This window comes from Mus musculus, chromosome 8 (assembly GCF_000001635.26).
Source record: "Mus musculus strain C57BL/6J chromosome 8, GRCm38.p6 C57BL/6J".
Classification (NCBI taxonomy): Eukaryota; Metazoa; Chordata; class Mammalia; order Rodentia; family Muridae; genus Mus; species Mus musculus.
The window spans coordinates 105050904-105117747 of record NC_000074.6 but is presented as its reverse complement, the minus strand read 5'-3'; the positions used below and the strand labels follow the sequence as shown (position 1 = coordinate 105117747).

General features: G+C 43.9%; 2 protein-coding genes and 1 pseudogene across 15 annotated transcripts in view; all 3 read right to left on the bottom strand.

Moving 5' to 3' along the window:
- On the bottom strand, nt 6327-7126 carry Gm8804 (predicted gene 8804; annotated as a pseudogene).
- Nucleotides 23819-34015, bottom strand: Ces3b (carboxylesterase 3B). Of its 10 annotated transcripts, none has more exons than XM_006530654.4 (13): nt 33883-34015; nt 32599-32803; nt 32353-32491; nt 32059-32192; nt 31037-31190; nt 30822-30926; nt 29237-29329; nt 29001-29141; nt 26964-27044; nt 26090-26237; nt 24994-25143; nt 24775-24853; nt 23819-24393 (listed from the first exon to the last, which is right to left on the bottom strand). In XM_006530654.4, exons 1-13 carry the CDS (start codon nt 33971-33973, stop codon nt 24282-24284), a joined length of 1632 nt encoding a protein of 543 aa, XP_006530717.1. In that variant the 5' UTR covers nt 33974-34015; the 3' UTR covers nt 23819-24281. The 10 variants fall into 10 exon arrangements, with proteins under 10 accessions (XP_006530717.1, NP_653094.2, NP_001152887.1 ...); NM_144511.2 differs by having other exon boundaries at nt 24157-24681; nt 33883-33993; XM_017312561.2 differs by lacking the exon at nt 33883-34015 and adding an exon at nt 33466-33591 and having other exon boundaries at nt 24172-24681.
- A 21804-nt stretch (nt 34016-55819) lies between these two features.
- The window catches only part of Ces3a (carboxylesterase 3A), a 13353-nt gene continuing 2328 nt past the window's right edge, over nt 55820-66844 (bottom strand). The window contains exons 5-13 of one of the 5 annotated variants that reach the window (XM_011248427.3): nt 66127-66280; nt 65912-66016; nt 64300-64392; nt 64064-64204; nt 62089-62169; nt 61217-61364; nt 60138-60287; nt 59934-60012; nt 55820-55838 (exon numbers count right to left, since the gene is read on the bottom strand). In XM_011248427.3, coding sequence (XP_011246729.1) covers nt 55835-55838; nt 59934-60012; nt 60138-60287; nt 61217-61364; nt 62089-62169; nt 64064-64204; nt 64300-64392; nt 65912-66016; nt 66127-66280 — 955 coding nt within the window. In that variant the 3' untranslated portion in view covers nt 55820-55834. Of the gene's footprint in view, nt 55839-59333; nt 59841-59933; nt 60013-60137; nt 60288-61216; nt 61365-62088; nt 62170-64063; nt 64205-64299; nt 64393-65911; nt 66017-66126; nt 66281-66844 lie in introns of those variants that run through there. The other 4 variants (NM_198672.1, NM_001164681.1, XM_030243651.1 and 1 more) reach the window with 4 other exon arrangements.

Below are 66844 nucleotides of genomic sequence, written 5' to 3'. Positions count from 1 at the left end.
CTGTGCCAGGCAGTAAACACGCCCATGTTTGGTGGATGTCCTGCTCTTAATCCCTGATTGGCTGAGCAAGCCTGCCTGGTGAGGTGATGTGACCTGTGGTGATTGGTGGGGGCGTGGTTGTGGCTGGAGTGGGAGAAAAATACTTGTAACCAGAGAGGCGGGGGATTTGAAGAAAGCAGCTGCCTGAGTAAAACTGCTTTAAGAAGAACCGGTGGTTGCGTCTTTCTTGCTGGTCGAGTTGGACGCGACAAGTTGGTTTTCAAAAATATCAGAAATCCACAGAATGTGACATTTAATGTTATTTATTCACTTCTTGTTGAGACTAGTCTGCTCTTGACAGCTTTCTCTGTTTTATATTCAAAGAAAAAAATTGAGCATCTATGAGTTACTCCAGTCGTGGCTAGACAGCCACTAGACAAGAATTGCCTCATTTCATCTACAGACATCATACTGTCCAAAGAAAGGACACAATCACAGGTTTAGTTTGATTCTGCCGAGACAGAGTAGGCTAGTCCTTAATATCCTGTTTCTCTAGGTCTGTCACATGACCCTGGCCAGTAGGCTGAAGACCGATGCTCCAACATTTTGAAGTAAGGGACTGTCCAGGCAATCAGTGGTCTCTATAAATTGGCTAAGTTTTGGAAGCTGTGTTAGGCTTCCTATATATTTTCAGTTAATATCAGTCTTTCATTCTTGGATTTCTGACAGGGTTGAAGACTTGTAATCTCATAGCCAGCCCAAGATGTTTAGCATTGAGAAAGATGATATAGATTTGAGAGGACCCTCATCCCAGGGACCCCCATACCCAACTGGGGTGATCCATGGCAAATGGTACCCAAATGTGGGGCTCAATGCAGGTAAGCTTTTTTTCTCCGTTTCCCCTTTCCTTTCCTTTCCTTTCCTTTCCTTTCCTTTCCTTTCCTTTCCTTTCCTCTTTTTTTCTTTCTTTCTTTCTTTCTTTCTTTCTTTCTTTCTTTCTTTCTTTCTTTTTTCTTTTTGTCTTTTTTTTTTTTTGAGACAGGGTTTCCCTGGCTGTCCTGGAACTCACTTTGTAGACCAGGCTGGCCTCGAACTCAGAAATCCACCTGCCTCTGCCTCCTGAGTGCTGGGATCAAAGGCGTGCACCACCATGCCCGACTCTCCTTTTTTAAAAAAAAAAAAACTTTTTCAGGTAAGGATAGGACCTCATCATAGTGCTGCAGATTCCTCAATAGAGAGATATCGAGTTAAAACAATGAGACGGTAAAAATCTTGGGGCATTCCCAGTCCAAGAACAGAGGCTTGTTCCTGGCAGTATTGAGTCATATGCTAGAAAATAGAGGTTTTAAAACCTCAAAGAAGTGTTTGGCAGCATTGTATGACTTTGTACTGTCAGTCCATGGTTCTCAGAGAGGAAAGTCATAGGCATTCTTATTTATTTATTTATTATATGTAGGTACATTGTAGCTGTCCTCAGATACTCCAGAAGAGGGCATCAGATTTCGTTACGGATGGTTGTGAGCCACCATGTGGTTGCTGGGAACTAGGGACCTTCAGAAGAGCAGTCGGTGCTCTTAACCACTGAGCCATCTCACCAGCCCCATGTCAGAGGCATTCTTTTGGCTACTTTGTGGGTTCCTAGGCAGGAGAGAGAGAGAAAGAGAGAAAGAGAGAGAGAGAGAGAGAGAGAGAGAGAGAGAGAGAGAGAGAGAGAGAGAGACTCAAATAAAGTCAGGGGGTAGGAAAGGAAGTGATGACATCATTAGACTACCTCCTGCTGATTAGGGGACAAAGAGGTCCTTGGGGCAAGTTCAAGCTTTGCCATTAGGATATCGAATTACTTATTTTTGTCTCTTCATACACTACAACTTGACAAACAGCAACCAACAGCATTCAACCACCAACCAGCCAACCAGTCCCTTCGATCAGGGTCTAGCATTTACATATATATTCTGAAAATCCCCAGAATTCCAAATGTCACACATTTGCAGAACCTATCTGCAGCTGGCAAAATTATGCCCTTGCTAGAGCATGAGGCAAATCATAGTCAGCTGCTGTGGACAATCTTAAGCAGCCCCACATCCAACACTTGGGATTAAGATGAAAACACATTCTTATAATATTGTTGTGTTTTAAATTTTTTTTATTAAACTAGTAAAATTTATTTTAAAATATACAACTCAGGATTAACATTTTTAAAAAGTCATCAAAATAATTTATAATAGTTAAATGCCTCTTAAATATACATGATATCTTCTGAAGCTAAAAATAATATGCACTCAACCAGTTTCAAAATCTATTTGGAACATTAAACATGATAGAAGTAGAAAAAAAATCTCATATGAAGTCTTCTACAAAAGGGAATTGTGACAAGTTCCTGATTAGACAGAAACTGTTCCATCTCTAAGGGAAAATATGCAGTGTAACTGTGGCTTCATAGAATGAATTGGGTAGTGTTCCTTCTGTTTCTACTTTGTGGACTAGTTGGAAGAGTATTGTTATTAGGTCTTCTTTGAAGGTCTGATAGAATTCTCCACTAAGCCCATCTGATCCGGGTTTCTTTCTTTCTTTCTTTCTTTCTTTCTTTCTTTCTTTCTTTCTTTCTTTCTTTCTTTCTTTCTTTCTTTCTTTCTTGTTGTTGTTGGGAGACAATGGCTGCTTCTATTTCTTTAGGGGTTATGAGACTGTTTAGATGGCTTATCTGATCCTGTTTTAATGTGGGCACCTGGTATCTGTCTAGAAAATTGTCCATTTCATCCAGATTTTCCAGTTGTGTTGAGTATAAGCTTTTATAGTAGGATCTGATGATTTTTTGAATTTCCACGGTTTACATTGTTATGTCTCTCTTTTCATTTCTGATTTTATTAATTTGGATACTGTCTCTGTGCTCTCTGGTTAGTCTGGATAACGGTTTATCTATATTGTTGACTTTCCCAAAGAACCAGCTCCTGGTTTTGTTGATTCTGTGTATAGTTCTCTTTGTTTCTACTTGGTTGATTTCAGCCCTGAGTTTGATTATTTCCTGCTGTCTCCTCCTCTTGGGTATTTGCTTCTTTTAGTTCTAGAGCTTTCAGGTGTGCTGTCAAGCTGCTAGTGTATGCTCTCTCCAGATTCATTTTGGAGGCACTCAGAGCTATGAGTTTTCCTCTTACTACTGCTTTCTTTCTTTTTTTCACTCTTGATATATAGAATTTTATTTGAAAACTGTTTAAAGTAGAAAAAAAATCCCCATCAAGAAAGACCAGGTGGAAAATGGGTTCCCAATAAAATGGAATTTGGGGGCAACAGAAGTCTGAAAGGCCACAGAGGACTAACAGCACTGATGTCATTTGAACAATGGCTACAGTTACTTGCTTTTTCTTTCTTTTTTTTTTTTTTTCATTGCTAATCACTGAATCTGGATTTTCCACTGAATACCTCAGAGCATGCACTACATAGCTATCTGTCATAAAATACATGTTTCCTACACACAGCATAAGACAAGCTATCACTAGAAACAGATCAATACAAACATATCAGGGGCTGAACAATCAATCTCGGTAGTGGGTAACACATTTTGCAGAGTTCTACCAAACAAAGGAACTGAATAGGCTCTGGGTAAAGCAAATGAGGGAGAATTATGGAATGAAGTATTTTAAATATTAATATTTCAGTCATGGTACTTTATATTCTTAAAAAAATTCTAACACTTAGTAACACACTAGAGAATTTTATCTCCAAAGAGATTAGTGCACTGGCAAAGTACTCAGGTGACAATGAGGAGCAGTGACCAGCAGACAGCGAGCACCCTAGCCTCACAGAGCCCAAGGTGACACTGGCCTTCACTGATCACTCCTGTGCCTGAGGTCCAGCAAGAACCTGCAGTATGAACCTGCCTTCTGTATTTACAATGGTCAGCAGCAAACTTAAGGAGCCATAGGAGTTCCCAGAGGTCAACGGTAGCAGAGAAGAGAACATATTATATGTAAACTTAAAAGACAGTATGCTTTTCCCTACTTTCTCCTCTAAAAGCCTCGAAGATATGGGTACAGGAGAAAAGTTCCTCAATAGAACAGCAATGGCTTGTGCCATAAGATCGAGAATCGATAAATGGGACCTCATAAAGTTGCAAAGCTTCTGCAAGGCAAAAGACACCGTCAACAAGACAAAAAGAGCACCAACAGATTGGGAAAGGATCTTTACCTATCCTAAATCAGATAGGGGACTAATATCCAATATACATAAAGAACTCAAGAAGGTGGGCTCCAGAAAATCAAATAACCCCATTAAAAATGGGGCTCAGAGCTGAACAAAGAATTCTCACCTGAGGAATACCGAATGGCAGAGAAGCACCTGAAAAAATGTTCAACATCCTTAATCATCAGGGAAATGCAAATCAAAACAACCCTGAGATTCCACCTCACACCAGTCAGAATGGGTAAGATCAAAAATTCAGGTGACAACAGATGCTGGCGAGGATGTGGAGAAAGAGGAACACTCCTCCATTGTTGGTGGGATTGCAAGCTTGTACAACCACTCTGGAAATCAGTCTGGCAGTTCCTCAGAAAATTGGACATAGCACTACCGGAGGATCCTGCAATACCTCTCCTGGGCATATATCCAGAAGAGGTCCCAACCGGTAAGAAGGACACATGCTCCACTATGTTCATAGCAGCCTTATTTATAATAGCCAGAAGCTGGAAAGAGCCCAGATGCCTCTCAACAGAGGAATGGATACAGAAAATGTGATACATTTACACAATGGAGTACTACTCAGCTATTAAAAAGAATGAATTTATGAAATTCCTAGGCAAATGGATGGACCTGGAGGGCATCATCCTGAGTGAGGTAACCCAATCACAAAGGAACTCACATAATATGTACTCACTGATAAGTGGATATTAGCCCAGAAACTTAGGATACCCAAGATATAAGATATAATCTGCTAAACGCATGAAACTCAAGAAGAACGAAGGCCAAAGTGTGGACACTTTGCCCCTTCTTAGAACTGGGAACAAAACACCCGTGGAAGGAGTTACAGAGACAAAGTTTGGAGCTGTGACGAAAGGATGGACCATCTAGAGACTGCCATATCCGGGGATCCATCCCATAATCAGCTTCCAAACGATGACACCATTGCACACACCAGCAAGATTTTGCTGAAAGGACCTAGATAGAGCTCTCTCTTGTGAGACTATGCCGGGGCCTAGCAAACACAGAAGTGGATGCTCACAGTCAGCTATTGGATGGATCACAGGGCTCCCAATGGAGGAGCTAGAGAAAGTACCCAAGGAGCTAAAGGGATCTGCAACCCTATAGGTGGAACAACATTATGAACTAACCAGTACCCCAGAGCTCTTGACTCTCGCTGCATATGTATCAAAAGATGATCTAGTCGGCCATCACTGGAAAGAGAGGCCCATTGGACTTGCAAACTTTATATGCCCCAGTACAGGGGAATGCCAGGGCCAAAAAGTGGGAGTGGGTGGGTAGGGGAGTGGGGGGTGGAGTGTATTGGGGACTTTTTGGATAGCATTGGAAATGTAAATGAGGAAAATACCTAATAAAAAAATTAATTCTAAAAAAAAAAAAGAAAAAAAAGTGGGAGTGGGTAGGTAGGGGATTGGGGGGGAGGGTATGGGGGACTTTCGGGATAGCATTGGAAATGTAAGTGAGGAACTAAATAATAAAAATATTAAAAAAAAAAGACAGTATGCTGGGACTCAACTCCCACTCAAATCCCAGAGATGTGGGCAGGTCCCAGAAACACAATACAGAGGAACTTGGGGGAAAGTTGGAAAAAATCGAGGACTGCTCAATGGGAAGCCGAGCTCTTCACCTCAGGCACTGCAGGGCTGAGATGCCCTCTATTCACCCAAGCAACCATGTTGCTTGCTTTAAGAGAAGGAATGCAACTGTTCAATGACAAAAAATGGTTTTGCGGAATTTTTCAAACATCACTTCTGGGCCAAAGTCTACATCTATAAGATTCAAGTAGCCTTGGAAGGCCTACAACAGCAGGTTCCAAAGGGTTTAAAGTCTGTCCTTCCTTTCCAGACAAAATGTCAGACACATAAAATCTCCTGTCATGTTACACTGTATATTTTAAAACATGGAAGCATATTTTAAATACTCTTAAGGCATTTACTTATTAAAATGTTCTTTGCCAGAATTTCACATTAGCTTCAGTCTTTATACTTCTGAGGTTGTCACCTCTTGTATTATAAACCCCCTTCTCCATCAGTCAGTGCAAACAGCATCTACATGAAGAGCCCATGGTTGGCCTCTTGTTCCCCTGGTGAGCCAACTAGATGTTCATGATTTGGAGTGAAGACTTCAGATGTTGCTCTGCTAGTCAAGGCTGTTTAATACTCTTCTTGTTTCTCCTGTGGGCCCCTTCATCAGGTATCACAAAGCCTTCATCTGTGGCATAAAGAATATCTACAATCCTCTGCAGTACAGGGCCATTTCCCCCCTCATTGTCCTGGCAAATCAGTTCAATGTTTCTTAGCTTTATGAAGTAGAAGTTTCTCTCCTTCTCCAAGTCTTCAACAGTATACGCTTCAATACTTTGACCCGCTGAATCAATACAGCTGCTTCATCATCTCCATTACCCACAACAGGATTCTTTCTCATCATCCCTGGGCCAGCCTTAGGAGCTGCAGTAGTCCTCTATGTTGTAATGGGTCTTTGTAGGGCTGCACTACTGGACCCAAGAGGTTTCTTCGGTTTACTCAAAGCTGGAGTGACAGGAGAAGGAGCCACTGCAGTTTCTTGACCTTGTCTGGCAGCTACAGGATCATACTCTTTTCCATTATAACTTGCATCAAAAAACTTCTTGAACCATTGAACAAACTCAAAATTGTCCTGAAACTTTCCTTTTACTAATTTAGCCACAGGGATTATTTTGTCAACACCCAGCCTCTTGAAGCCTGCTTGTAATATTTTGAAGTTTTGGATATATTCATGTTCTAACTTAGCTTGGAATTTCATTTTCTTCAAGGCAATGGAGTCAGGGAAGAGCATGTCCATAAACTGACAGTATACAGCCCCTGAACACAACTGTTTTATCTTTGTCAGATTCAACTACAGAGATTCATTGCTCCAAGCCAGCCATATCGACTTAGGTTATCACTGGTGACTGAAGTTAGTACACATTCACTGCCATCTTCGCCTCTCACAGGATCCTAGCCTGGTTCAGTTTTCATCTCGATCAAACGCTTGGACCCTGCTTGCCGGAGAGTGATGACCTCACATGCACCCCACTGTGACACACAGATGCTTACCACTGCTTTCATTGTGTCCCATAAGTTTTGGTATCATGTGTCTTAATTTTCATTAAATTCTAAAGTCTTTAGTTTCTTTCTTTCTTTCTTTCTTTCTTTCTTTCTTTCTTTCTTTCTTTCTTTCTTTCTTTCTTTCCTTCCTTCCTTCCTTCCTTCCTTCCTTCCTTCCTTCCTTCCTTCCTTCCTTCTTTCTTTCTTTCTTTCTTTCTTTCTTTCTTTCTTTCTTTCTTTCTTTCTTTCTAAAATTTATTAGGTATTTTCTTCATTTACATTTCCAATGCTATCCCAAAAGTCCCCCATATCCTCCCCCCTCACTCCCCTACCCACCCATCCCCAATTCTTGGCCCTGGTGTTCTCCTGTACTGAGGCATATAAAGTTTGCAAGACCAAAGGGCCTCTCTTTCCAATGATGGCTGACTAGGCCATCTTCTGATACATATGAAGCTAGAGACACGAGCTCTGGGGGTACTGGTTAGTTCATATTGTTGTTCCACCTATAGGGTTGCAGACCCTCTTTCTTTCTTTCTTTCTTTCTTTCTTTCTTTCTTTCTTTCTTTCTTTCTTTCTTTCTTTCTTTCTTCCCTCCCTCCCTCCCTCCCTCCCTCCCTCCCTCCCTCCCTTCTTTCTTTCTTTCTTTCTTTCTTTCTTTCTTTCTTTCTTTCTTTCTTTCTTTCTTTCTTTCTTTCTTTCTTTCTGGACCAAGTTGTTATTGAGTAGAGCATTGTTCAGCTTCCATGGGTATGTGTGTTTTCCATTGTTTTTGTTGGAATTTAAGACCAGCCTTAGTCCATGGTGATCTGATAGGGTGCATGGGATTATTTCAATCTTCTTGTATCTGTTTGAGGCCTGTTTTGTGACCAATTATATGGTCAGTTTTGGAGAAGGTACTATGAGGTGCCGAAAAGAAGGTATATTCTTTTGATTTAGGATGAAATGCTCTATAAATATCTGTTAGATCCATTTGGTTAATAAGTTCTGTGAGTTTCACTGTGTCTCTGTTTAGTTTCTGTTTCCATGATCTGTTCATTGATGAGAGTGGGGTGTTGACATCTCCCACTATTATTGTGTGGGGTGCAATGTGTGCTTTGAGCTTTAGTAAGGTTTCCTCTATGAATGTGGGCACCCTTGCATTTGGAGCATAGATGTTCATAATTGAGAGTTCATCTGGGTAGATTTTTCCTTTGACCTGTATGAAGTGTCCTTCCTTATCTTTTTTGAACACTTTTGGTTGAAAGTTGTTTTTATTTGATGTTAGAATGGCTACTCCAGCTTGTTTCTCAGGACCATTTGCTTGGAAAATTGTATTGCAACCTTTTACTCTGAGGTAATATCTGTCTTTGTCACTGAGGTGTGTTTCCTGGGTCTTGTTTACATATCCAGTTTGTTAGTCTATGTCTTTTTATTGGGGAATTGAGTCCATTGATGTTAAGGGAGAGTAAGGAAAAGTGATTGTTACTTCCTGTTATTTTTGTTGTTAGAGGTGGCATTATGTTTGTGTGGCTATCTTCTTTTGGGTTTGTTGAAAGATTACTTTCTTGCTTTTTCTAGGGTGTAGTTTCCCTCCTTGTGCTGGTGTTTTCCATTTATTATCCTTTGTAGGGTTGGATTTGTGGAAAGATATTGTGTAAATTTGTTTTTGTCATGGAATATCTTGGTTTCTCCATTTATGGTAATTGAGTTTTGCTGGGTATAGTAGTCTGGGCTGGCATGTGCATTCTCGTAGGGTCTGTATGAGATCTGCCCAGGATCGTCTAGCTTTCATAGTGTCTGGTGAGAAGTCTGGTGTAATTCTGATAGGTTTGCCTTTATATGTTACTTGACCTTTTCTTCTTACTGCTTCTAATATTCTTTCTTTGTTTTGCGCATTTGGTGTTTTTGCTATTATATGACAGGAGGAATTTCTTTTCTGGTCCAATCTATTTGGAGTTCTGTAGGCTTCTTGTATGTCCATGGGCATCTCTTTCTTTAGGTTAGGGAAGTTTTATTCTATAATTTTGTTGAAGATATTCACTGGCCCTTTAAATTGGGAATCTTCACTCTCTTCTATACCTATTATCCTTAGGTTTTGTCTTCTCATTGTGTCCTGGATTTCCTGGATGTTTTGGGTTAGAAGTTTTTTTTGCGTTTGTGTTTTCTTTGACTGTTGTGTCAATGTTTTCTATGGTATTTTCTGCACCTGAGATTCTGTCTTCTATCTCTATATTCTGTTGATGATGTTTTCATCTATGACTCCTGATCTCTTTCCTAGGTTTTCTATCTCCAGGGTTGTCTCCCTTTGTGATTTCTTTGTTGTTTCTATTTCCATTTTAGATCCTGGATGGTTTGTTCATTTCCTTCACCTGTCTGTGTTTTCCTGTAATTCTTTAAGGGCTTTTTGTGTTTCCTTTTAAGGGCTTCCAGCTGTTTACCTGTGTTCTCCTGTATTTCTTTAAGTGAGTTATTTATGACCTTCTTAAAGTCTTCTATCATCATCATGAGAAGTGATTTTACATCTGGATCTTGCTTTTCTAGTGTGATAGTGTATCCAGGACTTGCTATGGTGGTAGAATTGGGTTCTGATGATGCCATGTAACCTTGGTTTCTTTTGCTTATGTTCTTATGCTTGCCTCCATTCATCTGGTTATCTCTAGTGCTACTTTTCCTCGGTATATCTGACTGGAGTCCGTCCTTCCTGTGATTCTGGTTGTGTCAGAACTCCTCAGAATCCAGCTGACTCTGGGATTCTGTGATTCTGGGATCCTGTGATCCTATAATCCCAGCTTCTAAGGAAGCTGAAGCAGGAAAATCACAGAATGAGGCTCATCTGAGCTACATGTTAAGTCAGGGCCAACATGTGAGACTTAGAGAGACAGTGTCTCAAAATAAAAAGGGGATAGGGATATAGTCAGTAGTAGAGAACTTGCCTGAGCTCAATCTCCAGTAGTACTTGGCTGGGAAGCATAAAGGGGTTATAAAAGATGTATTATTGGGCACATAATATATAGAAGTACAGAGTATATTTTAATGACAGCACAAAGAACAAAGCCAAGATTCATATTTGGAGTCTTTTTTTTTTTCCATTTCTAAGTTACAAGTGTGACCTCTTTCAGAATGTGCCCTTTGGTTTAGAGTAGCCTTTTCAGGTGATAGGCCACTGGTGTCTAACTTAGTTGGGGTTCTAAGATTCTAAGAATCCAAGAGGCAGGGGATTTTTAAAGTGATGACTTCAGACTGTGAGTGCACCACCTACAGTGAGATAGCAGGTCAACTCCACTCCTTTTAAACATATGTGAAATGCTCTTCCTTGCACTGTTAACAGCTAAAACTCTAAATATTCCCTCAAACCCAACTTATCTCCTTCTAGGACCTTATTAGGATTTTCGCCTCTAGTGGACAAACATAAGTTCTTCAGCCTTTTACAGGACACCAACTTGTTGAGATTCACTAAACAGAATGGGAATCTTACTTTCCCTACCCTACTTACAGAGAGCCCAGCCTAGAACCTGGCTTCCAGGGACTGCCCCGACTATGCACAGGAAAGACCATAGTATAGAATCTGGAGTCTTAATGACTTGAGCCTGAATGTATGACTATGTGGTCTAATCAGGAGAGAAGTGAAGTGTTTCTATAAGTCATCTCTAATTTTCAGGTGACTTCAACCTCGGACAGTCTAGATATAGACTTCAGAGATGCCAGACACATTTCCCCCTCTTCTTCCTCCACCCCTCCTCCAACAGCACCTCCTCTTCTTCATAATCTTCCTCCTCCTTACCTTCCTCCCCCTCCTCCTTTTCATCTTCTCCTCCTCCTTCTTTTTGAAACATTGTCTTACTATGTAACCTTGGCTGGTCTAGAACTCACTGTGTTGATTGGGCTGAAATCGAACTCAGAGAGATCTACTTGCCACTGCCTCATAAGTGCTGGGAATAAATGCATGTGCCACCAAGTTTGGTTTCCAGGACTCTTTCAAGGATCACTTGCTGTCCCTGTCAATATTTCTTCTTCCCACAATGTTGGAACCTCTGTCAATTCATGCTTAATCCAAGCCCAGGTATGCCTGACAAACCATGAATGGATCAGATATAGCCTAAGGAGGCAGGGACAGAGTCTTTGCAGCTGAAAAAGAATAGCCTGGCCATATTATGATCTGAGGTTCATAGAGGAACATGGATGTCCTGACTGGGCTGTGCCTATGCATGCTGTGGGTCACATTTCCCCGTTCTTGGGGCAGGGGCAACTACTTGGAGTTTCTTCTATGGGAGGTGGTTCTGAAGAAGGTTGGACACTGACTCTTGTGACCTAGACTGAAGATTATATGACTATGACCACCCATCACATGATTCCTGCTGCTTGAGCCTACTCTTGGAGTTGTCTTGTTTCCCAGGAGGAATCAGAGGCCAGATGATGTTTGCACATCCAAGAGGAAGTTTGGTATGCCTTAGTTGTCTCTCTCCTGTGTTTCACTTTGTTTGGGGGCAGACTGAAGCCTGAGAATCAGGATGAAGGAAGTCTGGATGGATGCTAATTCTCCTTGATTCTTCACTCTGTAGACCCCTCTACATCTGAAAACCCAATTGATGGTGCTGAGGCTGTGGAAATAACATTGTAAACACTGCTCTGTCCTGGGGCTACAGAGCAGGTCTGGAGGCCAGGGAACACACTAGTGCCCGAGTGACAGCAGTAATGGCTCTTATCACTTCCCTATTGGCCATAAGGCCACTATCTGAATTCATTGCCTTGTACAACACCTCTCTCTGTTCCTCCCTTAATGGCCTGTTGTTTTCTACAGTAAAAGATGCCCACCTAAGTTAGGTTCTCCACACACCAACTCCAGTAGCAGGAGAGCCTGCCTTAGGAGAGTACAATATGGATTCAAAGGCCAGCAAGCCTCCAAATAAAAATCCTAGCTCTGTCATCACTCTGTGGTCACTTAAGAAACTCACTTCCCCTCTCTGAGTCTTGACCCAGTCTGCAGGTCAGTCAATGGGTGTGTGTGTGTGTGTGTGTGTGAGAGAGAGAGAGAGAGAGAGAGAGAGAGAGAGAGAGAGAGAGAGACAGAGAGAGAGAGAGAGAGAGAGAGAGAGAGAGACTGAGAGAGAGAGGGTCCTGAGGGGCAAGAGACACAAGGAATGGAGACAAGACAGGCTATCTGATCAAGGATCAAGTCTCAAGTCTTGCATCTCAATTCTCAAGTCTCGAGTTTTGCTTATTGGAAGGCAACTATGGATAAATATATATAAGCACAAGTGGGGGAGTGCAGCTGGAGACACAACAACAGGTCCAGGATATATATAGGAGAAAAACAAGATGTTATCAGTGTGTTCAGCTGTGGTGAGCTTCTTGAAAAAACATCATTCTAGGAAAACAAGTCTCTTGTCAGGGTGGAAAAGTACCACCTGTAAGTAAATAGCCCGAGATGGCTACAGAGATGATAGCCACTTTCTGCTAGGAGTCGACTCCCATCAGAGGCCTGGGAGAAGAGACAGATGTCAGCAAGCTTGGGCTCTTACTAACTAGTCTGTGTTCTTATTAACTATGTTTCTTGGGATCCTGGGCATTGTCCTCAGGATTAAAGAAGGGTGTTGATTTTTGGCCAATTTATGCAATTTATCTGCTGGACCTGGCATCTGAGAACCTTGAAAAAATGAAGCAGACTACATACTGTCTGATGCTGTAGACAACCTTACTTTAGTTTCAGTGTGCTTTTATATGCAAATGTAACAAAAGAAAGCAATGATCCAAATAAGATTGCTTGAGTTCAGACAAACATGACCAGAAAAACACGTAAATTATTGCCAGTAAGCACACATGAAATTTCAACAGAGGAGCACTTTCTTAGAACTTTTTTAGAACAGACCAATTGAAATACAATTGCCTGGCTCATATTATAGATTACATGTGGGAAAGCATGAAATCAAGGCAGAAGGCCATATCCAGATTCAGAGTACATTGAGGTGATTGGGTTTTATAGCTATGTTCTGACATCCAGCAAAAATAAGTGTGTTTTATGAGTTGAAAGTAAAGGTTTATCCAAGAACAATCCAGGGAACAAAATGTACCAGGTCGAAGGTCCTCTGCCTTATCTCCTGGAGTGTCTCTCAGTTTCCCAACTCGTTGTTTACCATGTCTCATTCTTTTGACCAAGTTCCGACAGGGGGCAGCTTAGAACCTTGTGAGGGGGCAATACTACCTGAGAAGAGGATCCAAAGGGCAAGAGAAACCAAAGGCCTAAGAGATAGAGGATCAATGGGAAGGGACACCTGTGAGCCAGGGCAAGGAAGAGGAAGGAGATTGATGCTATCTCCAAGTAGCAGGATTAATGTCCCTTTCAGAGCCTCATCTTGTCCTTGTTGTGGTCTTAGGAACTAGATAAAGTGGTACAGAAATGAGTGTAGAGATGGTTTGTAGTAGGTTAAAATGCCAAGGTGGGTGAACAAGGGGGCTACAATCACATTAGGGAAGGAGATTGTACAACAGTGACAGCTTCAGTTCCCCAAGAAGAGCAGGGACTCCCATAGAACAATCAATCAGCCATTCAGAGCATCATCGTGGGCATCTTTGGCCTGCTATAAACTCCAAATTATTTCTTGGTAGAAGACGCCCATTCTACTAAGCATACTAAAATTGTGACGACTCTAATTGACTCAGTTCAGTAATCATTAACTGGAAATGAGAGATCCCTGGAATTCGTGCCTGTAGAGAGGACAGTGAACATTTGCCGAGCTTTTGCTGGGTGCTGATCTAGGTGCTTTATGGATGATCATCTTTCAAATGCTCATGGAAGACAGTATAGGACTACATCACATTACAAGTGGAACAAATGAGCAACTATAAAGACCACAAAGAATTTGCCTAAGTATTAAGCAGAGGACTTGTTTACCTACACTGCAAAAAACTTGAACAACAACAACAACAAAAACAAACTAGTCACTTGTTGGGGTGAGGGTGCTGGGGGGAAGAAGCAGGTGGAGTTTGAGGCCAGCCTGGTCTACAGAGTGAGTTCTAGGGCAACCATGGCCACACAGAGAAACCCTGTCCCAATTACATACAAACAATCAAAACAAAAAACCCAAACAAACAACTGTTGTGTTTATAAAAAGATAGAGAGACAAGGCATATGTTTTGGTTTCAAGCTTCCCTAGCCTTGAGCAAGCTAAACAGACCTTGAGTGGGATGAATTAGCAAAAGAGAAGGAAAATGCATATAAGTTATTTCAGAGCTCTCCTAGGGACAGGAGGAAATTGAGAGACATCCTACTTCCTCTCTGGCTCCTACTGGAGATATCCTTCATTCAGGTTATGCCGCAGACCCTCTGGGTCCCTCTGTCTGCATTGAACAGGTTTCTGGGTGCAGATGGGCAAGGAGTCGGCGGGTGACAGACAGACCAACACGCGAGATTGTGTAGAATCTGAATGTATTGTCACAAAGTGAACACCAGTCTTATATAGTACAGAAAATAAAAGGGGTAGGAAGTCACAGCAGGCAAAGTACATTGAAGTCGCCTGACACAAAACAAAGGAATGACTTCAAAGGATTTACAGGAACCAGGTAAATGTTTACAGTAAAGAAAAAGCAGTCCTACCTAGAGTCAGCTTAATGACAGGTAAGGATTTCACACTCTAGTGTTATTCCTTTGAGCCTTGTGAAAGCTAGCACCAGGGGGTTTTGCTAATGCAATACCACACCCCCCTATTTCCTAGGCCTTAGTAAATTCTTATATGAGTGTAACTTTTAAGTATCTGAAGAATCTCCATTTGTCAGAAGAATTCACCAACTTGCTTCTAATATGCAATATAGCCTGTACTGAAGATTTCTATCTCAGTGGGATTCCCAGGCTCTATTATGGTATTCCCTTGTTTGGGTGAGATTTGCTACTGTCCTTAGTAAATACTTTGCAGACCATCTCTGAGCTGCTGGCTCCGTCTTTTGTAATGCTTAATTAGTTACTGAATAGGTAACTTCCTTACTGCATTCTTAGAGGATTCCAAGCTCCTTGGCTTCTGGAACCTTGGAACACTGGTGGGAGACTTAACTATATCAGAATTTAATCTTAAAAAGCACTTATAATAAAATAATACTAAAAGAGAGCACGTGGATCCATTCACAGGACTAACATGGGAATAGGGTATGAGTATATGGGTTAATGAGAATGCCAAAACTCCAGGAGATGAGTTTCCGTGAAACTCTTTGCCTCCTGAGTGGCTTCTAGGCTTTTCAGCCGGTCAAGCAGACTTCATTGGAGGGTGTGGCAAGGTTATATCTAGGTCCCTTTGGGACATCAAGTTCTCTTCCCTCTCTGTCAATTGTCTGTCATTGGTGCACCAATCTGTTCATGTGCATCAATTTATGTCTGTTATGTCTGTTTTTGTTTCATTTTTGAGTGATTGTTGTTCTGTGTTTCATGTTTAAAAGAAAAATGGGTAAAATTTTATCTGCTGGATGTCTACCCCTTGATTTTGTTTAACAACTTTTTTTTTTTTTTTTTTTTTTTTTTTTGGTTTTTTGGTTTTTTTGAGACAGAGTTTCTCTGTATAGCCCTGGCTGTCCTGGAACTCACTTTGTAGACCAGGCTGGCCTCGAACTCAGAAATCCACCTGCCTCTGCCTCCTGAGTGATGAGATTTCAGGCATGCGCTGTAAGACCCCCTTTCGGGGACCCCCACTCTAGTCTCGGGAGTGTGAGAGCACCCAAAGAAACACGAGGACCCACTCGCTGTAATTACATGAGGACGTTTAATTACGGAGCTCCGGACCGGCATGAATCCCACACAGGAGATAACAGATGCCGGCCACGAGGCTCGAAAGCCAGGGGCTTTTATGGGGTACGGGGCTTAGGGGTGTGGAATTCAGCATAGCGACACACTATTGGCTTATTCAAACATTAACAGAAAGAACACAGTGCATCAGGACTTTGTTCCTGTGGGCTGGGGGCTTATCTTTGTTCACATAGCAACCAGTTGATGTATGACTTTTACCCGGCGCCAAGGGGCAATAGACAGAGGGGAGGTTCCGGCCAGATGGTGTTGACTCAGATAATATAGCCCTGCTATGTCTTCACAGTCCCCTTTATCTTATGGTCAAGATGTTCCCAGGAATGTTTTAACTACGAGGCATACCCAGGTTTGTTTTCTCTTTTCTCAGCCCCAGGCAGCCTCTAGGCTCACAAACAACCAGCAATTTCTGAGTACTTTATATGACTTACAGGTCTTGAAATTTCATCTTTCTTTCAGCGCCACCATGCCCGGTGTTTAACTTGTTTAAAAGGAGTTCTGAATGGCGTGAAGCAAGTAAGAGAACTGCCCACGATGAATGCTCAGGCTGGTAAATCAGATTGGGATATTAACATACTTCTAGGATAGGGTCAATATAAAGGCAATGCTAATCATACTGGGCAACCTGCAGGAGTGTACTCACGGATTGCAATGGCTGCCCGCCATTGGAATAGATTACCCACTAAAGGGGATCTCAGTGAGAATTTACCTGGAATCAAACAAGCTCCTGATGAACCTTTCCAGGAATTTGTGGGTAGAGTGCTAAAGGCAGCTGGAAGAATTTTTGGAGTCCCTCAAGCAGGAGTTCCTTTTCTTACACAATTGGATTATGAGAAGGCAATGCAGCTTGTGGTGTGGCCATGAAGCCATACAAAGCACAGACAGACTTATCTGGATACATTCTTTGTGCAGAAATCTGACCCTCATACAATCAGTGTCTGGCTATGGCTGCTGCCTTACAAAGGGACTACTGTGCAAGCAATGCTTTCACAGAAATGAGGGAATAAAGGATGCTTTAAATGTGGAGGTTTGGGTTGTTTTAAAAATGATTGTCCCAGGAACAGAGGAATGAGCGGACAATCAGGTCACACCCCAGGAACTTGTCCTCGGTGCAGTTGCTGCTGTCAAGTCAGGGAAATCCATTCCTGAATTTATCAGAGCAACCCCAGGAAGTGCAGGATTGGACCTCTGTTCCACCACCCATGCAGTACTGACCCCAGACTTGCTTTGTGGCCTAAAATACAATCTTCTATTCTTTTATTCTCATTCTTATTCTTTTTTTTTAAAAAAAGATTTATTTATTATTATATCTAAGTACACTGTAGCTGTCTTCAGATGCACCAGAAGAGGGCATCAGATCTCATTATGGATGGTTGTGAGCCACCATGTGGTTGCTGGGATTTGAACTCAGGACCTTTGGAAGAGCAGTCAGTGCTCTTAACCACTGAGATATCTCTTCTTCTTTTTTTTTTAAATTTTGATGATACTCACCTTTTTATTAGATATTTTCTTTATTTACATTTCAAATGGTATCTCGAAAGTTCCCTGTACCCTCCCCCCACTCTGTTCCCCTACCCACCCACTTCCACTTCTTGGCCCTGGCGTTCCCATGTACTGGTGCATATAAAGTTTGCAAGACCAAGGGGCCTCTCTTCCCACTGATGGCTGAGTAGGCCATCTTCTACTACATATGCAGCTAGAGACAGGAGCTCTGGGGGTACTGGTGAGTTCATATTGTTGTTCCACCTATATGGTTGCAGACCCCTTCAGCTCCTTGGGTACTTTCTCTAGCTCCTCCATTGGGGGCCCTGTGTTCCATTCAATAGATGACTGTGAGCATCCACTTCTGTATTTGCCAGGCACTGGCATAACCTCACATGAGACAGCTATTATCAAGGTCCTTTCAGCAAAATCTTGCTGGCATATGCAACAGCCCCCTTATTCTTATTCTTATTCTTATTCTTATTCTTATTCTTATTCTTATTCTTAATTCTTATTCTTACTCTTTTATTGGGTATTTTCTTTATTTAAATTTCAAATGTTTTCCCCATTCCAGGTTTTCCTTTAGGAAACTCCTTATCCCATCCACCCTCCCCCTGCCTCTCTGAGGGTGCTCACCCACCCACCCACCCACCCACTCCTGTCCTCCCACCCTGGCATTCCCTTAAACTGGGGCATCAGATACCCTCAGGCCCAAGGGCCTCTCTTCCCACTGATGTGCAACAAGGCCATCCTCTTCCATATGTGGCCAGTGCCATGGGTCACTCCATGGGTCTTCTTTGGTTGGTGGTCCGGTCCCTGTGAGCTCTGGGGGGTCTGGGTTGTTGACACTATTGCTCTCTCCATGGGGCTGCAAACCCACTCAGTTCCTTCAGTCCCTTCTCCAACTCCTCCATCGGTGACACTTAAGCTCAGTCCAATGGTTGGCTGTGGGCTTCTGCCTCTGTATTTGTCAGACTCTGGCAGAGCCTCTCAGGAGACAGCCATATCAGGCTTCGATCATCAAGCACTTCCCAACATCCACCATAATGTCCGGGTTTGTTTGCTGTATATGGAATGGATCCCCAGGTGGGGCAATCTCTGGATGGCCTTTCCTTCAGTCTCTGCTCCATACTTTGTCTCCATATTTCCTCCTGTGAGTATTTTGTTCAACCTTCTAAAAAGCACTGAAGCATCCACATTTTGGTCTTCCTCCTTCTTAGGCTTCATATGGTCTGTGAATTGAATCTTGGGTATTCCAAACATTTGGGCTAATATCCACTTATCAGTGAGTACATACCATGTTTTTTCCTTTGTGATTGGGTCACCTCACTCAGGATGATATTCTCAGGTTCCATCCATTTGCCTGTGAATATCATGAAGTCATTGTTTTTTAATAGCTGAGTAGTATTCCATTATGTAAATGTATCACATTTTCTGTATCCATTCCTCTGTCGAGGGACATCTGGGTTCTTTCCAGCTTCTGGCTATTATAAATATGGCTGCTATGAACATAGTGGAGCATGTGTCCTTATTACATGTTGGAGCATCTTCTGGGTATAAGCCCAGGAGTGGTATAGATGGGTCCTCAGGTAGTACTTTGCCCAATTTTTGGAGGAACCGCCAGACTGATTTCCAGAGTGGTTGTACCAGCTTTCAATCCCACCAGTACTGGCTCTTTCTCCACATCCTCAGTAGCATCTGCTGTCACCTGAATTTTTGATCTTAGCCATTCTGACTGGTGTGAGGTGAGATCTCAGGGTTGTTTTGATTTGCATTTCCCTGATGAGTAAGGATGTTGAACATTTCTTTAGGTGCTTCTCAGCCTGTTGACTTTCTTCAGTTGAGAATTCTCTGTTTAGCTCTGTTCCCCATTTTTAAATAGGGTTATTTGGTTCTCTGGAGTCTAACTTTTTGAGTTCTTTGTATATATTGGCTATTAGCCCTCTATCAAATGCAGGTTTGGTAAAGATATTTTCCAAATCTGTTGGTTGCCGTTTTGTTCTATTGAGAGTGCCTTACAGAAGCTTTGCAATTTTATGAGGTCCCATTTGTCAATTCTTGATCTTAGAGCTTAAGCCATTGGTGTTCTGTTCAGGAATTTTTACCCTGTGCCCATATGTTTGAGACTTTTCCCCTCTTTTTCTTCTATTAGATTTAGTGTATCTGGTTTTATGTGAAGGTCCTTGATGCACTTGGATTTGAGCTTTGTACAGGGAGATAAGAATGGATGGATTTTCATTCTTCTACATGTTGACTACCAGTTGAACCAACACCATGTGTTGAAAATGCTTCTTTTATCCACTGGGTGGTTTTAGCTCCTTTGTCAAAGATCAAGTGACCATAGGTGTGTGTGCGTGTTTATTTCTGGGTAATCAATTCTATTCTATTGATCTTCCTGTCTGTTACTGTACCCATACCATGCAGTCTTTATCACTATTGCTCTGTAGTACAACTTGAAGTCAGAGATGCTTATTCCCCAAGAAGTTCTTTAATTGTTGAGAGAATAGTTTTCGCTATCCTGTGCTTTTTGTTATTCCAAATGAATTTGAGAATTGCTCTTTCTAAGTCTATGAAGAATTGAGTTGGAATTTTGATGGGGATTGCATTGAATCTGTAGATTGCTTTTGTCAAGATGGCCATTTTTACTATATTAATCCTGCCAGTCCACGAGCATGGAAGATCTTTCCATCTTCTGAGGTATTCTTTGATTTCTTTCTTCAGAGACTTGAAGTTCTTGTCATACAGATCTTTCACTTGTTTGGTTAGAGTCACACCAAGATACTTTGTATTGTTTGTGACTATTGTGAAGGGTGTCATTTCCCTAATTTCTTTCTCAGCCTGTTTATCCTTTGAGAATAGGAAGGCTACTGATTTGTTTGTCAATTTTATATCCAGCCACTTTGCTGAAGTTGTTTATCAGCTGTAAGAGTTCTCTGATGGAGTTTTTGGGGTGATTTAAGCATAGTATCACATCATCTGCAAATATTGATATTTTGACTTCTTCCTTTCCAATTTGTATCCTATTCACCTTCTTTTGTTGTTTAATTGTTGTAGCTAGAACTTCAAGAACTATATTGAATATAGGAATTGAGAGGGCAGCCTTGTCTCTTCCCTGATTTTAGTTTGTTTCAAGTTTCTCTCCATTCAGTTTGATGTTAGCTACTGTTTTGCTGTATATTGCTTTTACTATGTTTAGGTATGGGCCTTGAATTCCTGATCTTTCCAAGACTTTTAACATGAAGGGATGTTGAATTTTTTCAAATGCTTTTTGAGCATCTAATAAAATGATCATGTAGTTTTTTTCTTTGAGTTTGTTTATGTAATGGATTACACTGATGGATTTCCATATATTAAACCACCTGGGATGAAGCCTATTTGATCATGATAAACGATCATTTTGATGTGTTCTTGGATTTAGTTTTCGAGAATTTTATTGAGTATTTTTGCATCGATATTCATAAAGGAAATTGGTCTGAAGTTCTCTTTTTTTATTGGGTCTTTGTGAGGTTTTGGTAACAGTGTAACTGTGACTTCATAGAATTAGTTGGGTAGTGTTCCTTCTGTTTCTATTTTGTGGAATAGTTTGAAGAGTACTGCTGTTAGGTCTTCTTGGAAGGTCTGATAGAATTCTGCACTAAACCCACCTGGTCCTAGACTTTTTTTGGTTTGGAGACTTTTAATGACTGCTTCTATTTCTTAAGGGGTTTTGGGACTGTCTAGATGGTTTATCTGATCCTGATTTAACTTTGGTATTTGGTATCTGTCTAGAAATTTTTGTCCATTTCATCCAGATTTTCCAGTTGTGTTGAGTATAGGCTCTTGTAGTAAGATCTGATTAGGTTTTTGGAATTTCCTCAGTTTCTGTTGTTACAGCTCCTTTTTCATTTCTGTTTTTTTTTTCCTTTTCTTTTTTTTTCGAGACAGGGTTTCTCTGTATAGTCCTGGCTGTCCTGGAACTCACTCTGTAGACCAGGCTGGCCTCGAACTCAGAAATCCACCTGCCTCTGCCTCCTGAGGGCTGGGATTAAAGGTGTGTGCCACCACGCCTAGCGTCTCCTTTTTCATTTCTGATTTTACTAATTTGTATACTGTCTATGTGCCCTCTGGGTAGTCTGGCTAAGGGTTTATCTACCCTGTCCATTTTCTCAAAGAACCAGCTCCTGGTTTGGTTGATTCTTTGTATAGTTCTTTTTGTTTCCACTTGGTTGATTTAAGCCTTGAGTTTGATTATTTCCTGCTGTCTACTCCTCTTGGGTGTATTTGCTTCTTTTTGATCTAGATCTTTCAGTTGTGCTGTTAAGCTGCTACTGCTTAGAATCTCTCTGGAGTCTTCTTGCTCTTAAGTTCAAGATCTGATCACAATCAAGTCCCCTTCCCCTGCCCCCACCCCATAATCTAATCTCAGTGTGTTCATATGGAAGAGCATTTCCTCAGAATCTGTGCCATCTGCCAAGAACCCCCTCTTTCTCTTGCTTCTCACTTCTTTTATACTTTGTCCTGCCCATTTGAATAACCTCTGCTTATCTTTTAGGTCTTGGCTTATATGGCCCTATTTCCTTGCCTTGAAGTCAGGCACGGCCTATTTCTCACAGTTCCTTGTAGTGCCAGAAACACATACTGGGTTCCATTTCGTAGATGTCAGGATGTTTATCAGGTTATGGGTCAACCTTCTTTGGTAGAAGGAGGGGTTGGAGAACAAGAAGCCTTGGAAGTTTGTTCTAAGAGGAACAGATAGCCATAGGAAACTTTTGAATGCATGTGTGTGTGTGTGTGTGTGTGTGTGTGTGTGTGTGTGTGTGTCTGTGTCTGTGTGAAAGGGCTCAGAGCCTGTCTTTGTGTCTCCCCTTGCTCAAAATGACTCCCTGGGGCATACCTGCACAGTTACAAATACTTTTCATGAAGGCAACAGCAGCCAGGATACAGTCTGACAGAAAAGCTATGTGTAGGACTGGAGTTCACAGATTAAGATAGTGGAGACAAGATAAGATATTAAGAAGTCAATCAAAATTCAGATTTATTTTGAATGTGTGCTGGGTCTTGAGTAGTCCTTCTTGCATGCTAAACAGATGTCCTATCAATGGGGGTATGTACCCCTTCCTCAGCCTCAAAATTCAGATGTTTTAAGGGAATGATACACTGCTTCTTAAAAAGGATACAGGTCTACTCTGCTGTGGGTCAATGGGCTATACACAGATGGCCTAGTCTCCAGTCGAGCAGAGGTCTGAGCCCTGGTAGAACCTGGTGGTGATAATTCACCTACATGGGACAGTAGGTGCTCCCTCATGTCTCCTGGACTCAAGGCTCCTATTTAAGTTACCGCTCCCCCCCCACCCCCCCAGGAGAAGCTGTGTCTAGTAGTCACATGGACAGTGTTCCAAGCTTCTGACCTTCAGGCTAGACTCTTCCAGTTACCTAGCAACAGTAAGATAACAGCCCACCATAAGAGGGGCTGTTTGGCCCCACCTCACTCTCTCCTCATTCTCTCCTCACTCTCTCTCTCTTACTCTTTAGCTTTTCTTCTCTCTCTCCTTTTCCTCCTTCTCTCCTCTTGGCCATGGCCGGCCTCTCTCTCTCTCTCTTTTACCTTCTCTCTCTCTCCTTGCTTTTCTATAATAAAGCTCTAAAACCACAGACTGTCTCTGTTCATCAAGGCCCACTCTGCTTGGACGATGAGATAGGCTTTCCTCTAATGAGCCGTTTCTAATCTCCCAATGGAAGGCCTTCCTGTGCTCCAGCCACAGACTGGACTAAGGAATCTCGCTTGCGTGGGAACCTTTCTCCCTCTGCCCTCTCTCCTGTAACTCCAGGGTGAGGGTGTCGCCCTGGGGCCCCTGATATGGGGGGGCTGCCCCTTGCCCCTTGTCCACCCCCCCCCCCCGCCGAGTACCCCCCTCCCCCGCTGAGTGGGGTCAGTGGCTTAGATGCCTACCTGGGGATGAATGGAAAGCATTTGGCAGACCTGCCAGGTCTGCCTGCCTAGAGCATAGGAGGAACTCTGGCCGGATGTGGGCTCTCACCCTCCCCTCCTCAACCTACCCCCTTGCCCCACACTGCAAACTTGTGGCCTGAGTGGATGCTGTAGAGTCTGTGCTAACTGCTGAACCGGTCACCAAACACTAATCATGACACCTACACTACAGTGTCCTGGTGGGTCCTATGGGGGCCATGCAAGGCTTTGCTGTGGTTGCTCTCTGCTCCTGAGAGGTGAGGGAGGGGCTCCTGTCCTTTGTCTATAAGCCTGGAGGCCAGGCCCTGAAGGTAAAGACTGTTATCTGGTGAGGGTGATCTTGCTGGATTCTGTTCTGCTTTGTGTGAAAGCAAAGACCAATCAGCAGAGAGAAGGTCCTGGCTAGCAATAAGGTTTATTATAATCTAGAGATTCCTGTGTCATAATATTTCCACGTCACCAGAACTCTGCATTTGGAGGTCAACTTCCTGGTCATGGTGGACATCCATGGGGGATGGATCATTATCATGGTGCCTGAAGGGTCTAGGTTCAAATCTAGAATCCACAGATCCACCAGTCATAGATTCTGTATGTCACTCCTTGCCTCTAGGTCCTGCCTTATCTTTCTTCGATAGTCTGCTTTTATTTTCAAAGACCTTCAGTGAGAAAGACAAAGACTCAGACATGGACAGTCTGAGCTTGTGGTAGACCAGGTTCTAATGGATGCATGCAGCTTAGAGAAGGCAGAGGAGGTTTCTCAAGAGAACAGATCCTCTGAAGAGCTTTATTAATGTGCTGGACCTTGCCATACAGCAAGGGTTCAAGTCACTTTAGGAAGAAACAGCAGTATGTTCAATGATCAAGAAGTAGAAACCAGATTGATAACATTTAGTGGTTCACCATACTGGTCTTGCAGGGGCCGATGATTTAAGAAACATGGGCTCACAGCAGCGTGGTCCAGGCTAAAGTCTCTGAACAGAAACAAAAAGAAGTTGTAGTTGCCCTGCTTGGGTGCCACTATTCTTGGGTTGGCCCAGTCAGTAAGGTCTAGGTAGGTCTGGCCTCAGAGCTCCTCTGGAACTTTCCTGCTTCTCTGCTCTCGGTGCCATTCTTGAATTTTTCTTGGCAGTGTCTCTGTCCAGAACTGTAGCCGACCCTTCTTTAGCTTCACCCCAGTCCGTGATTCTAGACCAATCTCCAAGTATTGTTCTAACTGGTTTAATTGGGGCCAAGGAGGCAGCCCCTTGCCATTGGGGTTTCTGAGTGGGAGGAATGAAGGAAAACCAAAGGTTGGTTCTATGCCCTGGGTAGATGCAGATAGGCCCAAAGCCTGCCCTGTGTAACCTACTTACCCTGTGCGTGCAAACTGGCTCCATTGGGCCATCATGGTCAGGCTCAGCTGCTTCTCTTCCTCTGTGGCCTCTGGGAAGGCTGGTAGGAGGAACAAATCTGGTTCAGAGTCAGGTGAGGCTTGGACCATGCCCAAAGGTACCGGGTGCTGACTGGAGACATCTGTTCCCCAAATATCATCTTGGAACCTGGTAGCCTAGGGATGAGATGTCTGTTCTTACCCAGAAGGGAACTCTCATCAGTGAGGAAAGGACCTCCAAAAACAAAGGAATTCTCAGACGCATGGTCAGCCTTCACCCAGGCTGGCTTGAACTTTGCAAAAGAACTGGGTGTATGCTGGAACTCGTACAAGAAAACAGGGCACCCAGCATCTACAGAGAAGGCAGGATTCATGTTAGGTGCCCACAGTTCAATCAGGCCATGTAGTACACAAAAGCTTTTATGGCATCCATCTTCATCAGAAGATTGCTACAGACTGGAGATGGATGGCAAGCATTCCTGGCATTGCTTGGTGGATGTTGTTGCTTTTTAACAACAAAGTCTCATATATCCCAGGCAGTCCTTGAACTTCCTATATAGCCAAAGGTGACTTTAAACTCCTGATCCTACTCTCTCCACTTCCTAAGTGCTGGCATGAACGTTACCACACCTGACCTGACTGTGGTTATCATTTGTTTTTGTACTCAGGATGATCTTTAGCACAGCAGTTTCCCAACCTCTGTGCCAAGTTCCCTTTGGGGTCACATATCAGATATCATGCACATCCATTATTTATATTACAATTTATAATAGTAGCAAAATTACAGTTTAGAAGTAGCAACCAAATAATTTTATGGTTGGGGGGAAGATAGTCACTACCCCATGAGGAGCTGTATTAAAGGGTCACAGCATTAACAGTGGTCACATCACTGCTTTTGATTAACATTCCCTATGTTCCCACTTTACAAATGATGATAGTGAGGCCCAGAGAGGACCTCTGCATCTTGCCTGAAGTTACAAGGTTAAGAACAAGCGCCTAATATAGGACAGTGTCAGGTTCACAGGGGAAGCATTGAATTGCCTGCCAGCTGAAAAAAATCTCAGAGACAAAGTTAGTAATAAGCCTGCTGATTGACCTTTGATAAGTCACTTTAACTCTGTCAATTTCTGTTCCATCTGCATGGTATCCTGCCCGAAGTACCACAGGCTTCTGTGGGCTTGAAGGTTGCTGTAGAGTGTAGGATGTAAAGCATCAGAGGGACTCTGTACCTATTGATAGCTATATCACCTGTGATGCTATCACAGGGAAGGCAGGGAAGGTGGCAAGGGCTGACTTACCTCGAAGGTATTTTGAGAAGTTCAAGGTAGGAATGATGAACGAGATATCACCCAGCAATTCCTGGAAGGCATACCTTGTAGCTGATTGATCTGAGCCATTGTCTAGGTATTCATCGATGACAGTGGGCATGATCTCAGGGGGCACTTCCTGTAGTGAGAGGTCAGATCACACAGCTTTGGCACAGATCCCCATACCCTTCACCATAGATTCTTTCACATCCTGGGGCTCATGCTCCAGGGGGTAGGTGTCCATCTCCCTGCCTCCCTGGGTGTTTTATTAATAGATTGTGTCAAGGTAGGAGAAGTGCAGTGTAGCCCTGTGGCCACTGTTTGGCTGTAGCACCTTAAGCAGGTGTTTGAATTGCAGTGAAAGTCAGTGTCCACCTTGTAAGTTGTTGGGAAGCATATGTGAAGTCTACAGCACAAAGAATCGTAATTAACCAGGAAGAAGCAGTGAATGGGGGGACCACACAATTCCAGAGAGCAGCAATGAGGTTGGATGACAGAGAGGGCTCTGGGGTTTCCAAATAAGAGGACACACACAGATGCTCTCTGGGTGTCTGGGCAGCTCTTCACATGCAGTGTCCAGTCTCTCTAGGAGATGTCAGGTGAGCAGGAAGCATCATCTCCATTTGCTGTGGGTTCAGAGGGATTCGGAGAGCTGGACAAATGCTCAGGGCTGGGACCTATACTTTTCCTGCCTCAGCTTCCTGAATGCTGGGATGATGTCCACAGTCACCACTCCTGGTCTCTTTATTTTTAATGGAATTAAGACTTGGGTGAGGAGATTTAATGGCCAGTGAGCAGCATTGAGAGTGGATCAGAGACTGCTATACTAGGTGCCCAGCAACCTCCATACTTCCTCTTGCCTTACCATAATGGCCAAGAAGGGCCGTGAAATCTCCAACAGGTCTTCCCGGCTCAGATGTTCCAACTTATCCAGGATATTCAAGGACTGTGGAGATTGGATAGCTTAATCACTCTCCTTCACCTTCAGGCTTGAGGAAGAGGATGTTCCTAGGCCAGTGTGCACAAACTCATGATAGAGCCATAGGTTGTTAAATCCACAATGGAGAGACAACTGATTGCTGACGATGGAGGTGCCTAGGATAGTGGCGTTGCATACAGCTGTCAGAGGCTAACCCCAGTGCCACCAGGGAGGATAATATTTATTCGATCCCTCTCTTCTTCTTTTGTATTTGTGTGTATGTGTTTGTGTGCACATATGTGTGTGCTTATGTGCACATATATGTGTGTTTCTTGCAATTGTGTGTGTTTGTGTGTGTGTGTGTGTGTGTGTGTGCTTATTTCAAAAGTTGATACTGGTTGTTTTTCTCAATCTCTTTCCGCCTTATTTTGTGAGGCAGGTCTCTTACAGAACCTGGAGATGGTCAGTTCAGCTTGACTGGCTGAACACTGAGCTCCAGGAATCCTTCTGCCTTTTCCTCCCCAACATTGGGGCTATAGGTATCTAGCACCGTGCCTGAGGTTTTTATAGTATGCTAGGGATGGAGCTCAAGTCCCCCGTGGTTCTCCTCAGAACCTCACAGGCTCTAGTTAAAAGCAGCAGGCATTGCCTGGTATGTTGGCTCATGTAATCCTAGCACTTGAGAAGCAGAGTTGGGAGGATGACCTCAAGTTTGAAGCCAGCCTGTGCTACACAGTGAGTTTTAAGGTAGCTTGACCACTGAACAAGACCCTGCTTTAAAAGAAGAAACAAACAAACAAAAAAAGATCTCAGGCAATTGAATAAATGTTGACTTTATAAGTTATATGCTCATTGTGTAGTCTGGGCTGGTCTAAGACTTGAGACCCTCCTACCTCTGCTATCTGAGTGAACAACAGGAGTGTACGGTGCCTGGCTTAGATGACATAACTTAGCACCTGACTTCTGAGTCCTTGAGTTCAAATGCCGGGTCTACCACTTACTGGGTTCATGACAGCTTCTTGAACTTCTTGAGCCTCAGTTTTCTAATGTGTGAATGATACATGGCAATGACCTGCCTCCTAGAATCATCATGGGACTGAGTTCATGTATGTCCACGTCCTGGCGCAGAGAAGCTGATTTCTATAATGGACTGATGTTCAATGGGGAAATGTCAACAAAAGGAACTTCTGTCTGTCTGTCTGTCTGTCTGTCTGTCTGTCTGTCTGTCTGTCTCTTTCTGTCTCTCTGTCTCTTTCTATTTCTCTCTCTTTTTCTTTCCTTCTTTCTTTATTGAAACTTTTTTTGACAGATGCGGCCACTAGAACAGAACATTGTCAGCTCCAGTGGCCCATACTAGCGGCTGCTCAGACTACAAAGTGAAGAAACACTATGAGCCCCATCTTTTGTGAAAGACTTCAGCCATTGAAAACAATTGACAGACTCAGGGGCAGACTTGCTGGCAGAGTCCTTGGTTGGCAAGCTGGAGGACCTGTGTTTGGTCTTCAGCATTATGGGAGGGTGAGAAAAGTGTCTCTGAAGAAGGGTTGACAAGCAAAAATATCAGATGAAGCAAGGTGACCAGGAACACAGCACAGCAGAGTCCCTCTTACAGGCTCTGTGTACCCAGACTGGATTAGAAGACATCTATTTCCAGGGGCTTAATGCTGCCTGAAACCTGGGAATCTTAGCCTCTCAGGCACAGGGTCACACACCTCAGTTGATTAGAGCAGGGCCTATTAACCATTCACCACCACGAATGCACTGTGGGTTAGCACTTTCTAGAAGATCAACTTGGCAAAAGCTGGATCTTCTACACAGGAACATTCGCTTGGTGAAAAGGAAGCTTAGTAGCTTTGACCTTCAGCTTCCTCACCTACCAAAATGGGAATGACCTGAGTGTTCAGGCCATGGCTGCTGTGGTGTGATGCAGGGAAGGCCACTCAGGCAGGGTTTTGAAAAACACATGTGCGAAAGGTCACTCACTTTGAGTAGAAGCCAGCCAAATTCATGGTTGGTGACTCCCAAAAGGTAGGGCACAGTGGGGAATTGCTGGTCTGCTAGGAGCTTCTCTGGCCTTTGTGGGAAGAAGGAGTCATTGACTATGTAGGAAATGTTCACGTTTTTCTGCAGGAAAAAGCAAGACAGAAGTCTACTGATTCCATAGGAACTAAACAGGTTAGTTCTGAGCCACTGTCACCATCCTCCAACAGGAGGCATACCTGCTTGATAAGGTCCTTTCCTTCCTTCTGCAGCAAACACTGGACCAGCTCAGCTGGGGATGCAGAGCCACAGGCCACAGAATTGGCAAAGTTCTGGGGACAGTCAGAAGAACATTGCCTCTCAGACACACACCGTTCACTTCCCGAGTACTGCTCCCTGTACTGAGCTGTGACGACACTGTCTGGGTCCAAGGCTACCTGGAGAGACCTGCTACCAACCCAAGAGGCTGATCCCTTTCCAGTGTCCCCTTCTATGACCTTTTATAGTTTAGTAATAGCTTGAGGCACTCAGAAGACCATGCAGGGTCACGTCTGGCCGGGAATGGAAGGGGTGCTGAGTCTGGAGCAGGGCTAAGAGGCAGGAGGGATGGCTTCCAGAGAGACAGGTGAGGTTTGGAACTTGTGGTAAGGAAACTCTCCTCCATGGTGAGGTGAGGAGTAGGCTGCTGCTTTTGGGTAGATGTGAAGCAATGTGTCCCACTGAGGTTTCTGAATTATTCCTCAAACCCAGAGTTACAATACCCAACTTACTCCTCCATCACAGCTGGGGCCTGGGACCAGCAGCTGGTAAATGCTAGGTTTAGCCTGTCTTCACTTACTCCAAAGCACCCCAAGGTACCCCTATCCCATCAGTGTCTCCAGAGCTTACTGAGGTGCATATTTTACATATCAAAGACATGACCTCCAGAATTTCCCAGAGTCCCTCAGTCCATACCAGGAATGACTTGGTCCCAACCCTAAAATTTCCAACCCAGGGGCTAGGCTGACCTTCCCCCATAGGTTCCTTCCTATAAAATTCAACCGTTTGGTCTCTCCTCCTTGTCTTCTTTCTCTTCAAGCACACCCAATCTTTCTGTCTCTTACTTCCCCCTACCTCACCCCCACCCTCAATCCTTGAACCCAAGAGGAGCGTTCCAATAAATCTGCCTTTAACATAATGGAGTCTGGCTTGGACTGGCTCATTTTACCAGTGAAGAAATAACCTATCACTTACCTTCACCATCTCCTTGGCCTTTGACCTCCAGGTTTGCCCCCTCCATTGCATCTTCATTGTGGCTTAGTTTTGTTTCCCTGCTTCTTCTAGCCCTTTGCATCCCGCCAAACTCCCTCCCAGGCATGGTCTGTCAGCTCCCTGCACTACCTTCCACTCCTTTAGTTCATTCACTTCCTGCTTGTTCCCTACCTGATGGCTTTACTGCTTCTGTGCCCCATCCCTGTCTTATTATGCATGAAGCTTTTGACTCACAGTTCCTATTAGGGATTGCTTGGTGACTTCTGGCTACTCCTCAAAAGGGGACCGAACTCTTAGGTAACAGAGTAGCTGGAAATATAGGAATCCGTTGGGGAATGGGGGGGATCTACAAAAATAACCCCAGAGAAGAACCAGAGATAACCTCTTCCAGGGTGGCTTCCTCTAGAAAGCCTTGTCTGACTGCCTACCTCCTGGACTGCACTAGCCAATTGTCTCTGAGCCTATCAGTGACTCCCTAGTGGTTACTCCTTCCTCTCCACACCTGACCCAAAGGTTAGCACAGGGTGGGCTGTGGAGGCACACTTAGGGTAAGAGAGTGAAGGAAAGGCAGACCTGAGCTTCAGGCCATGGTTTCATGTCTTCCATCATAATGGTCGTGACAATCCCACTCTGGGATATGGCTCTGTGGAAGAGCCCAGCAGATATTGGAGACAGGAACTGGGAACAACAGAGGGGCAGATGTTAGGAGGCAGAGGAGCATGGAGGTCTGAGGCCATAGAAGCCTTCCCAGATATAACCTCGACTGCTAGTTCTCTGTGGTCACTCACCAGGGATGAGACAATCATGCCTCCAGCAGAGTTACCGAAGATAGTGACACAGTTGGGATCACCCCCAAAGGGGGCTATGTTCCCCTGGACCCAGCGAAGAGCAGCCACCACATCCAGGAATCCCCTGTTGCCTGGCATGTGCTTGTCTCCAGTGCTAGGGACAGGGAGTGGCACTGATTGGCTTAAGATAGCGTCCAAGACATATTTTTTTTCTTACACTCTGTGCATTTGCTTTGAGTCAGTCACCAGGGCACTGGGCACTTCTCCTCTTCCCAGTCCTTGCTTGCCCGTGAATCACCTGTTTTCCTAGTATGTGTTGTGGGTAGATGTAGCAGGACAGCCAGTCAGAGCTGGCTCTTAGATGGTGAAGATGGCTCTTTGTCCTCATTCCCTGCTAGGACTCTAGCCCCAGTTAGAGACAACACCCTTTGTTCAAATTCAACATTCATGTTTGGTTTTAATTTGGCCCCATTCTATCATGGAGAGCTGGCATATTCTCTCTGTCTCTGTCTCTCTGTCTCTCTGTCTCTCCCTTCCTCTCTCTCTCCATCCCTCCCTCCTTCTCTCTCTCTCTCTCTCATTCTCTCTCTCTCTCTCTCTCTCCCTCCCTCCCCCTCTTTTCTTCCCTTACTTTCTCCCCCTCCCTTCCTCTTGTGTTTTTGTGTCCATCTTTGTGTGTTTGTGTGTGTGTGCATATGCTGTGTGCTGTGTGTTATGTGTGTGTAGTGCTTGTACATATGAATATCTGTCGAGTGTGGAGATCAGTAATCAGCTAAGTATCTTGCTTAAGTGTTTTTGCCTCTTGGTTTTTGGAACTGGGTCTACTTAGTGCTGAGATGTACAGACATGTACAGCCACACCCAGCTTTTACATAAATGTTGGGGACCCAATTCAGGTCCTCACGTTTGTATGGTAAGCAAACATTATTGTCTGAGCCACTTCCCCAAGCCCGCTACCCTCACATTCTCATGAGAAAGCCTTCCTCAGGGCTGCAATGTTCTTTTCCAGGATGGTCATCTCACCTGAGGAAGCCAAAGATCCCAAGGCGATACTGGACAGTGACAACTACCACATCCCCGTACGCGGCCAGTGCTGATCCATCCTGAGATGTGGAGGAGCCAACCAGCAGAGAGCCTCCGTGGATCCATACCATGACCTAGAGAAATGGCTTTGAATCAGTGGCCCCAGCTTCTTGGACTCCAGCCACCCCCCTTGTAGCCCAGGGTATTATAAGAACTTCTGGAGTGTTTAGGAAACAGGGGTGTAGAAGGTCATTTGTCATAGTCGAGTTGGATGGGGTCCTCTGGACTATATACCGGCCTTTTGTCCCCTGCAGTGATCTCAGTGGGGCTGTAGATGTTGAGGGTCAGGCAGTCCTCAGAAATGGGGAAGATTTTAATCTTTTCATTGAGGCCAAATCTGCTGTTGATCATTTTCTCTACATCCTGAAGGCACCTGCAGCCAAGGGGAAATTTCAGGGCCAGCCCTCAGCTCCACATACCCTGGCATCCAGAGACTGCCACTACCCTGCACACTTGCCCACTTACTGCAGGGGTACTCACATTGGGGGATTGATGCTGGCATCTCTCACACCTTCCCAGGGCTGTGGTGGGAGTGGAGCTGAGAACCGAAGAGGTCCCACTGGTGCTTGAGCAAAGGGGATGCCCAGGAAGACATTTACCATGCGGTCTGTGTCCTTCACACCCACCTGCCGGCCTCGAACACGACCCAGGGGGGTATCCACTTCAGGCTGAATGACTTTGGGTCCTGAGACAGGGAGAGAAGGGTCATTGGGTGGTGAGTCTACAGCCTCCATGAAGGGATGGGGGAAATAATGGACTTTTAAAATGAAGGAAGACTTGCTCCTCCAGCGTCTATTTGTTGGGTTCTACTCTGAATACTCTCCACCCAGCATCAGGGCTAGGCTCTCCAGCAGGTGGATACCTTCATGATTATTATTTTGTTTTTGTTTTTGAGACAGGTTCAGCCTGGCCTTGAAAGTGCTGAATAGAGGAGACTGGCCTTTAACCCCTGATTCTCCTGCCTCTACCTGCTCAGTGTGAGGATTACAAGTGTGTGGCTAGCACGCATGACTCCTCTCTCCATGATTGTCCCTGACTTCCTCTTCCTTATTTTGTGTTCCAATCTCTAGTCTGAATCAGACTTATTCCCAGCTTGAACCTCAGTTACATGTTAAATAAGGTGTGATAGTCAGCCAGTCTGCTTAGCCTGCATTGCTTATTTTTGTCCACTTGTGAAAGCAAGAAGAAGAAGATGAAGTAGAGGAGGAGGAGAAAAGAAGGAGAAGGAGAAGGGGGAGGGGGAGGGGGAGGGGGAAGAAGAAGAAGAAGAAGAAGAAGAAGAAGAAGAAGAAGAAGAAGAAGAAGAAGAAGAAGAAGAAGAAGAAGAAGAAGAAGAAGGAGTCTCACCCAGTTTTCCACTACTTGTTCTGTCATCTGGTGGCTCCCCTGTATGGCCTCATGGGGCTATTTGTATCCCAAATTTTTCAGGGATCTGTAAGTAAGCTTCCTTTGTGACGCTCTTGTTTGATTTACTATGACTGATTAAAACAGTAAAACATAAAAGTAAGAGTGAGGATACAGCTTAGTGTTGGAGCTTGTTTCGTATGTTAAGGCCTTGAGTTCAGTCTCTAATAAATAAATAAAAAGATCATATAGATAATAATGACCCTGCCCAGTCGGGACATACCACGCCTGCACTCTTCTATTTTGGGCAGCTTCTCAGAGAAGGCTGATCACTCTTACTGCCTCACTCCAGTCCCCCCTTCCTCAGGTTTCCCACGGAGCTGGAAGCCCCACTTCACTGGTTCAGGGAGTATGTCTTACCAGTGACTGTGGTAACAAATGCCAGGAGCAGACAGGTCACCCAGACTAGGACACTGGACCCAGCTGGTATCATTGTCCTCATATTTGTCATAACGGACTGTGGACGAAGCTGTGGAAAGCTGGGAGGACTTGCCTTTTATAGTACCTCTTATCTTGTGAAAATTAACTTGGTCTGCCCGATTGGTTGGAGGCCAGCTCTGGAATTGTGTATTCTACGCTCTGCCTGTTCTCAGAGCAGGACCAGCAGAGTCTTCTGGAGAGGTCTGACTATTTAACACCCTCACCCCACCCACTACCCCCACTCCCACCACCACCACCCCTCCTCTGTGGATGATTCTACTCTTGCCTGGCATGGTGTGTCACTCTTACAACTGCAGTGGCTGAATTGCATGTCAGTCAGACTCTGAGCTTAGTGAATGGAGCGAGGGAACTGGGTTGGACAGAGTTGAGGAGGGGAATAGGGATAGGGATCAGGTTTGGGAATTGGGAAAGGGCTGGGAGTGAGAATGGAAATGGGGGCGGGCAAATCTGGGACTTGCTGGAGAACTGGGAATGGGTGAGGAGGCTCCTGGGAGTCTATGGAGATGACCCTAGCTGAGACTCTGAGCACCTGGGGATATGGAGACTGAAGTGGCCACCTCCTGTAGCCAGGCAGGACTTCCAGTGAAGGGAAGGGGATATCAACTCACCCATGAAATCTTTGAGCCACAATTTGTCTTGGCTATGAGATGTGCTGGGATAAAAATGGAGCAGAAATGGCCCAATGACTGGCCCAAGTCAAGATAAGGTCCTATTCTATGAAGGAGGACTGGGCAAGCAGAAAAGAGCAATCATTCCAAGAAAGACTGAAACCCAGAGGCAAGGAGACATCTCTAAGTCTCTAAGCCCAGCATCCACATACTCTGTAATAAGGGATGTCCCAAGACCTACTGCATTGCGGCTACATGTTAACATTTTTCATAGACTTATATATAGAGGTCTGCAACTTTACAAGCCTAGGAAGCATCTTGATGTTTCCCCGACCTTTATAAGGTCCTCAAGTAACCATTCTGGTTCCATTTAGGCATTATCCCATTGGGAGACCCCCGGAAGCAACTCTGAACCTGCAGCAAACTTCTGTCAAAATCTAACAAGCTTCCAAGACCCCTTATTTGCCTTCTGAATGCACATAGTCCTGGTACCTTATGCCCACAATGAAGGTATGCTGAGGGTGGAAGTGTGGCCTAAGCCTGCTGGATCACAACCACAGAAGCTGCTCAGTGTGTCACTAGGATGTTGGCATCTTGAGGTGATCTTGTAGAAGGAATCCCAGCCTGGTCTTTAAAACAGAGAATAGTCTTTTGACCATTATTATAGGAGGGGCATCCTTCAGGTGTTCTGAGATGTCTACAAAACATCCTTCCAATTGTCCTAAACAGAATATGTATGCATGGGTTTTCACTTTTTTAAAAAAAATAGACATAAATGGGAGAAGTCCTTGGTCCTAGGAAGGCTCAATAGATGTCCCAGTCTAGGGGAATCGAGGGCGGGGAGGTAGTTGTGGGGAAGTGGATGGAGGAAACCCCTCATAAGTGCAGGGGGAGGGAGGATGGGACAGGGGGTTTCTGACAGGGGAGATAGTGGATAATATTTGAAATGTAAGTAAAGAAATTACCCAATAAAATAAAATAAATATTTGTTTTTATTTTGTGTATATGCTTTTCAGGGTGTTTTGCTGCATGTATGTTTGTGTATCATGTGTGTACAGTGTCTTGAGTGTCCAGAAAAAGATATTGGATCCCTTGCCACTGGTGTAAAAGAGGGTTGTGAGTTACCATATAGGTACTGACGATCAAGTATAGGTCCTTTGGAAGAGTAGCCAGTGCTCTTAACCACCATGATTTCTCTCCAGTGCCCACATATATTTTTCGATAGAAGGTCTCACAATTGGCCCAGGCTTGCTTCAAACCCATGTTCGTATTTCCTTCACATCTTGAATGCTCTACAGGCAGGCTCCTCCATGTATAAACAGAAAATTTAGATGCACCCTTGCACACGGTCAAATAATCAGAGTTAGTGACAGTAAACAAGTGTCTTGTTTCTCACTGAATTCTTACAGAAGTTCTTACACTATCATTTTTGTTTGCCTCATCGAAGCCTACATCTGCAATCCATTCATGGATACTAGCCCTAAGTCCCTTCCTATCTTCCCTGGACTATCTGTTCTGCACCTCCAACTTCTACTGTGCTTTCCGACCTGCTGCAAACCCACCCTCATCTAAGAAGCATCCTGTTGAGATCTGGGGATGTAGCTCAGTGGTATATGCTTGTCTCTTGTGGGTGGGGCCTCAGGGTCAATCCCTAGCACCACAAACACACTCATACCACACTCCCCAAGGTGTTCTTTGCTCCATTTTCTCTCTTCTCTTCCGCAAAGCCAAGATCATCTGTTACCATGTCTCATTCCTCTTCTTATACCTTCTTCTAGAAGTTTCCTTCCACCTAATCAGCAGGATTAGATGAGATCAAGAAAGGCAGCTCCTGTGGGAGTTTGGAGCAGAGCAAACCTGCCTCTGAAGCTTCCTTCACGATGCCAGGAGCCCTGTACACTCCCACAGGAGTCACTACAATCATGGAGCTTGCAGTCACAGTTCAATAGAGGTGTTGGGCATGAAGATCAGGGAGCAGGAAGCTGTGACTGGAGGAACCAGACAAGAAGGTGGAAGCAGACGCTGAAAGCCTAGGGTGTGAACAGTTAGAATGTAGATGAAGAAATGGAATGACCTTTGGTTGGGGTGAAGAGAATTTGAGCAAGGGTGTGTATATTTATCTGCAGTGTGCTCTTTCATTTGGCAATTGTCAGTGACCAATGGTCAGGGTAATCTCACAGCTCTGATTTCCCAGCTACTAGGAACTCTGTGGTCCTGAATGTCTAGCAGCCAGGCACTGCTGTATACAAGTTCTGCAGAACAGATTAATGATTTTCCAAGCGGTCCGGTTTATGTGTTTCACGTTTTATTATATGCCCAGAGTTACAAGTTCAGTCCCAATTAGAAAATGCAAACAGAACAGTATTTATTCCTACTATCAACCCTGTAATTCTAATTTAAAGAGTATAAAGAATGTCTAGTCCTAAGCTAACATTTTTGATATATGATAGCCTACTTTTAGGCTAACACTGTTTGCTTTTTGAAAGCGCTCCAGGCAAACAAAACACTTGAACTGTTTGTTTGTTTGTTTGTTTATTTCTATCAATTCATTTGTTTACATCTGAAATGATTTCCCATTTCCTGTTCACCCCCTCTTACCAACTCCCATCCCAAACCCCACCTCCCAATTTGGAACTGTGAAAGGCAGCCTGGTTTCTGGTTAAGTTAGAAACTCTGGAGACCCTGCCGGGGATAACCCTGCAAGGGATTGTAGGCATGTTGCCACCCTCCTGGACACCAGGCTCCTGACACGAGGACACAGCTCTCCATAGGTTTGTGGCCATCAGTCATGTAAGGACAATGCCCCAATCCTCTCCACAGGTAGAAAATGTGACCACAGGTCATGTAGCCTCAAGACAGATCTCCATTTTAACGAGGTACTTAAAGGCCTGGAGGTTTAGCCAATAAACTCCCCTTACAAGACACTCCTCCCTGCAAAAGGTATTTAACCCCAGGCCCGCCCTGAGAAAGTGGGATACAGTTTTACTCATTGCTAGTCTGCCATGACACTAAATGCCTTAAAACCATGGATCTTTTCATCAGGACCACCGTGAGGAGCAATGGAGCAGGTCTTAGCTTAAAGAGCCTCTCAGCGCTCCCAGCCACGGCCTCCATGAAGCCAAGCCACTCACCAAGCAAGCCAAGGACTCTCTTTCCTGCAGGAACCAGTTGGAGTGCTATTCTCTTTTCCCCTTCAGCCCTGGGCTAGATGCAGCCCACCAGCCTCTGTTCTGTTCTCAGCTCTTCCTTGGCTCCCAGTGGTGCCTGGATTCCCAAGAGCCTGTGAACCTGATGTCCCCAGACTCCTTACAGGTCCCAGACCTCTGAGTCAACTCCAGCAATCTCTGGCATCTCAGACTGCCCTCTCCCACACCTGGAGTGGGGTCCTGTGGCTTCTCATAGCCTAATGCCCACCCTGCTCTGTTGAGGGGTAAGTGCAGTCAAAACTCCCACATATCACCTCCACCAGTGTCCTGATCCCTGAGCAGACTTGGGACATCCCATAGCCCCAGGTCCCTCCTCTCATTTTCCTGTATGAGAGTGCTCCCCTACCCACTCACACACTCCTGTCCTGAAATTCCAGCACAACCCTACATTGGGCATCAAACCTCCCCAGGATCAAGGGCCTCTGCTCCCATTGTGGTCAGGCAAAGCCATCCTCTGCTACATAGGTATCCAAAGCCATGGATCCCTCCAGGTACACTCTTTGGTTGATGGTCTAGACTCTGGGAGAACTGGGTGGTCAGACCAGCCTATGTTGTTCTTCCAGTGGGGATACAAACCCCCTGAACTGTTTTTTTAATAAATAGCAAATACTAATACCTCACTCCTAAATTTCTTATCATCTATGCTATAAAGTAGTAAAGGTTTATTTTAGTCAATCTGTCTTATTTACTGAGTTTTATTCATCCAGGGCTGTATCCTGTACCACCCACATCTTTAAATTACATTTTCAGAGCGCTCTAAGCCTATAATATAAAAGCAACCTTGAATCTATCACCTTTTCTCCTGGCTATTCAAAGACTGTCAGTTGTCTGTGTTTACACGGCACTAATTATGCTGTTTTGAGTTTGTTCAGGAGCAGATACCCCAAGAAGGAATGGCCACATCTAGGTATGTACTTACCTGGGCTTAATGATTCTCAGGGCATAACAAAGACTTCCAAATAGGGAGCAGATAAAGTTAATTGTAGGATTGAAGAGTCTCTTTAGATTTAAGAGACTCAAACATAATATTATCAGGAAAAGACATAAAATGAGTAATAATGCAGAAAGTCCCCAAGAATGCAACGTGCAGAGACCAAAACCCAAAAGTGAGAGACAGAAGGACAGCGATTGCAGCATTCGGCTCAGCTTTGCTGGAACTGTGTCAATCAGCTGCGCTGGCTCCATGTAACCCTGTTTCTAGTGGATATGGCTGTGCCAGGCAAGGAAAACACCTCTTAGCTCCCAGGACCCATCATCGACTAGGGTGTCACTAAAGCTCCTGTACATTACAGTTTCTTGTCTGTGGTTCTGCACAGCACAATCCTACTTGGTCAGGGCTGTTTTCCTTTGAAATGCTTTGGACTCTAGCACTTTCTGAGGCCCCTCAACCTATAGTTGAAATCTAGTTCAAGGACACTTATCTTCTTACTTGAGAAATCTGTAAAATCTCATGTCTAGTTTCAGAAGGCTGTGAGGATATAAATAATTCATGTTGTGCCCAGGAGCCTGAATTCCTTGGGAAACCAATGTGGGGCTCAATCTCAAACAGCCTGCAGTACACACTGATAGAGAAACCCAGCCATGGCCTCTGCATCCTAGGTTTGCACTTGGAGAATCCAGTGCTGTCTGGGTCCCTTTTCAGTGACTTCTCAGGTCTTTTTAAAATTTACTGTGATCCATGTAGTCAGCACACAGTGATTACTGCTTCTCCTTGACTTTACCAATCAGCAAGGCCTGTTGTCAAGTCACTGTCTCTTCCTTAACCAAGGTTCTATCCTGCCTGGCCAAATCACTCTCTGCTCTTCAGTTCCTGACTTAATGAATATCTGGGCTGTGGTAATTGAGAGGTCATAGCCCTATCAGTTCAGAGCCATAGAACTAGTTTCTTTATATTAACTAAACAGTCTAGTCCTTCTTCCTAATCCTGAGCTACCATGTACCAAAGCTGTGAGAAGATCCCCATACCCTGCCACATACTGTGCCATCATTCAGAGGCCCTGTGTCACCAATGGTCAAGACCAGAGAAAACATGTGGAATAAAGCAGACTCTCAGGGCATTTCTGTAATGCAGGTGGTGTGTGTGTGTGTGTTTGTAGTATGTGTTGTGTATGTTTGTGTGTGTGTATACATCTACAGAAGTGTGGTATTGAGAAGGAGATTTAGGGATACATTTGCAATGAGACACCACATGCCCATCCATCATAATCAGATTTAAAGCCATAAGACCATGAGGCCTGGCGGTACACACTTGCAATCTTGGCACTTAGGAGGCTGAGACAGGACATGTAGCAGCTGTCAGGGAATGAAAGGAGTCATCTTGGAAGGCAGTTGGGCAGTGGTTTTAAAAAAGTTGTATGATGATACAATACACATGTTTGATGTACGACTCAGCAGGTCTATTCTTAGTTCACCTCAAAGAAATGGGAACAGTACACTTTACCTATACAAAGTAATTAATAATACCTGACCCCACTTCTCAGATGTGTATCAGTTGGTGAGAGGAAACGTTTTTGTGTGAACACACATGGAAGCAAGAAGTGAGCTGCTCCTTAATCTGAAAAACATCAGGTGAAGATGAAGCGGTCAGTTCTGAACCCTTGAAAAATTGCACCAGATCCTTCTCCTCCTGGAAGAGAGAAGTCATGGAGCTCAGAGGCACCTCTCCCCTCTGGAAGGGAGAAGCTAATTATATTCTTCAGAAAGACCACAGTGGGGACTGACCATTGGCCATCCGCCAATGAGGGAAGCCCAGAGTACAATAGACACATTCCTCAAGGCTGACCAACCGTTGGCCACCTGCAGATAAAGGAAGCTCTTGCTAACCCATTCCCTAGCGACCAATCAGTTTAAAAGTCACACTGTTCTGCTAATCGCAGTGTGCTTAGTGGCTGTTGCTCTAGTCTACCCCTGAAAACTGTATAAAAACTGGCTGAATGGGCTGCCTAGGGTTGTTGCTCCAACTTTGGATGCATGATGACCCCAGTGTACTGAAACAATAAATTCCTCTTGCTTTTGCATCAATCTCCCGGCTCTGCGTTGTTCACTCGGGAGAGTCCCTGATAGGTAAGTCTCATCAGAGTCTTACACAGACAGAGCTAGTCCCAAACAATTCTTCTTGAGTTATGTCAGACAAGACCAGCAGCATTGGAAAACAGTGAGGTGGTTGCCAGGTGGCAGGGTCTAAGGAAATAATTAACATAAAGCAACTAGGCTACTTCCGTGGCTCTGACTTTCTAACTACTAGGTGCTTATTTACACAGGTTTCTCTGAACAAAAACAGGCTAACAGTTATCCAAGTGGTATGAAGTATGTATTTGATTTTTCCTTACATGTCCAGAGTTACAAATTCATCATGATTGAAAATACACACAGAAAACAAACTTTCGGAAAAGAAAGAAAAATGATACTTATGTGGGGATAGTTACCCTCCTCAGTAATTCAAATTCAAAATTTAAAATGGATGAATTCAAATGTTTTTAAATATTTCACAACACAGCTCTTACAAAATGAAGCTACTAAAAGTCTAAAATGTGCCCTGTGAGCAGAGACTCTCCTTCGGTGAAATGTCATAGGCACCAGCAGAAAGGAAGCCCACCCAGGCCCATTCACAGCAACATTGAACAAAGCTCTTGGCCTCTGAGCCCAGGCTGAAAGCTATCCTTGTCTACCCCCTTGTTGTCAGGGTGGGGCAATGCAGGTACTTCATTTTCAACTGAAAGGTGGTGGTGGCCAAGGCCCACCTCCATTGCAGAATATAAGAGAAGGGGAAACTTTACCAACCTAAGAAAACTGATGCTGAAAGACTCCAAGAGGAGCCCCTCACTCAGGCCTCAGGAAAATAGCGAACACCCAAGAACTCACGACAGACCGAGCTTGTTGCAAACCACATGAGGCTTTATTTGGGAAAGCCAGAGCTCTGGGGACGGACTCATATCCCACGCAGGGGTAGAGGAGTCGACCTCGAGGGGAAAGAGGTCCCAGTTTTTATAGGCCCTCAGGGAGAGAAGGGGGAGAGTAGGGGATTTCCAGATCTAAACAATGTCTATTCTCAAGAAATGGGTATGGGAGGGGTACAAGGAAAGAGTCTAATGAAGGTGCAGCAATGGGCACACACCTGGTCAGAACATTGGCAGACACACAGGTTCAAGGAATGGCCAGAGCATTGTGCACCTCTATTTTTCTAAATCAGTGAAGCTAGTTCTGCTAACACTGACGTCTATCTTGCCAATTTCAGGGCTTCTTTGTGCTTTTACATTCTGCCAGGATCTTTCAATGCCCAAGGAGGCAAGATGGATAGGTAGGTGAATGGGAAAATCTTAGAGGGTTACAGCCTCTAAGAAACAGAAAAGAACACAGAGGCATTGTGAGCAAGATGTTCTTCTTACATAATGAAAAGAAATACAAGACAAGGTCAGTGACTGATACTTACCTCTTCTCTGTGGGGAGAGGAAGAAGTTTAAGGGAGAATAAAGAGAACACTAGTGGAGAGTAGGGGATGCTTAATGCCTGGAGGTTGTAGGGACTGTGAAAGGCAGGAAGCCATCTTTTTGCTCCCTGAGGCTCCCATGGTGCCAAGGCTACAGCTTTGTTCCTTGATTCCAATCCTGCAATTCTATATCCAAGATAACTTCCTTGTCAATGCACCATGATAGTGCAAGTGTGCCACTTACATTTTCTACATACCAAGAGGGGCATGAGCAGTGTCAAAGCATTTGGACACTTCAGGCTGACCCTGCTTACATTCAGGTCTACATTCCTAACCAACACAGGACACTAGAACTATGTCATAGGGATTTACAGAGATGAGGACCATAAAGTGCCTCACAGCAGGGACCCAAGAAAGATTTGGGTAGTATACCACAGATCCCACTTGCACCTGTAGCTCTGAGCATTTCCCGGGGCATCAGGACTCCATTCCAGATGTACTCATGCTGAAAATGTGCTACTGGGAGTTCTGCGATCCAATGATCAAGTCCCCATCATCTGCTGGAACTAAGCTTGGATAATCTGTGGTCTTCAGTGTCCTCCCATGTACTCCAGCATCAATCGATGATTACCAACCTCAGGAAGCAACATCTAACTAATGGGATCAAGAAAGGCTGGTTAGACAGTGTGGGAAAGCCTTGGGGTAGGGCCTGGGAAGGGTAAAGGTAAGAGAAAAAAAGCCAAGCTCTGGTGTGACCTCACATATAGAAAGAAGCATCATTCAGGCTATGTTTATGGAGTTGTATTGGTAAGACATCTGGTGGTGATTTCTTTATTATTCACAGATCCCAGGATTGTCAGCATCCTTTCTGATGTGTTGTATAGAATAGCCCCGAGGGTCTCTCTGTCTCTTTAGTTCTTCCTGTCATTGGTGTTAATGCTATAGGTGGCAAGGAAAGAGTTTCAAATTGTGATGGATAGTGAATGAACCTGGGCTCACAAAGCCTTACCATCCTATTAAGGCTTCCAAGATACCAGAGTTAGAGATTGACTTCATCTTTTGGACTTATTTTTATTTTTAATTATGTGTGTGTTGGTTTTATAGGTTTGGCCCTCATAGACTCATGTGTTTGAATGCTTGGGCTACAGGGAATAACACTACTAGGAGGTATGGCATGTTTGGAGTAGGTGTGGCCTTGTTGGAAAGGGTGTATCACTGTGGGGTTGGGCTTTGATGTCTCCTATACTTAAGCTTTGTGTAGAATTCCAGTCTTCTCCTGGCTGTGATTCAGATGTAGATCTCTTGACTCCTCCAGCACCATATCTGCCTGCATGATGCCATGTTTCCCGCCATGATGATAATGGACTGAACCTCTGAAACACTAAGCCAGCCCCGATTAAATGTTCACTTTTATATGAGTTGCTTTGGCCATAGCATCTTTTCACAGCAATAAAACCCTACCTAAGACAATGTGTTTGTGTTTGTCTATGGGTGGATATGTTTAGGCTAGCACAGATGCTCTTCAGGGGTGTTGGATCCTCTCAGAGCTGGAACCACAAGCAGTTGTGAGCTGCCTGATGTGAGTACTGAGAACTGAACTCCAGAAAAGCAGTACACACTCTTTACTGCACAGCTGTCTCTCTTGCCTCTAGACTTCACTATGAACACCAATGATGATATTGACTGAGAGGCTGCCAGTTTTTGTGAGTGTCTGGGCAAGAAGACTTTATATCCAATACCAGGTATGATCTTGAAGGACTGGGACATCAATGACATGTCCTGGAACATCTTTGATATCCTCTGGATACCTTATACTCATTCCTGACTTATCCTTCAGTTCCACCCTGAATGGTCCCATGTCTGGTCTCATATGCCCAGGCCATCAGTTTACACCCAGTACCACCAGCCTGCATGGTCTGAGGATGAAGTATTTGTGCCTGAGAAGTTGAAGGTCATGTGAGCCTCCTGACCCTTATGCTATTGCCATTCCCCTTCCACATTCATGACCTGGGCTTGACCTTGTTGATGGTTAGTGTTGACCTACAAGCGATTTACCAGGGTCTTTGAATCTACCTGCTCACATGCATTCAAGTTGGCTACATCTGTAAAGGAACTAGACAGTCTGACTAGGCTATTTGACTGTGTCAAGAGGAAAGTCACAGGGATTCTTTTAGCTACTTTCTGGGTTCTTAATCCCATTCTTTCCCATCTCTCTGTTCCTTCCCTTTAAACTCCCTAACACTAGGCAGGAGAGAAAGAAGGATAGGAGAGAGAGAGAGAGAGAGAGAGAGAGAGAGAGAGAGAGAGCACTTCAAATAAAGTCAGGGAGTAGGTAAGGGAGTGATGGCATCATTAGACTAATTTCTGCTGATTAGGGGATGCTTAGTTCCTTGGGACACATTTGAGCTTCGTCATCAGGATATCAATTTCTTATTTTTGTCTCCGTATACACTACGACTTGACAAACAGCAATCAGGAGCATTCAACCACCAACCAGTCAACCAGTCCCTTCTATCAGGGCTCTAGCATTTATATACATACTCTAAAAAGTCCCCAGAATTCCAAATGTCACACATCCAAAGCACCTCGCTGCAGCTGGCAAAATCATGCTCCTATTACAGCATGAGGCAAATCATAGTCAACTGCTGTGGACAATCAGAGGCAGCCCCATATTCCATACTTGAGAGTATAATGAAAACGTATTTTTATAATATTTCAGTGTTTTAAAAAATTATTGGTGTTTTGCTTGCATGTATGTCTGTGAAGGTGTCAGATTATGTAGTTTCAGACAGTTGTAAGCTGACATGTGGATGCAGGGAATTGAACCTGAGTCCTCTGGAAGAACAGTCAGTGCTCTTACCTGCTGAGTTATCTTTCCAGCACCCATACTGCTATGTTCTTTACAGAATCCGAAATTCTCACTGTAGAATGTTGTCATTACACAAGGTAGTACTATAGCCACACATGATGTCTCCTTCAAGCCTTGAGAGGTTGAGTCAGGAAGATTAAGAGTTTCAGGCCAACCTGGGCTACTTAACAAGGCACACATTTTAAAAAACTAAAAGTTGGGTCTAGGCATGGTGACTAAGGGCCTATAATCCCAGCTTCCAACGAGGCTGAAGCAGGAAAATCATAGAATGAGGCTCACCTGAGCTACATGTTAAGTTCAGGTCCAACTTGTGAGACTTAGAGAGACATTATCTCAAAATAAAAAGAAGGTTATAGGGATATAGTCAGTAGTACAGAACTTACCTGAATTCAATCTTTAGCAGTACTTGACTGGGAAGAGTAAAGCGGTTAGGAAAGGTGTATTATTGGGCATATGATATGTAGAAGTACAAAGCATTTTTCAAAGACAGCACAACGATCAAAGCTGTCCAAGATTCCTATTTTGAATCTTTTTTGTTTGTTTTTTTTGTTTTTTGTTTTTTTTTGGACTCTGAGACACAAGTATGACCTCTTTCAGAATGTGTCCTTTGGTTTAGGGTAGCCTTTTCAGGTTCTGGAGTTGGGGTACTGGTGTCTAACTTAGTTGGGTTTTTAGGATTCTAAGAATCCAAGATGCAGAGGATTTTCAAGGTGATGACTTCAGACTGTGAGTGTGCCACCTACAGAGAGATGGCAGGTCAACCCCACTCCTTTCAAACATATGTGGGATACCCTTCATCATACTGTTAACAGCTAAAACCCTAAATATCCCCCCAAACCCAACTTATCTCCTTCCAGGACCTTATTAGGATTTTTGCCTCTAGTGGACAAACATAAGTTCTTCAGCCTTTTACAGGAGACCAACTTGTTGAGGTGCCGCAGACCCTCTGGGTCCCTGTGTCTGCGTAAAACGGGTCTCTAGAGTAGGTGGGCAAAGTTTAGGATTAATTTGACAAACAGATAAACACACACAGACAAACACACAAGAGAGGTGTTGAATCTGAATGTAATTTTCTCGTCGAGCCTCAGACTTTTTATAATACAGAGTAAATTGCAAATCATAACAGAATAAGGCACAGTGAAGTTTTCCAGGTGCAAGAGGAGTGACTTCAAAGGGAACCAGATAAATGTTTAACACTAGAGATTAGCACAGATGCAAGAGGAGTGACTACAAAGGGAATTTGCAGGAATCAGATAAATGTTTACACTAGGAATTAACATCCCCGCCTCGGATCAGCTTTGTGTCAGGCAAGAGTTTCACACTTTAGTGTTAATAGCACCAGGGGGTTATTTACTCTTGACAAGCTTCAAGAATAATGTAGTGTCACTGACCCCGAAATTCTCTAGGCCTTGTTAAATTTATCTTGTCTGGAGAATCCTCATTATTAGGATAGTATATTAACTCACTCTTGGTATGGTATGTAGTCTGTAATGAAATTTTTATCTCAGTGAGAATTTTAGTCTCTTACTGTAGACAACTGAGTTAATGGCTTTGATTTTATTGTAGTGCTTAATTAGTTACTGAATAGGTTAAGCTCCTTGCTGCTAACTGGAATCTTGGAACACTGGGAGAGGCTTTAGCTAATTCAGGATACAATCTTAAAAGGCACTTATTATAGGGTAATGCTTAATAGAGGGCACGTGGATCCATACACTAGACTAATGCGGAAAATAATTTTATGGGTTAGGGGGATGGCCAAAACTCCAGGAGGAAGTTTCCTTGAAACTCTTTCCTCATGAGTAAGCTTCCAGACTTTCATCTGTCAAGCTGACTCCACCAGAGTCGTAGCATTGAGGTTCACTGAGCAGATAGGGAATCTTACTTTTCCCTACCCTACTTACAGAGAGTCCAGCCTAGAACCAGGGACTGCCCTGACTATGCCAGGAAAGGCCAGAGTACAGAACCTGGAGTCTTATGAACCCGAGATTGAACATATCACTATGTGATCCAATCATGAGACAACTGAAGTGGTTTCACCATTTATCTTTAATTTTCAGGTGACCTCAACCTGGGACAGTCTAGATATATTCCTCAGAGATTCCAGACACATTTCCCCCCTCTTCTTCTTTTTTTGCACCCCCCTCCAACAGCATCTCCTATTCCTCATCCTCTTTCTTCTCCTCCTTCCCCTCCTCTCCCTCCTCCTTTTCCTCTTCTCCTCCTCCTTCTTCTTTTTGAGACAATGAGTCCCTATGTAATCTTGGCAGGCCTAGAACTAACTGTGCTGCCTGGGCTGACCTTGAACTCACAGAGATCCATTTGCCTCTGCCTCCTAAGTGGTGGTAATAAAGACATGTGCTACCACATCTGGCTTCCAGGACACTTTCAAGGATCACCTGCTGTCCCTTCCAATATTTCTTTTTCCTACGATGTTGGCATCTCTGTCAATTCACGCTTCATCCAAGTGCAGGTGTGTCTGACAAACCATGAATGGGTCAGGTATAGCCTAAGGGCTGAGGCAGGGAGAGAGTCTTTGAGGCTGGAGAAGAGTAGCCTGGCCAAAATATGATATGTGGGTTCACAGAGGAACATGGAGACCAAGATTGGGCTGTGCCTAGGCATGCTATAAGTCACATTTCCCAGTTGTTGGGACAGGGGAAATTACATGGAGTTCCTTCTATGGAAGGTGGTCCTCAAGAAGGCTGGACACTAACTTTTGTGGCCTAGACCAAGGATGGTATTGACTCTGACCACCCATCACATGACCTCTGCTGCTTTCAGCCTACTCTTGGGGTTGTCTGGGTTCCCAGGAGGAGTCAGAAGCCAGATGATGTTTGCACATCCAAGAGGAAGTGGGGTGTGCCTCAGTGTTCTCTCCCCTGGCTCTCACATTGTTTGGGGGCTGACTGGGGCCTAAGGATCTGATGAAGGAAATCTGCATGCTAATTCTCCTTGGTTTTTCACTCTGTAGACCCCTCTGTATCAGAAAACTTAATTGATAATGCTGAGGCCCTGGAAAGAAAATTGCATGCACTGCTCTACCCTGAGGCTACAGAGCAGGTCTGGAGGCCAGGGAACACACCAGTGACTCAGTGACTGCAGTAATGGTCCTTGTCATTTCTCTATTGCCCATAATGCCACTATGTGAGGTCATTGCCTTGTCAAACACCTCTCTCTGGCTCTCCCCTGCTGGCCTGCTGCTTCCTACAGTCACGGATGCTCATTTAATTTAGATTCTGCAAACACCAACTCCAGTGGCAAGAGAGCTTCCCTTAGGAGGGCACATTATGGAGTCAGAGGCCAGCAAGCCTCCAAATAAAAATCCTGGCTCTGTCCTCACACCATGGGGCTGCAAGAAAGCCTCTTCCCCTCTCTGAGTCTCAGTTTTTAACTCCTATGTATAGAGGACAAATCAGAGGCTTGGGAGAAGAGACAGATGTCAGCCAGCCTGGGCTCTTATTAACTATTGCAGTCTCTTATGAACTATGTTTCTTGGGGCCCTGGACATTGTCCTCAGGATCAAGAAAGGGTGTTGATTTTCAACCAACTTATGCAGATCTTGTCTGCTGGACCTGGGATCTGAGGACCTTGAAAAGAATGGAGCAGACTACACTTTGATGCTGTAGACAATCTTGCATTAGTTTCAGTGTGCTTTTATATGCAAATGTAACAAAAGAAAGCAATGATCCCAAGAAGATTGTTTGAGTTCAGACAAACATGACCAGAAAAACATGTAAATAAATGCCAGTAAGCACATAAGCAATTTCAACAGAGGAACATTTTCTCAGAACAGACTGATTGAAATACCATTGCCTGGCTCATATTATAGATTACATGTGGGAAAGCATGAAATCAAGGCAGAAGGCCATATCCAGATTCAGAGTACATTGAGGAGAGTGGGTTCTGTAGCTATTGTCTGACATTTAACAAGAATAATCATGTCTTAGTGGTTGAAAGTAAAGGTATTTCCAAGAACAATCCAGGGAACAAAATGCACCAGGTTCTCTGGCATTTTTCTTAGAACCTCTCTCCGTTCCCCAAGCCATTGGTCACCATGCCTCATTCTTTGACCACATTCTAACAGGGGGTAGCTCAGAACCTTATGAGGGGGCAATAACACTTGAGTAGAATATCCAAAGGGCAAGGGAAACCCAAGGCCTAAGAGATAGAGAGGATCAGTAGGAAGGGAGACCCGTGGCAAGGAAGAGATTTGATTGGTGCTATCTCCAAGCAGCAGGATTAATGTCCCTTTCAGAGCCTCTTCTTGTCCTTGTTGTGGTCTTAGGAACTAGATAATTTGGTCCAGGAATGAGTGTAGAGATGGTAAGTAGCAGGGTAAAATGCCAAGGTGGGTGAACATGGGAGCTACAATCAGATTAGGGAAGGCGCTTATACAACAGTGACCCCCTCAGACCTCAAAGAAAAGCAGCGACTCCCACAGAATTATCAATCAGCCATTCAGAGAATGGGCGTCCTCTGGGTTGACATAAACTCCAAATTATTTCTTGGTAGAAGACGCCCATTCTACTAAGCATGCTAAAATTGTGATGACCCTAACTGACCCAGTTCAGTAATCATTAACTGGAAATGAGAGATCCCTGGAATTCGTGCCTGTACAGAGGACGGACAGTGAACATTTGCCGAGCTTTTGCTGGGTGCTGATCTAGGTGCTTTATGGATGATCATCTTTCAAATGCTCATGGAAGACAGTATAGGACTACATCACATTACAAGTGGAACAAATGAGCAACTATAAAGACCACAAAGAATTTGCCTAAGTATTAAGCAGAGGACTTTATGTACACTGTAAAAAATTCTAACAAAAACAAAAAAGCTAACCACTTGTTGGGGTGGGGGTTCTGCAGGAAGAGGCAGGTAGATCTCTGCATTTTTAGGCCAGCCTAGTCTACAGAGTGAGTTCCAGGGTAACCAGGGCTACACAGAGAAACCCTGTTTGTATAACAAACAAACAAACAAACAAACAAAACAAAAAACCCCCAACAACAACTGTTATGTTTATAAAAATATAAAGAGAAAGAAGGAATATGTTTGGTGGAAGTGTAGTCAGGCAGGGGGGAAGGGGTTGCCTCAGTGTGCCTATTCTGGAGCATCCCTTCCCTCTGAGCGACCTGCTACAGGATAGTATAATATAGTATAGAATAGAGTTTATTCAGGGCATGGGGAGGGGAATTAAGAGGGTAGTCTAGACAATGAGAGAGAGAGAGAGAGAGAGAGAGAGAGAGAGAGAGAGAGAGAGAGAGAGAGATGGGCCAGCCATGAGCGTGTGGAGGGGGTGGGGAGGAAATGGGGAGAGACAGGTGAAGGGACAGAGGAGAGAGAAGGAGCAAAAAGGTAAGAGCAAGAGAGAGAGGAGGGTGCAAGCAGCACCTTTTATAGTATGTGCGGCATACCTGCCTTTGCCAGGTAACTGTGAGGTAGAATTTAGAGAAAATGCTAAAAGCAACAACAAGAAAACAAGCAAAACAAACAAAACAAACAAACAAAAACAAAGACAAAACCCAACCAACCAAACAAACCTCAACTCATGGCAAAAAATGAAACTTGCCCAGAAATACACACCAGTAAATGGTGACTCCTATTTAAAAGCCTGTTGGTGAGTGTGTGTGTGTGTGTCTGAGACTGAGTCCTTGTGGGCTAAAGCTATTAGGTTGTGTGTCTGCAGTGCAAGCACATGCCTGCCCCTTTTCTGGAGAAGCAGTCTTGTCCTGCATCGCCCCCTGGTGTCCACACCACATACATAACCCATTCTGCCATCTTGTCACAGGAGGCTCCATAACCCAACAGTTCCCTCATGTGAAGCTAATCCTTCTGTCTGCTTATTACAGGCCAGCTGGGGACTTGTAACAAGGACAATGTCCACTGTGACACCCTGGCCATCAAAGGAGGGACTTTCAGTGACTCTTAGGGGTTAGTGGCCTGGAAGTGGGGACGGTGGGGGGGATGTAAAGGCAAGAGGCATAGAATCCCAGGGAACCTTGCAGCCATAATTATTCCTCCCTCAGGTGTCACTAGACAGGGCCTGAGACCTCACCATCCAATTCGCTCAGCTCTCCAGGGTGTAGCCATCCAGTGGCCATGGATGAACTGGGTTTACCTGAAAGGTGGGCTGGAAATGAAAAGCGTGTGTGTGTGTGTATGTGTGTGTGTGTGTGTGTGTGTGTGTGTGTGTGTGTGTGTGATGGAAGAATGAAGCCAAGACATAGGTCCTGATCAAGACTTCAATTTTAGTATTCGTTACTTTGTTTATATAAGGTGACCCCACAGACCCATTCTTTGTTTCAGCTGGATTATTTTGCAAAGTAAGCTCGGAGGGCAATCTATTCTTCTAAGTTCCTGTAGGAAGTTGCACATGTAAACAATGTGGATGGATGACTCCACCTAGGTCTCAACTAATGCTCAAGGTCTATTCAGCCTGCTCAAGGCTGGGGAGGGCAGAAGTCTCCCTTTTTAGTTTTTTTAAAAGATGAGCAGTACCAGTTGCTGGACAGGGGCACAAGATTTACTTGTTTTCCATAATAACTTCTAGGGTATAGAAAGGCCAGGCAACTGTGCCTGTCTTAGGTTGGTGTCCATATTGCTCCTTCTAACCCATCAGGGAGAACAAACATAACATTGATGTATGTCTCTGTCTTAGTTTGATAGGAGCTCAAGAACACTCTTATCTGTCCCTGACTACCAGCCTTCTATAGCCCACTCTTTCCCATTCAGACCAAGTTACAAAGGATATATGAATATTCACTCAATGCATTTCTTCATAGTGATGGATAACTGCCATGGTGAATAACTAAACTTGCTGAGAGTGATCCTGTATGAAGGCAACAAACCAATCTGTTTAAGATACAAGGTCCAAAAGTTAAAAGCAACAAAATTATAATTAATGGTTCTAATTAATGTAGAAATTAATGTAGAAATTAAAGTTGTAAGCTATGGGAAGTGGAGAACCAGGTTTCAAACCATCCCTGATTCTGTCCTTTTTCTCTGTTCCTTGGGCCTAGTTCTTCTCGAACTTTAGCCATAGAATCCTTTACTATTCCTGAATGATCAATGTAAAAGTAACATTCTTCATGGAGGGCTGTACCTAGTTCTCCCTGATGAATGAATAAAAGATCAAGTCCTCTCCTGTTTTGAAAGACTATCTCAGACAAGGAGATTAAGATCCTAGCAAATGGGAAATAGAGTTTCTATCTTTTCTATATTTGCATCAATTGCCGTTCTAAGGAGCTCATAATTTTTTCCTTGCAAAACCAGGGCAGAAGCACCAGTAGCTGCTCCTCTCACACTCAGAGAGTTCTTTGGCTTCCAAAATTTAAAATAAAAAAAATGATTTAAATATTTTTGTGGTGTATGGGGATATAATTTACCCTTTCTTGTTTTTTTTTTTTTTTTTTAAATGAGGATATTGTTTTAAAGTTCCATGGCCTATTCCACAATACCTGGTCCTTTACGATAATAAGGAAATATGGTAACATCTGTTTGCCATAATTGATTAGGTATGAGTCCTCAAGGATTAACATCATTATGTGCTAGATGAAGAAATTGAGGACACTGAGAACAAGTTTTTACAATTTGATGTGCATATTTTCTAGATATACCAAATTGTTGTCTCCAACTATTATTATTTTGATGATGTAAAGAATAAGATTGTTTGGCTAATTGTTCCTGTAAGGCCTGCCTGGTATACAAATCTGCTGTGGCATTGCCTAGGGGTCAAGGCAATCCAGTATGAGGTCTTAAATGTCCTATAAAGTAAGGAATAGTACATGTTTCTTAAATTAAACTGTATTTGTATAAATAACTGTAAAATTTGAGAAACAGCAGTATCTAAAAAAGGAACAATTTCAAGCAATTGTAAACCATGAGCTACTTATTAGCTATCAGTTTACAAATTAAAACCTTGATTTTTCAATATTTCAAAAACAGTGACTACAACACATAATTCAATTATTTGTGCTGAAGTGGAGGGAAACTCGAGAGAATGAACATGTAATACAATCACATAAGTTTCTCTCCCATTAAATGAACTGTTTATAAATACAGTAAACGAATTCTTTATTGGTTGCATGCAAAATTGTACAGGAAAAACAAAAGTATGTATCCAAATATCAGTATTCTTCAATAATTCATTTAATTGCTGATTAAAATAAGGAATAAATGTTTCATCAAGGTCTTTCCCAAAGTACTTTTGTGACTCTATCCTACAATCCTGCATTAACACAGCAACAACTTCATAATAGGGCATTCATACTTTACTTGGAGTTGAAGAAAGATGAATCCACATTAAAGTCCCTTTTGCCAAAGGACTGCCGTGAAACAGCCAACAAATGATCGTCGTCTAATTAATGTGTCTGTTGTTGGCTAATAGCTTCCTCTACTTTCTGCAAAGCTATTTGTCCCTCATCAGTTAATTAGGATTTTCACTCCTCTTGAGAAATATCAAACAGAGGTTTAAGTTCTCTTGTGGCAAATTAAGGTAAGGCCTTAGCCAATTAATACCTCCTAACAATTTTTGAGAACAATTTGAAGTAAGTAAATTATCTTTTCTTTCTTGAATTTTCTGTGTCACAATTTGTTTAGGATATAGCTGATGTCCCAAATATTGAAAAAGTATTGCCTTTGAATCTTTTCTGGAGCAACAACTACTCCAAAATTTTAAAGCTCGTTGGATAAAAGCAAAGGCTTGCAGTAAAATGTAATTAGGTGGATCAGCTAAAAATATACCATCCATATAATGAATAATATGCACTAAAAGATTCAAAGTCCTAACCTCTTGTATTGAAGCATTGACAGAATTGTAATGTAGGGATATTAGCTATTCCTTGAGGCAAAACTTCCCAATGGAATCTCTTCATGGGCTCTTCAAAATTACAAGTAAGCTCACTAAATGCAAACCTCCTAGTCACCAGGATGCAACAAAACAGTATAAAAACTGTCCTCCAATAACATAATAGTTCTATACACATTTCCTGGAATGGCAGGTAGAGTAGGCAGCCAGGCTGTGAGCCTCCACAAGTTCCACAGCCTCATCAACCTTTCGCAAACCCTGCAACAATCTCCACCTGCTTGATTTTTTTCTTAGTTACCTATATGTGTGAGTTAGAATCCTGAGCCTGTGATCAAATTGCAAACTACAGCCAAAGGAACACTGGCAGTCTAACTATAATTTTAAAGTTCCTTTTGCAATATTAGAGCATACCCATAATTTTGGAAAACAAATCCCAGTTTTAAACAATCCATTCTCTTTAAAAATCAATACCAAAAGCATTACTTTCACATTACAAAGTTTGGCAGCCAGCTCTTATATATGAATGCATGACAGTGCAGTTTTTAATACTTCATTAAAGAGACATTGTTTTAAATCTTATCCTTTGTAAGTCTGTTTTCTAGGACTATTTCCTTTGATTTGGATTTGGAGAACTGTTTTTATACTGTTCCATTGCATCCTGGTGACTGGGAGGTTTGCATTTAGTGAGCTTTTATGTAAGAATTACGTAAAATATTATCCCAATTTAGAAGTATCTTTAGAGACCGATTTTCTTGGGTTGGCTCATGCCATGTGTTTTTGTTTAGAATGACTCTAACCCTGAGTTACCAGTTTCAAGCTAATTTTTTTTGTTACCAATGCTACAAATTTTTAATCATACCCAGTAACTTATAAGCCAATACACTATAACCATGACATGCAGAACATATTTATACTTTTAAAACCAGTCAGAAGCAAAAATGAAGTGGCTACACATATCTCATGTATTTAGATTGGACCAAATTCTTACTTTTTCTAGCTATAACTTTAAGAGAAGAACACTTTGTTACCTTCTGAGCCCAATAATCACAATCAGAGATGTTTCTAGGAAAACACAGCCATTAGCTCCCTTACCAAAATGCCCTTTAAAAGTGGCTTGGCAAGTAAGCAGCCCCTAGCAAGGCTTCTCCAGCTGTGCTTGACTCTGAGGCACAGTGAAGGGTAACTTACCAGTTTTTGCTGTGCAAATTGAGAGTCTCTTTTAAACAAGTTAAACAAAATCAAGGGGTGGACATCGAGCAGATAAAGTTTTAACCATTTTTTCTTTTCAACATGAAATACAGAACAACAGTCATTCAAACAATAAAAAACAAAACAGATATAAATTGACAGACATATTGATGATCAGTGCATCAAGGACAGACTATAGACAGGGAAAGAAGAGAACTTGATGTCCTAAGGGGCCCTAGATGCAACCAGAACTAAGGATATCTCCAGGAGGAGTCAGAGAGGAAGCAGGATGTATCCTGATTTCCTCCTGCCATTAGAAGAGCTCTGAAACAGCTTTTACCATTTCTGCTTCTGGGAACCATGGACAGCATAAATCTATTTGAGCTAAGAATTTTTCTAACATCTTTTTTTTTTTTTTAAACTCTGATCCTCTCATCTGATGTAGCTCTTGGCTGTGGACAAATGCCTATATACAGTTTCCCTGTCCCATTGTACTGTCACCCCTAGCAGAAGTCGGTATTGGATCAACAACACTTTAGCTAGGTGTATCCTCTTAATGCATCTCCTGTAATAACAGCCTCCAAAAAATAAACTTTATAACTAGTGCTAGCGTTAATGCAGTTCATTGCTAACTGAGCAGGATACTGTTAATTCTTCCATTTTCTGTGGAGCTCCATGCAAGACAGCATTTCTCAGTGGGTCCCTTCATTTTCAGTCCCCTCATTTGGGTGCCTCATTTGTAGCTATCCAGTGGCCATGGATCAATTGGGTTTACCTGAAAGGGGAGTTGGAAATTAAAAGCATTGGATGGATTGAGATGTGCCCTTTCCCAAGACTTGAGTTGACTAAACAAGTCTCCTGTGCCTGGCCTCACTATATTTACATCTTTCTGCCTGAGACTTGAGCAGATTGTCTACTGAGCTTACTTTACAACTCAATCCAGCAAAAACAAAGCAACAGAATCCAAGTGAAATAAAGGGATGGGTTTTTGGGTTTTACCCATATAAACACAGAGCTGAAAATTAAAATTTGAGCCATGATCAGAAATCTTTGTCTTGGGTCTTTATTTCTCTCATACACCCATCCTATTCCATCCCCAGTTCTCCTTCCAGGTGTGCCTGGCTCTCCATGGCCACTGGATGGCTACAGTGAGAGTAGATTGAAACCAAGGCAAAGGATGTGATCAAGGCTTCAAGCTTAATATTCAGCACTGTGTGTATATATAGGGACAGCCCACAGACCCATCTTTTGTTTTAGCTGGATTATTTTGCAAAGCAAGGTCAGAGGGCAATCTATTCTTCTAAGTTCCTGTAGGAATTTGAACATGCCAAAAAGGCAGATGACTCCAGCATCTCTGCAAACACTCAAGGTCTTTTCAGCCTGCTCAATTCTGGGAAGGGTGCACCAGGGACCTCAGGAGCTGGCAGCCTCAGAGCAGGTGTGGCATGCTCAGGGGCAAGAAACCATCCCATGCTAGACTTATGTTCCTGGAGCAGCTCCTTTGTGAACACTTCTCCCAGTCTTTCTTTCCCCTTACCTCTGGGTCTCAAGAGTCACCATGTCTGATGACTGTCAGTCAAGATCCCACCAGTAAGCCAGTATTGTGGTGTGCATGTATCATCCATGCACATGAGAAGCTGAGGCAGGAGATTTAACATAAGTTTGTTTCTACCTTGGGCTATACAGTGAGATTCAGGCCAATCTGCTTTAAGAAGTGAGACCTTCTCTCACCAAAACAAAAGTCTTCATTTTGGATAATGAACTGGCTCCTCCTTGCTTTCTCCTCCCAACCCTCCATTCTTACCCCCTCTTCCAAATAGTGCTCCTGCTCAAGTCCCCTCTGCTTAGACTCTCTCTGGAGTCTTCTTGCTCTTAAGTTCAAGATCTGATCACAATCAAGTCCCCTTCTGCTACATCCACTCCAGTAGTGACTCGAATGACAGGCCTAGAAACTAGGAAGCAGTACTGATGCAAAGAGTTTCATGGAAACTTAGCCTCCTGGAACCTTGGCATTCCCATAGCATGTATATTCCAAACCTGTCCTCACGTTAGTCTGGTGTATGGATTTGTGTGCACTCCCTCAATATTGTTTTATTATAAGTGCCTTTAAGGATTGATTTTGACATATAGCTAAGTTAGATTAAGCCCCTACCAGAGTTCCAATGTCCTAGAAAGTCTTTGAGCCGACCCTGAGCTTGGAATTCAGTAAGAATGTTACCTATTCAGTAACATTCAAATTTACCTCTTGTAAAGACAGTGAAAATAACCAGGCATTACAATTTACTTGAAGAAGAGCTAGAAAGCTCCTGGCTAGTCAACATAGTAATTACTTAGAACAATAGCCAGGTCACACCCATACAAGGGAATACACAATGGCCTAGGAAATATGTGTGCTTTGGTTTCAGTTGGAACTGTAGTATTATTCATGAAAGGGTTAGGAGAGCAGAATTCCCCTGGTGCATGTTTTTCACTAGGCCTGGAGGAATAGCATTATCAGGTACTTACTAAAGGACCCCTGGTGGTAGGTTTTACAATAGACTAGCATTGCATCAGAGCATTCACCTGTCTCCTGTATTTAGCTGATCTTAATTAAGGGTTGTTCTTATCTCAGTTGAATACACAGCCTGGCACTTGTCATCTTTTTATGTATGCATTTTCTTTGTTTGTGTAAAGAACCAATGTATCTTGGAGGATGTATTCCCCTTGCTTTCTTGTTTTTCTGGTGCTCGCTTTGAGAAAATACATTCAGATGTACACTCTCTTGTGTCCGTATTTGTTTGTCATCTTCGCCAACTCCTTGCTCACCTGTAATGGGAACCCAAATTTTCCTGCAAATCAAGGACCCAACCTACGTCTGAAGTACCCTTCCCCTGCCCCCACTTCATAATCTAATCTATGTCTGTTCATATGGAAGAGCATTTCCCCAGAATCTGTGCCATCTGCCAAGAACCCCCTCTTTCTCTTGTTTCTCTCTTCTTTTATACTCTGTCCTGCCCATTTGAATAACCTCTGCTTATCTTTTAGGTCTTGGCTTAGATGGCTCTATTTCCTTGCCCTGAAATCAGGCATGGCCTATTTCTCACAGTTCCTTATAGTGCCAGAAACACACACTGGGTCCCATTTCGTAGCTGTCAAGCTGCCTATCAGGTTATGGCGTCAACCTTCTTTGCTGGAAGAAGGGGATGGAGAACAGAAGCCTTGGAAGTTTGTTCTAAGAGGAACAGATAGTCATAGGAAACTTTTCAATGTGTGTATGTGTGTGTGTGTGTGTGTGTGTGTGTGTGTGTGTGTGTGTGTGTGTGTGTGAAGGGGTTCAGATTCTGCTTTGTGTCTCCCCTTGCTCAAAGTGACTCCCCGGGGCATACCTGAACAGTTACAGATACTTTTCATGGAGGCATCAGCCAGGAAACAGTCTGACAGAAAAGCTATGTGTAGGACTCAAGTTCATGAATTGGGATAGTGTAGACAAGGTATTATGAAGTCAATCAAAATGCAGATTTATTTGTTAATGTATGCTGGGTCTTGAATAGTCTATCTTGCATGCTGAGCAGATGTCCTATCAATGGGGTACCCCTTCCTCAGCCTCAAAAATCCAGATGTTTTAAGGGAATGATACACTGCTTCTTAAAAAGGACACTAACCTACTCTGCATATTTGTGGCCTGAGTGGGTGCTGAAGAGGTGTGCTAACTGTTGAACCAGTCACCAAACACTTTGTCCTGACCTACACCACAGTGTCCCAGTGGGTCCCATGGGGCCATGCAAGGCTTTGCTGTGGTTGCTCTCTGCTCCTGAGAAGTGAGGGAGGGGCTCCTGTCCTTTGTCTATAAGCCTGGAGGCCAGGCCCTGAAGGTAAAGACTGTTATCTGGTGAGGGTGATCTTGCTGGATTCTGTTCTGCTTTGTGTGAAAGCAAAGACCAATCAGCAGAGAGAAGGTTCTGGCCCTGTGTCATAATATTTCCACGACACTAGAACTATGTCTTTGGAGGTCTCCTTCCTGGCCATGATGGACATCCATGGGGGATGGATCATTATTTTGGTGCCAGAATGGTCTGGGTTCAAATCTAGAAGCCACATAAATCACAGATTCACGAGTCATAAATTCTGTCTGTCACTCCTTGCCTCTAGGTCTTGCCTAATCTTTCCATGGTTGTCTACTATCATTTTCAGAGACCTCCTGTGGGAGGGACAAAGACTCAGACATGGACAGTGTGAGTACATGGTAGACTGGGTTCTAATGGTTGTATGCAGCTTAGAGAAGGCAGAGGAGGTTTCTCAAGAGAACAGATCCTCTGAAGAGCTTTATTAATGTGCTGGACTGTACCATACAGCAAGGGTTCAAGTCACTTTAGGAAGAAACAGCAGTATGTTCAATGATCAAGAAGTAGAAACCAGATTGGTAACATTTAGTGGTCCACCATACTGGTCTTGTAGGGGCTGATGATTTAAGAAACATGGGCTCACAGCAGCATGGTCCAGGCTAAAGTCTCTGAACAGAAACAAAAAGAAGTTGTAGTTGCCCTGCTTGGATGCTACTATTCTTGGGTTGGCCCAGTCAGGAAGGTCCAGGTAGGTCTGGCCTCAGAGCTCCTCTGGAACTTTCCTGCTTCTCTGCTCTCGGTGCCATTCTTGAATTTTTCTTGGCAGTGTCTCTGTCCAGAACTGTAGCCGACCCTTCTTTAGCTTCACCCCAGTCCGTGGTTCTAGACCAATCTCCAAGTATTGTTCTAACTGGTTTAATTGGGGCCAAGGAGGCAGCCCCTTGCCATTGGGATTTCTGAGTGGGAGGAATGAAGGAAAACCAAAGGTTGGTTCTATGCCCTGGGTAGATGCAGATAGGCCCAAAGCCTGCCCTGTGTAACCTACTCACCCTGTGCGTGCAAACTGGCTCCATTGGGCCATCATGGTCAGGCTCAGCTGCTTCTCTTCCTCTGTGGCCTCTGGGAAGGCTGGTAGGAGGGACAAATTTGGTTTAGAGTCAGGTGAGGCTTAAACTATCCCCAAAGGTCCCTGACACTGACTGGAGATATCTGTAACATGGTAGCCTAGGGATGGGATATCTGTTTGTTCTTACCCAGGAGGGAACTCTCATCAGTGAGGAAAGGACCTCCAAAAACAAAGGCATTCTCAGAGGAATGGTCAGCCTTCACCCAGGCTGGCTTGAACTTTGCAAAAGAACTGGGTGTATGCTGGAACTCGTACAAGAAAACAGGGCACCCAGCATCTACAGAGAAGGCAGGATTCATGTTAGGTTTCCACAATTCAATCAGGCCATCTGGCACACAAGCTTGTAGTGGCATCCATCTTCATCAGAAGATTGCTACAGACTGGAGGTGGATGGCAAGCATTCCTGGCATTGCTTGTTGGGTGTTGTTGCTTTTTAACAACAAAGTCTCATATATCCCAGGCAGTCCTTGAACTTCCTATATAGCCAATGATGACTTTAAACTCCTGATCCTACTCTCTCCACTTCCTAAGTGCTGGCATGAACGTTACCACACCTGACCTGACTGTGGTTATCATTTGTTTTTGTACTCAGGATGATCTTTAAAGGAGCAGTTCCCAACCTGTGGGCCAAGACTCATTTGTGCTCACCTATCAGACATCATGCACATCAGATATTTACAATTCATAATAGTAGAAAAATTACAGTTATGAAGTAGCCACCAAATAATTTTATGGATGAGCGTCACCATCCCACGAGGGCTTTATTAAAGGGTCACAGCATTAAGAGTGGTCACACCACTGCTTTTGATTAACATTCCTCATGTTTCCACTTTATAAATGATGACTGTGAGGCCCAGAGAGGACCTCGACATCTTGCCTGAAGTTACAAGGTTAAGAACATGTGCCTAATATAGGACAGTGTCAGGTTCACAGGGGAAGCATTGAATTGGCTGCCAACTGAATAAATCTCAGGGACAGAGTTAATAAAGGGTATGCTGGTTGACCTTTGATAAGTCAATTTAGCTTTCTCGACTTCTGTTTCATCTGCACCATATCCTGCCTGAGGTCCTACCCCCTCCTGGGATGGTCTTGAAGGTGGCTGTAGAGTGTAGGATGTAAATCATAAGAGGGACTCTGCACCTATCGGTAGCTATGTCACTTGCGATACTACAGGGAAAGCAGGGAAGGTGGCAAAGGCTGGCTTACCTTGAAGGTATTTTGAGAAGATCAAGGTAGGAATGACCAATGTGATATCACCCAGCAATTCCTGGAGGGCATACCTTGTAGCTGATTCATCTGAGCCATTGTCTAGGTATTCATCTATGACGGTGGGCATGATCTCAGGGGGCAGTTGCTGGGGTGAAATGTTACATCACACAGCTTAGGCAGACATACCACAGATCCCCACATCCTCCACTACAGATTCTTTCAAATCCTTGGACTCATGCTCCAGGGGTGGCCATCCATCTCTCTGCCTCCCTGGGTGTTTTCTTAATAGATTGTATCAAAGTAGCATAAGCGTAGTGTAGCCCTGTGGGCACTGTTTCGCTGAAGCACCTTAAGAAGGTATTTGAATTGCAGTGAAAGCCAGTGTCTACCTTGTAACTTTTTGCGAAGTCTATGTGAAGTCTGCAGCACAGAGTGTGGTAATTAATCAGGAAGATACACTGAATCGGGATACCACACAATTCCAGAGAGCAGCAATGAAGTTGTATGATAGAGAGGGCTCTGGGGTTTCCAAATAAAAGGACACACACAGATGCTCTCTGGATATCTGGGCAGCTCTTTGCATGCAGTGTCCAGATTCTCTAGGAGCCCTCAGGTGAGAAGGAAGCATCATCTCCATTTGCCATGGACTCAGAAGGATTGGAGAGCTGGACAAATGATCAGGGCTGGGATCTTACTTTCTGCCTCAGCTTCCTGAATGCTGGGATGATAGTCACCACCCCTGGTCTCTTTATTTTTAATGGAATTAAGACTTAGGCCAGGAGTTTTATTGGCCAGTAAGCAGCATTGGGAGTGGATCAGAGTCTTGTACTAGGTGCCCAGCAACCCCTACTTCCTTTCTCTTGCCTTACCATATGGGCTAATAAGGGCCTTGAATTCTCCAACAGGTCTTCCTGGCTCAAATGTTCCATCTTATCCAGGATATTCCAGAACTGTGGGGAATAGGATAGCTCAATCACTGTTCTTCACCTTTAGGCTTGAGGAAAAGAACATTTCTAGGCCAGTGTGCACAAAATCATGATAGAGCCATGTTAAATCCATAACAGAGAGACTTTTGACTGCTGAGAATTGAGGTGCTTAGGATAGTGGCATTGCATACAAGTGTCAGAGGCTAACTGCAATACTGCCAGGGAGGATAATATTTATTCAAAATATCTCTTCTCCTTTTGTATCTCTGTGTATATGTGTTTATGTGCTCATGTATTTATGTGTTTTGTGCACATGTATGTGTTAATCTTCATATGTATGTGTGTAGGTAAGAAGTTGATGCTGGTTGTTTTTCTCAATCTCTTTCCACCTTATTTTGAGAGCCAGGTCTCTTACAGAACCTGGAGCTGGTCAGTTCGGCTTGACCAGCTGAGCAGTGAGCTCCAGGAATCCTTTTGCCTTTTCCTCCCGAGCATTGGGGTTATAGGCATCTAGCACCATGCCTGAATTTTTTTGCGGTATGCTAGTGATGGATCTCAAGTCCCCATGGTTCACCTCACAACCTCAAGTGCTCTACTTAAAGCATCACATGTTGCCTGATACATTGGCTCCTGTAACCCCAGCACTTGAGAGGGTGAGGTGGGAGGATGGCTTCAAGTTTAAAACCAGCCTGGGTTACATAGTGAGTTTTAAGGTAGCTGGACTATTGGAACAACAACCCTGCTTGTAAACTAGAAACAATCAAAGACCTCAGGCAATTGAATCAAGTGTTGGCTTTTTCTGTTACAGGTATTTTTGTTTTTGAGATAAGAGATCACAGTGTAGCCCAGGCTCGTCTCAGACTTGAGACCCTCCTACCCCTGCCATCTGAGTGGACAACAGGAGCATGAGGTGCCTGGCTTAGATGACATAGCATAGCACTTGATGTCTGAGTTCTTGAGTTCAAATGTTAGGTCTACTACTTACTGACTTCATGACAGCTAGTTGAACTTCTTGTTCCTTAGTTTCAAAATCTGTGAATGATACATGGCAAAGACCTGCCTTCTAGGACAATCGTGGGACTGAGTTCATGTATGTCCAAGTCCTGGCACTAGAAGCTGATTTTTGTGGTGGACTAACATTCAATGGGGCAATGTCAAGAGAAGAAGTTCTTTCTTTTCTTTCTTTCTTCTTCTCCTTCTTTCTTCCTTCACCCTTTCTCTCTTTCTTTTCTGTTTCTTTTTTTGACAGCATGGCGTCATTCTAACAGAACACTGTGAGCTCCAGTGGCCCATAATAGCAGCTGCTCAAACCACATAGTGAAGAAACACTATGGGTCCCATCTTTTGTGAGAAGTTTCAGCCACTGAAAACAATTGATAGGCTCAGGGTTAGACTTGTGGGCAGAGTCCTTGGTTGGCAAGCCAGAGGACCTGTGTTTGGTCTTGAACATCAGGGGAGGTGAGAAAATTTTCTCTGAGGATGAATAGACAAGAGAAAATAGTGGATGAAACAAGGCTCCTAGGAACACAGCACAGTAGAGACACTCTTATGGGATCTGTGTACCTGCACTGGATTAGAAGACATCTATCTCCAGGGGCTTAATGCTGCCTGAAACCTTAGTCTCTCAGCACAGGGTCACACGCCCCAGTTGAGTAGAGCAGGGTCTATTAACTACTCTGTACCAAAGATGCACTGTGGGTCAGCACTTCCCAGAAGATCAGTTTGGCAATAGCTGTATCTTCAACACAGGAACATTCACTTTGCGAAAAGGAAGCTTAGTGGCTTTGAGTCTCAGCTTTCTCACCTAACAAAATGGGAATGACCTGAGTGTTCAGGCCATGGCTTCTGTGGTGTGGTATAGGGAAGGCCACTCAGGCAGGGCCTTGAAGAGCACAGTTGCCAAAGGTCACTCACTCACTTTGAGTAGAAGCCAGCCAAACTCATGGTTGGTGACTCCCAAGAGGTAGGGCACAGTGGGGAATTGCTTGTTTGCTAGGAGCTTCTGGGGCCTTTGTGGGAAGAAGGAGTCATTGACTGTGTAGGAAATGTTCACGTTTTTCTGCAGGAAAGAGCAAGACAGAAGTCTACTGATTCCATAGGAACTAAACAGGTTAGTTCTGAGCCACTGTCATCATCCCCCAACAGGAGGCATACCTTCGTGATAAGGTCCTTTCCTTCCTTCTGCAGCAAACACTGGACCAGCTCAGCTGGGGATGCAGAGCCACAGGCCACAGAATTGGCAAAGTTCTGGGGACAGTCAGAAGAACACTGCCTCTCAGACACACACCGTTTACTTCCCGAGTACTGCTCCCTGTACTGAGCTGTAACGACACTGTCTGGGTCCAAGGCTACCTGGAGAGACCTGCTACCAACCCAAGAGGCTGATCCCTTTCCAGTGTCCCCTTCTACGACCTTTTATAGTTCAGTAATAGCTTGAGGCACTCAGAAGACCATGCAGGGTCACGTCTGGCCGGGAATGGAAGGGGTGCTGAGTCTGGAGCAGGGCTAAGAGGCAGGAGGGATGGCTTCCAGAGAGACAGGTGAGGTTTGGAACTTGTGGTAAGGAAACTCTCTCCTCTGTGGTGAGGTGAGGAGTAGGCTGCTGCTTTTGGGTAGATGTGAAGCAATGTGTCCCACTGAGGTTTCTGAATTATCCCTCAAACCCAGAGTTACAATACCCAGCTCACTCCTCCATCACAGCTGGGGCCTGGGACCAGCAGCTGGTAAATGATAGGTTTAGCCTGTCTTCACTTACTCCAAAGCACCCCAAGGTACCCCTATCCCATCAGTGTCTCCAGAGCTTATTGTTTGGTTTTAGACCCAGTCAGGGACTGAGGTGCATAGTTTCAGCATCAAAGACAAGGCCTCCAAATTCTCCCAGAATCTCTCAGTCAATACCTGGAATGCCTTTGCCCCAACCCTAACCTTTCTAGCCTAACGGCTGTGCTGCCCTTCCCTCAAAGGCTCCCCCGTATAAAATCCAACCATTTTGGTCTCTTCTCCATCTCTTCTTTCTCAGGAACACACCCACCTTTAACCTCTTGTTCCCCTCCCCATACTTTCTCAATCCTTGAACCCAAGAGGAGCTTCCCAATAAATCTGCCTTTAATATAAGGGAGTCTGGCTTAGATTATCTCATTTTACCAGTAAAGAAATAACCTATCACTTACCTTCACCATCTCCTTGGCCTTTGACCTCCATGTTTGCCCCCTGCATTGCATCTTCCACTCATTGTGGCTTAGTTTTTTTTTTTTTTCCCTGCTTCCTCTAGCCCTTTGCATCCCACCCAAACTCCCTCCTAGACCTGGTCTGTCAACTCCCTATACTACCCTCCACTCTGTTAGAGCATTCACTTCCTGCATGTTCCCTACCTGATGGCTTCCTCCTTCTGTGCCCCATCCCTGTCTTATTATGCCTGAAGCTTTTGCATACACAGTTTTTATTAGGGAACTGTTTGGTGACTTTTGGCTACTCCTCCCGAGAAGACAGATCTCTTAGTTAATAGGATATCTGGGAATACAGGGCTCCCCTGGTGAAAAAGAGATCCCTAAAAATGCCCCCAAGGAAGGACCAGAGATAACCTGTTCGGGGTGGTATCCTCTAGAAAGCCTTGTCTGACTGCCTACCTCCTGGACCGCACTAGTCAATTATTTCTGAGCCTATCAATGACTCCCTATACTCCTTCCTGTACACACCTGACCCAAAGTTTAGCACAGGGTGGGCTGTGGAGGCACACTTAGGGTAAGAGAGTGAAGGAAAGGCAGACCTGAGCTTCAGACCATGCATTCAAGTCTTCCAGAATCTTGCTGATGACAACCCCACTCTGCGATATGGCTCTGTGGAAGAGCCCAGCAGACATTGGAGACAGGAGCTGGGAATAAAACAGAGGACAGATGTTAGGAGGCAGAGGATCGTGGATGTTGTGGGCCATTGAAACCCTCCCTGATGTAACTTGATTGCTAGTTCTTTGTGGAAACTCACCAGGGATGAGACAATAATGCCTCCAGCAGAGTTACCGAAGATAGTGACACAGTTGGGATCACCCCCAAAGGGGGCTATGTTCCCCTGGACCCAGCGAAGAGCAGCCACCACATCCAGGAATCCCCTGTTGCCTGGCATGTGCTTGTCTCCAGTGCTAGGGACAGGGAGTGGCACTGATTGGCTTAAGATAGCTTCCCAGACATATGTTTTTCTTATACTCTGCACATTTGCTTTGAGTCAGTCACCAGTGCTCTTCTCTGCTTTTCCATCCTTGCTTCCCTGTGAATCACCTGTTTTCCTAGTATGTGATGTGGGTGGATGTAGCAGGACAGCCAGTCAGAGCTGGCTCTTAGATGGTTAAGAGCTTGTTGCTCTTTGTCCTTATTCCCTGCTAGGACTCTAACCTTAGCCAGAGCCAACACCCTTTGCTCAAATTCAGTATTTAGGTTTGGTTTTGATTGGGCCCCATTCTCTTATGGAGAGCTGGGATACTTTTGCCTCTGTCTCTGTCTCTGCCTCTGTCTCTCTCTCTCTCTCTCTCTCCCTCCCCCCTCTCTCCCTCCCTCGATCCCTCCCTCCTTCTTACCTCTTTCTCTCTCCATCCCTTTCTCCATCCCCCTCCCTTCCTTTTGTGTGTGTATGTGTGTGTGTTCCTGGTTTTGTGCATGTGTGTGCTGTGTGCTGTGTGCTGTGTGGTATGTAGGTGAAGTGCATTGCA

Bases quoted from the DNA above. Each gene is read 5' to 3' on its own strand.
- Ces3b (NM_144511.2), bottom strand. From the start codon at position 33,973: ATGACAAATATGAGGACAATGATACCAGCTGGGTCCAGTGTCCTAGTC. The intron at 31,191-32,058 runs GTGAGATGACCA...CCCTGTCCCTAG, and splicing joins GGGATCTTTGGCTTCCTCAG to CACTGGAGACAAGCACATGC. The intron at 24,854-24,993 runs GTAAGAACAGAC...TCCTCCTACCAG, and splicing joins TGATGAGAGTTCCCTTCTGG to CCTTCCCAGAGGCCACAGAG.